Source organism: Nicotiana tabacum, chromosome 10 (assembly GCF_000715075.1).
Source record: "Nicotiana tabacum cultivar K326 chromosome 10, ASM71507v2, whole genome shotgun sequence".
Lineage (NCBI taxonomy): Eukaryota > Viridiplantae > Streptophyta > Magnoliopsida > Solanales > Solanaceae > Nicotiana > Nicotiana tabacum.
In genome coordinates this window covers 107,472,025-107,544,113 of record NC_134089.1, presented here as the reverse complement: position 1 = coordinate 107,544,113, position 72,089 = coordinate 107,472,025, and the positions used below count along the sequence as shown (strand labels likewise).

The 72,089-nt window shown below is 38.3% G+C and overlaps 1 protein-coding gene and 1 long non-coding RNA gene across 11 annotated transcripts; both read right to left on the bottom strand.

Moving 5' to 3' along the window:
- Positions 1-46,527: 46,527 nt before the first annotated feature.
- On the bottom strand, positions 46,528-57,911 carry LOC107824850 (uncharacterized). 10 transcript variants are annotated; one of them, XR_001656949.2, is made up of 5 exons: positions 54,457-57,649; positions 54,251-54,355; positions 52,641-53,030; positions 52,243-52,306; positions 46,528-46,809 (listed from the first exon to the last, which is right to left on the bottom strand). It is a non-coding gene; the product is annotated as an uncharacterized LOC107824850 (long non-coding RNA). The 10 variants fall into 10 exon arrangements; XR_012695681.1 differs by lacking the exon at positions 46,528-46,809 and adding an exon at positions 57,662-57,884 and having other exon boundaries at positions 52,053-52,306; positions 54,457-55,644; XR_012695682.1 differs by lacking the exons at positions 46,528-46,809; positions 52,243-52,306 and adding an exon at positions 57,662-57,911 and having other exon boundaries at positions 52,370-53,030; positions 54,457-55,644; positions 55,734-55,880.
- A 2,160-nt stretch (positions 57,912-60,071) lies between these two features.
- On the bottom strand, positions 60,072-70,336 carry LOC107783665 (beta-glucosidase 18-like). The gene is made up of 12 exons (XM_075223179.1): positions 70,132-70,336; positions 69,979-70,045; positions 69,822-69,880; positions 69,568-69,643; positions 69,345-69,419; positions 69,113-69,200; positions 63,820-64,076; positions 63,562-63,673; positions 61,790-62,078; positions 61,266-61,368; positions 61,057-61,162; positions 60,072-60,403 (listed from the first exon to the last, which is right to left on the bottom strand). The coding sequence occupies exons 1-12, from the start codon at positions 70,303-70,305 to the stop codon at positions 60,193-60,195; spliced, it is 1,617 nt and encodes a 538-aa protein (XP_075079280.1). The 5' UTR covers positions 70,306-70,336; the 3' UTR covers positions 60,072-60,192.
- Positions 70,337-72,089: the final 1,753 nt, after the last annotated feature.

Below are 72,089 nucleotides of genomic sequence, written 5' to 3'. Positions count from 1 at the left end.
TGTCAATTTTCTTTGGGTATTAAAGCTTGACCTTTTTCTATAACATTTTCTTTGGGTATTAAAAGTTGACCTTTTTATATACCAAATAGCAGTTTAATTATTAGTAATATATTAAAGTAACCAATTTGATCATTGGCCACTTAAAGTAATATTTTCTTTTGAAGAAAAAAAATATTATTCCACACTTAAAACTTTCTTAGTTCGTTGTTATTTAAGCGAAAGAAAAGCTAATCTTATCATACTACATGCATATCAAAAATCTAATTTCTAATTGATATGGAAGGGTAAATGAGAAATCTAAGTTTGGGGATTATAGTTAGTAGGTATTTTAGTTTTTTACTTTTTAAAATATTAAATATTTAAATTTAAAAATTAATTTTTGGCCCACAGGCCGGCCCAGCAGCCCAACCTCGGTCAAGCCTCGAGGGCCAGCAGGCTGACTTGGGCGGGCTTATAAGTCTCTGTAGGGGTTTACATGGACCGGGTTGGTTCAGTTTTTATTAAAACTAAACCAAACCAACTATATCAGTTTGGATTGGTTCGATTTTGTCGGGTTTTTCGGGTTTCGGGTTTTTTTTTGTTACACGAATATTATTTCAATCTTACTTTGTTAAAATTATTGATAAAACTTTGATAAGTGAATATATGTTTAGTAAATATGAAAAAAATTGACAAACATATGATCTATTAAAATATTCTTATGAGAGAACTTTTTTAGTAACCCATGATAGTTATTTTCTTAGTCGTCTCACAATAATTTTTCGTTAATTTACGCTTTCAAGGTTAATACATGAGAGGATCCCAAATATTTCTACATTTTCTAAAGAAAATTCACTATAAAGTCTTAAAAATATAAATAAAATTTATATATTTATATGTCAGTTTGGTTCGGGTTTTTTTTACTCAATACCAAACCAAGTCAAACCAAACCTAGTCGGGTTTTTTAATCGGTTTGGTTTGGTTTTTCGGTTTGGTGCGGTTTCCCGGTTTGGTTTGAACACCCCTAAGTCTCTCTATTAAATGGGCTAAAATAATCCCAATCCAACCCTACCCAAATAGCAGGCTGGGTTGGGCAGGTCTCACTGGCCAAGCCTATTTTGTAAAAATAGCACGGTATTAGTCAGTTTTTGGATTGGTCATTCAAAAATAGCTATCGTTTACGAAGTCAATGAAAAATAGCCACTATTTTGCTGCAGCAGAGACCGGTCCAGCATAATATACTGGAGTTCATTATGCTGGACCGGTATAGTTTGTTGAATCCAGTATAATATACTGGAGACTGGAGCACCGGTGCTCCAAACTCCAGTATATTATACTCGATAATTATACTTGTTGGAACTCCAGTATATTATGCTGAAGTTCTAGTGTACTTATGCTGGAACTCCATCATATTATGCTGGAGTTCCAGCATACTTATCCTGGAATTCCAGTATAATATGCTGGAGTTCAAGTATAGTTACGCTGGAACCCCAGTATAATATACTGATATATTTTTCGGATTTTAAACAGTGTTTTCGCTCAAACTTATCTTTGCATGAAAAATAGCTAAATTTTGATTACTTTTGAAACTGAACTATTTTTGAGCGACCAGTTATAAATCTGGTTATTTTTTAATTTCTCACGCCTATTTTGACGGCTCTACGTTATGTTATACTTTTCATCTAAATACTCCCCTACCGTTTTCAAAGTAAACAAAAATGCCATGTCCTAACGACTGTCCACTGTGACACTCCAGTCCCTCAAAATTATACATGTGTTATTTTCTTAGTGGATATTATGTAACTAAGTATTCTTAATTTTGAGACAATTTCTATTTGTGGGTCCACTTCCCTTTTAACTTTCTTTCCATCGTCCATCTTTTTTTGTTTCACCTGCACATCCCCTCCATCGACACACCCGATACTCTTCATTTTCTGTATGGTATGGTTCCTTGTGTTAATATATAATTCTAGGTACTAACGCTGTTAATATATAATTCTAGGTACTAACGCTTTCTTGATTTATTAATTTATTTTTCAATCCCATTATGATTGACACAACTGATAAATGGATGAAAGCTTCACCAATTGAAGTACGTGTTTTAGCTTCAATTTGTTTTGTTTGTTGTTGTCACGGTCCAAAATCCCTCCGAAGGAATCGTGATGACACCTAGTTTTTAAAATTAGGTAAGTCTAACACATACTGAATGATAACAAATTCTACTGTAGCTATTGAACATGAACCAGAAACTTCTAAATAAATTAATAGTCTCAACATTATACAATATCCCAAAACCGATAGTATAAATCATAAGCCTTTCTAGGAGTAATTATACATAACAAATACATCACTGTTCTGGATTAATAGGAAACAATGGAAATAAATGCAACACAAGGTGACTTAGGAGCCTGTGTACGTCCGGCAGGTGTACCTTGAAGTCTCTAGCCGCACAAGCATAAGTCTCAAAACCAGCTCGATCCGAAGTACCTCGTTCTGCACAAAATTGTGCATAAGCGTAGCATGAGTGGTACCTAGTTAGTATCGAGCCTAACCTCGGTAGAATAGTGACGAGGCTAGGTCAAGACACCTACCGAACATATAAACCTGTACATGATATGATATAAAGCTAACAAGGAAGAAATATCAACCTAATATCAATAGCAAGACGAATTCAAATCACAAACAATAGTAAAGATAAGGGGGACACGAATGGCAACGAGAAATACCCAAGTAATTAAGCAGCCACATAGTCGAGGTACGGATGTAGTGTAAATGTGCTCAAGTAGGGAAAATGATGTCAACTCAACCAATCAAATCAATTCTAATACACAATTTAAACAATCCCACTTCTCGTAATCTCATATCATAAATCACAACTTCCAAACCTTTAACATACATGGCACCTTGTGCCCACATTTTTCCATCTCACTTCGCGTGGCAAAATTCATGTGTGGTACATAATATTCGTGTCAAATCTAATTAGGATGTACAAGAGATTTTATTTATATATCATAAAGTAAAATTACAGTTTCTGGACCAAGTAGAAAATCAATGAGAAATATGAGTTTAATTTAAAAATTATTTGGTTGAAGAAAAATAATATTTTCAAATATAATTCAATATCGAATAAGCTACTGAATTTAATATAGAATTTATTAAATTAAAACATAATAACAATTCCTTTTTAAGTAAAGTAAAAGAATATCAAACAGGGTAAGGAGATTAGGTTGAGAAATCAATTAAAGTAAAATATGACAATTATTAGAAATGGTAAGTACCGAATAAAATGACGAGTTTCTTAAAAGTCACAAAAGGTAGCATGTTATTAGTTCTTTTACTTAAAATCGTTATATTACTAACAACTCAGTAGGATTTGAGGTAATGACTCAACATAGTAAATTCATCTTTAAAATCAATTCACCAGAATAATAGTATTAAGAAAAGAATTCATGAAATGATGGCAATGGGATAAGTCAATGACAATAACTCAATCCTCGGAAACCAGTAAAAAACTGAAAATACAAATTCTTAGAGTCTCGTACAAAAAACCGAATCTAATACAATACAACAGAGAATACAAAACACATAAATTGTTGTGGCGCGCAACCCGATCCTACCGTACAATATTATTCACCCTTATTCCACCATGTGAATATAAATAATAATAAATAAATATATGTTGTAGCGCACAACCTGATCCCACCATACAATATCAATATCATAATTCACCATTATTCCACCATGTTAATTCACACTTATTTCATATGTTGCGGTGTGCAACCCGATCCCACTGTTCAATATCAATATGATAACAATAAACATAATATGTTGCGGCGCACAACCCGATCCCACCATATAATATCAATATCATAATTCACCCTTATTTCACCATATCAATTCACCCTTATTTCACCTGTTGCGGCGCGCAACCCAATCCATACAATAATTTAAATCAACATCAACAATTCAATAACTCAAGATAAAAGAATTTCTACAACCAAGGGTACGAGTACATGGCAACCAAGGGACCATGTAAAAATCAAAGGAATATAACAAACTTTACAAAAATGACAAGACAGGTAAGGCACGCGATAACTAAGTATGCAATCACAACAATTAGGATATGTAGCAGATAAGCACAGAGTCATAGAAGAAATTCAACAATTAAGAGGTAACAAGACAATAAGGAAGGCAATAACCTCAACTAAGGCATATAAGGGCTAAACAGCGAGTAAGAAGTACAATAAGTGCTAACAATCAAATAGAGCATGTAAGAATAGACTAACAATGAGACATCACATGTTATGATAATTTAATTAAAGGCGTGGGAAGAGACTAGACACTCTAAACCGGTCAATTACCACATATTGTCACGACCCCAACTCCGGTCGTGATGGCGCCCAACACACTGCTAGGAAAGCCTGACCAACTAACAACCTCAATCCGTTTTCTTATAAAAATCATTATCAACTAACACAGTTAAATTGCTAAATTACCCTAATAAGAGTTTAAGACACCGAGTTAAATATGAGGAAATTCAGATGATAATGCCACTACATAGCCCTTACAGATCTGGTGTCACAAGCCTCGAGCCTCTAGTACAAGTTTAACAGCCAAATACATAATCAGTCTAGGAAATACGGATAAAACAAAAGGATAGAAGGGAGAGATCCGGGCTGCGGACGCCGTGCAGCTACCTCGATGCTCCCGGATATGAATTGATCGACTGAAAATCATCACTCAGCCTCTGGATCACCTGGATCTGCACGCAAGGTGCAGGAAGTAATGTGAGTACTCCGACCCAGTGAGTAATAAGCATAAATAATGACTGAGAATAAGAAATCTCGGAAAAACATAGAGTAATCTATAATGCGGCAGTTTAAACAAGTAATATGAAAGCGGTAAACCAGTGGAAACGAAATATGGTAATGCTACAACAAATAAGCAGTTAAGTGATAGACATATAAAGAAAATCAACATATAGAATGGTACCCTATAGTACCCGATGCGGCGTGCAGTCCGATCCATATATGGCTGCGGCGTGCAGCCCGATCCATATATCTCATAGACTGTGCTCACTGGGGGTGTGCAAACTCCGGGAGGGGCCCCTTACAGCCCAAGCGCAATATCAATCCATATCTTGGCATCATAATCTAGGCCCTCAGCCTTATATCAGTATAATACTGCTGCGGCACGCAGCCCGATCCCATAGTATCCTCACATCTGGCCCTTGGCCGTACTCAGTCCAGAAATGATATAAGCCCCTCGGACATTAGTAAAAACAGTAGTTCTCAACCCAAAAACATCATTTAATATATCATTTTAGTTTCAAAACCGAGTAAAAGTGGCTGAGTTGTAAAACATTGGAAAACGGTACGACTGAGTTCAAGTAGTAAGTCAAAACCGTGAGGAACTAGTGATAAAACTCCCCAGAGGGTTCAAATAATTGGCACGAAGCCCAAATATGGGAATCAGTTGAAATAATAATGATAACAAATAAGCTTCAATCAAATACGCGGTAAAAGCATCACTCGGGACGGACCAAGTCACAATCCCTAATAGTAAACGACCCCACGCTCATCATCAAACACGTGTATCACCTCAATATAGCACTACGATGTGCAAATCCGGGGTTTCAAACCCTTAGGACATCATTTATATTCATTACTCACCTCGAACCGGCAAAAACTCTAGCTCGCTACGTCTTTGGCTCTCAAATCGGCCTCCTCGCGCATCGAATCTGACCAAAACCAGAACGAATACGTCACAATATACTAAGGGAACAAAGCCCAAGCAAAAACAATCGAAAATTATCAAAAATCCCAAAATTAGCAAAACCCGAGCCCCGGGCCCACTTCTCGATACTCGGAAATTTTCACCTCCACGGGTTCCTAATCCTTCCACGAATCCATACATATCAAGAGTTCTCAAACCCGACCTCAAATGGCCCTTCAAATCTCAATTTAAAATCTCAAAATCCCAATCCTTAGTTCTTCTATTTTTATCTAAATTTCCATGAATTTCTAGGTTAATTTCACAATAGAATCACGTTTTATGCTCATAAATCTTACCTCCAATCACTTCTCGTCGAATCCCTCTTCAATCTCCCTCAAAGAGCTCTCAAAATACTCAGGTATGGAGGAAAAATGGCTCAAAATCACGGATGAAATGTTTAATAAGCTCACTACCCAGACATAACCGCATATGCGGTCCAATAGCCGCTTCTGCAGTACCGCTTCTGCGGTCATTTCTCCGCATCTGCAGAATTTCACTTACCAGACAAACACCACATCTGCGGTCCTCTTGTCGCTTCTGGGGCTCCGCAGGTGCGGTCGCCCTTCCGCATCTACGGTTCCAGGCTTTCGTCACATCCTCCCCAACTTAAACAAACGTTCGTCCTCGAACGAGTCAAGAAACATACTTGAAGCCTCAAACAGGTGAGGATATCTGCTCTGCATCTCCCGCTCGGTCTCCCAGGTAGCCTCATCCACGGGCGGACCTCTCCACTGTACTTTCACTGAAGCTATATCTTTTGACCTCAATTTCCGAACCTGACGACCCAAAATAGCTACTGGCTCCACATCAAAGGTCAAATCATCATCCAACTAAATCGTGCAGAAGTCCAAAATATGAAATGGATCTCCAATATACTTCCGGAGCATAGAAGCATGAAATACCGGATGCACACTTGACAAGATGGGTGGCAACGCAAGCTCATAAGCCACCTCCCCAAACCTCCGAAGCACCTTCACCTTCTCTAAGGCATCCTGAACCAAATCCGTTCCCAATAGTCTAGCCTCGCCTGGCTCAAACCAACCAACTGGAGATCTACACCGCCTCCCATACAAAGCCTCATACGGAACCATCTGAATACTCGACTGGTAGCTGTTGTTGTAGGCAAACTCTGCAAGCAGCAAAAATTCATCCCATGAACCTCCAAAATCAATAACACAAGCACACAACATGTCCTCCAATATCTAAATAGTACGTTGGAGACTGTCCGTCCGTCTGAGGATGAAATGTTGTGCTCAACTCCACCTGAGTACGCAAATCTCTTTCCACGGCTCTTCAAAACTGCGAAGTAAACTAAGTACCTCTATCTGAGATGATGGAAACCAGAACACCATGCAATCGAATAATCTCCCGAATATAAATCCCTGCCAACCACTTTGAAGAATAGGTGGTACACACAAGAATGAAGTGCGCGAACTTGGTCAGCCGATCCACAATCACCCAAATAGCATCAAACTTCTTCAATGTCCGAGGAAGTCCAACCACAAAGTCCATAGTGACCCTTTCCCACTTCCACTCGGGAATAACCATTTGCTGAAGCAAGCCACCCGATCTCTGATACTCATATTTCACCTGTTGACAATTGAGACACCGAGCTACAAATCCCACAATATCTTTCTTCATTCTTCTCCACCAATAGTGCTGCCTTAAATCCTGATACATCTTTGCGGCACCCGGATGAAAAAAATACTGCAAGCTATGGGCCTCCTCCAGAATCAACTCTCTAAGCCCATCCACATTGGGCACACAGATCTGGCCCTGCATCCTCAACACACCATCATCACCGATGGTCACATCTCTGGCATCATCATGCTGAACCCTGTCCTTAAGGACAAGCAAATGCGGATCATCATACTGACGCTCTCTGATGTGATCATATAAGGAAGACCGAGAAACCACACAAGCCAACACCCGACTAGGCTCCAAAATATCTAGTCTCACAAACCGATTGGCCAAGGCCTGAACATCAACTAAAAGAGGTCTCTCCCTAACTGGAATATATGCCAAACTACCCATACTCACTGCCTTTCGGCTCAAAATATCGGCCACCACATTGGCCTTTCCCAGATTGTACAATATAGTGATGTCATAATACTTGAGCAACTTTAACCATCTCCACTGCCTCAAATTAAGATCCTTTTGCTTGAACAAATGCTGAAGACTCCGATGATCAGTGAATACCTCACAAGATACGCCGTACAGGTAATGCCTCTAAATCTTCAATGCATGAACTATGGCAGCCAACTCCAAATCATGAACATGATAGTTCTTCTCATGGGGCTTCAAATAACGAGAAGCATAAGCAATAACTCTACCCTCCTGCATCAATGCACAACTAATCCGAACTCTCGAAGCATCACAATATACTGTATATGAACTTGAAGCTGATGGCAAAACCAATACTGGAGTTGTGATCAAAGCTGTCTTGAGCTTCCAAAAGCTCTCCTCACACTCGTCCGGCCATACAAATGGAGCACCCTTCTGAGTCAACTTGCCTCAAACATGGGAAATAATAATGGATGAAGATGAATGAAGTTTGATTCAAGAAGGATTCCATTTATAGGAAGGGTGGCAGTGTTACCGATAGCACAAGCAATGTCTTTGAAAGACGTATCGGCAGGCGCAATCAATGTGTTTTTAGGAATTAGACCGGCGGTGATATTATCACTTTGGAGAATATAAATTGGTGGTACATCAAACGATTATGGAAAGGTACATTGAATGGTTCTAGAAAGGTGAATCGAGGGGACACCTTAGTTATCACAAAGGCTTATGTCATGAGTATGACTTCATCATGGTAAGGTCGAGGAGATAGATATCGAAGTCATTTCTTATTTTTTCACTCCAAGAAATGCAGGGACTATCGGTATACAGTAAAATCAGAGGGTCCAATTTTTGGTCAATACGGTACTTCATAAGCACGTTGTCGAAGGCTTAAGGCTACGATCGAGACTCACACTTGAAGGGCTATCGACGCCCGACCTCAGGGCAATATAGATCGATGGTTATGACAAAAAAGTGGGAGGCTCCCAAGGCACGCGACTAGAGCTGACAAAGTCTAGTAGGCTAGTTCAGACCTGAACCAGGGCATTAAATGGTTGTACCAGACCAATATCTCTTTAATAAATGCATTTGTACTATGTTGGGATTTCCCCTCATATATAAAGGGGATCCTTGTCATTTTGTATAAGATCAGATGCTCAATATTAAATACACAAGAACATTCTCTCTGCTCTCTAACATATTCTCTTGATCTCATTAATTGCATTTATTTCTTATATCCATTGTGTTCTATTTATTGTTCTTCATTTATTGCTTATTATTGGCCATAAAGAGCCATCATTGATTTTATTATAACTGTTAGCCATCCATCGACTACCCTCAAGGGGACATCAAACTCAACCCCGAGGCCCCGAATAAGCAAGCTCAAGGCCCCAATTGTCAGCCATTCGGTTTGGTTATCACCTTGTTTTCTAGCTCTTATCCTGTTTCCAAGTCTTTCACTTAGCACCTATTGCCTAAACAACTAGCGTAAAAATAGATCACGTATTTTTAGAACCACAAATCAAATTTAATTGTAATTACCATTTTCAAGGTAAACAGTTTGGCGCCCACCGTGGGGCTAAAAATAATAGTTATTATTTTCTTGCTAGTTTTACTACATAACGCAAGTTGCCTTTCACACTTTTTCTTGTCCAAGATCTTAGTTTCAGGCTTCTCTTGCATGGAGTTGTCCTCTTATTCTTCCCTAGACGAGACATATGAACTTGATTCAGCGGGCTCTACAGCTCTACCTTTCCCGGTTGTCGCCTTTTTAGATATAACTCTTTGTAAGGCGAGTGATAGGGTACTCTTGCCTCGGCCTCAGGAGGGTTCAAAGGCACATGATGTATCGACAACTGAGCAACCTACTTCCTCGAGTTACCGATATAGAACCACCTCAAAGTATTTCTTTAGTTTTTACAAGACTCCACTCCATTTCTCTTCTTTCTTTTTTTATAATTGTTTTTCTTGTTGGAGATGGAGTATCTTCATATATATAACTTTGAGGTTTTTGTTGCTTTTCTATTTTTTTTCTTCTACACACAGTAGTACCTTACCCATTTCTACCTTACCCAACTTAATCTTTTAGCCTCATTCTTAATTATTAAAGGAAGGACGGGGTTAAAAAAAGGGAATTATTTCACAAGGGGTAAAGGTTTGTAATGTGCTAGCCATATAAAATGTTAAAGGCTCAGCGGGGGTAACTAGGGTAAATGATGTACCAGGAAGGTCAATTTGGTCAAAATTAGCTATCAGTCAGAAAGAGAGCCTAAGATCATTTCAGCACCCAATCATTAACCTGAGAGCTGCATTAAGAAACCAACCGGGCAAGTTCTAGACACCACAAGTTAAGCATATGCATTATTTATTCAAATCCTCACTCACTCACAACGCATGAACTGTTCGACTCATGATAATTTCAGCCCTCGAGTGAATGCAAGGCAACTCAAAGCTTCATCACATGATAATTGAGATTCTGCGTAAGCATAACGTCAAAGGGCGAGCCTCTAGTTCACGAGAGTGACTAACCATTTTTGTTTTTTATACAATATTTGAAGGGTACAATTTATTCGGCAAAAATTCATTACATTCTTAAAGATATAACAATTAACATCAAACAAGTCAAAACATACTGTGCTACCACCATGGTTCTACTATTACACCCTTGGAAAAGAACCCCGCAGAGAAAACCCAAGGGGAATTCATTGTTATATAACAATCTACACTATTAAAGTAAAGAGTTTATGTACAAGTTCTTACCAAATATTTGACTACCCCACCCCCAACCAAAAAGTATGCATTCTCCCCAATGCATAGAGAATATAAAAGGAAAGTTTAGGGGATTCGTAGGGTGCACTAAGCTAGGAGGCGCTAAAGCATCCGGGTAGCTGTGGGATCAGATGTTGGCACTTTGGAAGCAACATGTGGAACCTCAGACTATGTGGTGATATCTGAGGTTAAAATGGGAAGGTCCACTTGCTGTGGAGCTAGGTCTAGGACTTGTGGGCTGCTAGCCTCTCCCATTGATGGCTGTATGGTCGATGAATTGGCCTTGGCAACGATGTCCGCAATAGAGTGTGCAATTGTTGTCTGTATATCCTCTTCCTCTTCATCTTGTATATTTGTAGAGATAGCAACTTGTTTCCCTTTTTTGTCCCGTTGAGCCTCAGTTTCCTCAACCAGTGCCTCCTCATCGCTTTCCTCTTCTTCATTCTCTCCCTCATCAGTCTCCCCTTCAGACTCTCCAGATCCCTCCTTGGACGGAGTGTCAATGTGTACAACGGAATCCAAAACCTTTGAAGTCTCAGTACCCTAGGCCTTTGGAGCTGTCATAAAGTTTGTGAAATCTAGGTCCAAGATCAGAATGTGGGAAGTGCCAATGCCCTGCTCACATTTTTGCAGAAGAAAGGAGGTCAAGTCAAACTCCAAATTTTGTATCTTGTGCAGCTCTGATTTTAGCTCAGCGACATCCTTCTGGAGTTGAGGTATATCTCTAGCTTCGCCTCTCTAGACCCTCTTAAGTCGCATTTTAAAGTGCTTGGGTCTATCTTTATAGGATTGATGATATTGTTGAAGAACGCTTACTGAGGCTTGGAAAGGGGCTAGTTCTTCCCAGATGAGGCGTGGGAGTTCCTTTGTCATCATGTCTACCATGGCATTGGCATGTTGGACTAGTAGACCCAGCTTTGATAGAGTTGGTAAGGCAGTAGGTGGTTGTGCAGTGGTTTGCTAGGAGTGGATGTAGAGGTAGCTTGTGTGGAGAGAGTGTCAGGCAGTGAGGGAGCAACAGGTGTTGCTGATTCTAGAGGAAGAGTGAGTGAACTCTCTGTTGGATCATCGACCACTGTATCTGCAACATCATTTGTCCGAGTGATGTTGATATCCTGAAGAGCTTTTGCTATGAGATCATGTTTGGGGATAGGAGGAACCATTACAACTTTACACAAGGCACACATTAGGCATGGAAAAGGGAGAGAAGTTGCTGTCTGGTTCACCCGGATCCCAATCTCATGGTATATAGTCTCTCCCACATCAACCTTGATGTCTGTCATGATGCATGCATTGAGGATTGCATTCTCGATGCTTATAACTATTTCGTTTCTTGAGGGTATTAGATGGGAACATACAAAACTCATCCAGTACCGACCTTCTTGGGTAAGATCCACTTTTGTGGATCTTTTGTTTAGGTGCAATCCAAGGAGTAGTTCCCTTGGATATGATAGAAGCTACCCAAGCACGCTCGGGTTCCTTGTTTTTAATCTTTTTGTCATATTCTGCAGTGCCTGGCTCCTAATCCCCAAAGTATACATCATTGATTGATGCTGCATCACAGAGGACTTCAACTTCGCGAACTAAAACAGTGTCTAGGAACCTATGGTTTCTTTTTTGTTCTGCGTTCCTGGATGCAGCATAAGCAGCATAAAACTCCCACGTGAGTGTCTCATTGTACTCTCCTACAACCTGACTAAATGACTCACACCCCCTCTTTTTGATGTTTTCTAGTACATGAGGGTAATGTTCTTTTAAACCGTTCAAGCTGATCTGCTTTTCTTCCAGGATTTTTCTTTTTTCTAAGCTCTCCCTGTACAGGGTCCGAGAGCCGGAAACCCCAACCCAAAGATCTTCTATATTTTTTCGGCGTGCTTCCGCATGGAGATCAATAGGTGGCACAAGATCGGTCTATGCCTCCTCCTCTTTATACTGAGAAGAATGCTCAGATATTTTTCTAGTTGTGTAAGGCCAGGTGCATTTAGATTGTTGCGTCTGCTGGCTCAGAGTATCTTGTTTGTTTCCTCGATCGGGAGGTGATTGAAATGATAGAGACTTATTTGGTGCCATTCCTGTCAATAAAATAGTGGGTGCATGGTTGATAAGGCATGGGAAACATATTGAGAGAGTATGAAAGAAGCAAGAGCTTTTGCGATGAGTTATGTGATCACATAATAGCTATACGAACCGCAAGCCCATCGCACAATAAAATAACTCAGGAGCCAAAGTAAGTATGCAATTGCAAAAAAGGACCGCAAAATAGGCTATGCGAATGCAGAGTGGTCAGGTTTTTGCTCACCAGATGGTTCAATATTTCTGCCTCAGTTCGCGATAATTTTGCGGTTCACAAAATGAGTCTGCGATTGCAAACTCAATCGCAGAAATCCTTATCAACAAGCATTCTAGGGCACCAATATGTTACAATTTTACAGACCACAAACCCGTTATATGGACCAAAAAGATTGTCTCCCTCAATCAAAAGACCGTCCCTTTACTTACAGATTCTCTACACTCAATCTCAGACCTTGCAAACTCATGCCATGGAAAAATGTCCCACCCCCTGGTCTTTACTATTAGCATGAATATTAGGTCATTTATCCTAGTCTACCCCCAGCTTTAGTGTGCCCCAAAACAAAACATTTTCGAGTCAATTGGACACACATCGATACCCACAACAAAACATTGAGAAGAAGGGGAAAGAAAAAGGTATAAACACATGACCATATTCATTGTAATTAAGAAAGAGAAGGAGGAAAATTACATACAAGATGTCTAAGCAATTGAAGAAGTTGTTCTGAGATGTGAATCAAGTGAGTTCTTTTACAATTCCGATCCCCCTTCATTTTTTGTGATTTTGTGTGTTTAATCCAATGCCTTTTCTTGTTCTTCTCCCCTTTTTGTCTTTTTGTTTTTTTTGTTATTGTTATGCGGTGTTTTTGTGTGAGTGAGAGTGAGGGTGTGTGACCGATATGCGAAAGGGTTAGGGTTTAATACCTATGAGTTTTGTGGCTGACAAATGGATCGCATAACACATTATGCGATAGCGTATGTGTTATGCAATGAGTTAATGGTTTGGTTGCTCAATCTTCACTTCACGAAGCATTACGTGGTCGCATAACTGTTATGCGGTCCATAGAAATAGAGATCACACCGCATTTTTTAGGACCAAACTTGCATTTTTTTCTGAATGTGTCTGTGACCACTATGCGGTCCGCAAAGCTATTATGCAACCGCATAGTTTCCGCAGACCGCGGGTCCTTCTTTTCTTCATTCTCCTCAGTCTTTGCACCCTATTTCATTGTATTTTGAGCTACCTGCATTCTAACACACATGTCAAACTGCTCAACACTAACAACTAAACCTACATAAATTAAAATCTAATAAAAGATTAATACCACACATGGGTTGCCTCTCAAGAAGTTCTTGATTTAACATCACAACATGACGATGTTGACCCCGTTTTAGGCTACACGGTGGTGGGGCTGGTGTAGGACTATCCTTGAGAGCAAATTGTTCTACCAAGTGCCTTTCTCCTATGGTACCGAGGTAATGCTTGACCCGTTGGTCGTTTACTTTGAAAGTTTGAGTCCCATCCTCCGACTCCAATTCAATAGCACCATAGGGGGACAAATTCAAAACTTTGAATAGGCGAAACCATTTGGATTTGAGTTTGCCCAGAAATAACTTGAGTATTGACTTGAAGAGTAAGACTAAGTCTTCAGATTTGAATTCCCTCTTCAAAATCTTCTTGTAATGAGCAAATTTCATTCTCTCCTTGTACATGGTTGCACTCTCATAGGCATGGAGACGGAATTCTTCCATCTCATTGAGTTATGTCATTCTTAGGTTAGCAGATTCGGCCCAATCAAGATTTAAATTTTTCAATACCCACATGGGTTTGTGTTCAAGCTCCACTTGCAAGTGACACGCCTTACTAAAAACCAACTGGTATGGTGAGATGACAATGGGAGTCTTAAATGTTGTGCGATATGCCCACAATGTATCATCTAGCTTCCTTGACCGGTTAGTCATGTTTGCATTAACCGTTTTTGCTAGAATGTTTGTGATCTCCTTATTGGAAATTTCAACTTGGCCACTCAACTGAGGATTATAAGGTGTGGCCATCTTATGCTTGACAATATACTTTTCAAGCATCCCGGTGAAGGCCTTGTTACAAAAGTGAGAACCACTGTCGCTAAGGATGGCCCGAGGTTACCAAACCACGTCAATATGTTCTTCTTCAAGAAAGCGGTCACACTCCTTGCCTCATTGTTGGGCAAGGTGATTGCCTCGACCCATTTGGAGACATATTCCACAACTACCAAGATATATGTCATGCCATAAGAGCTCACGAAGGGACCCATGAAGTCTATCCCCCACACATCAAAGATCTCGATCTTCATTACAAAGTTCATAGGCATCTCATGTCTTTTAGAAATTGAACCTTGTCTTTGGCATTGAGCACATGCCTTGACCATTTGATTTGTGTCTTGGTAGATCGATGGACAATAGTAGCCACATTCAATAACTTTTGCCGCAGTAGGATTTCCTCCATGATGGCCCCCGACCGGGGAGTCATGGCATGCCTTGGGAATTGGTATTACCTCATCTTCTGGAACACACCGTCGAATGATGTAGTCGACACAAATATGGAAGATAAAGGGTTCCTCCCAATAGTATTGCCTACACTCCCCAAAGAACCTTTTCTTTTGATAAGCTTCCAATCTGTCGGGAAGAAGGTCACTAACCAAAAAGCTAGCGATGTCGGCACACCAAGGAGCGAATGTGATAGACAAAGCCAATTTGTGCTCATCTGGAAAGGCATCTTTAATTTCAAGGTATTCTTTTGGTCTCCCTTCCTCTTCAAGCCTAGATAGGTGATCCGCAACTTTATTTTATATCCCCTTCTGATCCTTGAATTCAAAGTCAAACTCTTGCAACAAAAGGATCCACCTAATCTATCTTGGTTTAGCACCCTTCTTCACTATAAGATAGCGGAGATCAGCTTGATTGGTGTAAACTATCACTTTGGACCACAAAAAATAGGCCCGAAATTTTTCAAAAGCATAGACAATGGCGAGCAGCTCTTGCTCAGTCACAGTGTAATTTATTTATGCTCCATTAAGTGTCTTTCTTGCATGATAGATAGGATGAAGGATCTTTTAAAGTCGTTCATCAAGTACGGCCCCAATAGCTACACCACTAGCATCACACATAAGTTCAAAGGGAAGGGACCAATCAGGTGTGACAATAATAGGTGTCATGGTGAGCTTTTCTTTCAATTCCTCAAAAGCTTTGAGACACTTCTCGTCAAACACAAACTTTTCATCTTTTTAAAGGAGCTTGCACATGGGATTTTCAATTTTGGATAAGTCCTTGATAAAACGCCTATAGAAACAGGCATACCCCAAAAAACTTCAGACACCTTTTACTGAAATAGATGGAGGAAGCTTGGAAATAATTTCGATTTTTGCCCGATCAACCTCTATGCCTTGTTTGGAAATTTTGTGGCTCAACACAATACCCTCGTCCACCATGAAATGGAACTTTTCCCAATTTAACACAAGGTTGTTTCTTCACATCTTTTAAGCACTTCTCTTTGGTTGCCAAGGTAGTGCTCAAAGGAGTCACCCATTACAGAGAAGTCATCCATAAACACCTATAGGAAATCTTCCACCATGTTTGAGAAGATTAACACCATGCACCATTGAAAGGTAGCTGGGGCATTGCATAGCCCAAATGGTATGCGGCTAAAGGCCAAGGTCCCATACGGACATGTGAATGTTTTTTTCTCTTGATCTTCTATGGCGATGTTGATTTCGTTATAGCCGGAATACATATCCAAGAAGCAATAGAATGACCTTCCTGCTAGCCGAAAAAGTATTTGATCAATAAATGGCATAGAGAAATGGTCCTTGCAAGTAGCACTATTTAGCTTTTAGTAGTCCATGCAAACACTCCACCCGGTAACTGTTCTCATTGGGATGAGCTCATTTTTGTCATTTTGAATCATGGTCCTGCCTCCTTTCTTTGGCACACATTGCGCCGGACTCACCCAAGAAATATCGGCAATGGGATAGACTACCCCGATGTCTAACCATTTAATGATTTCTTTCTTTACCACCTCTTGCATGGAAGGGTTTAACCTTCTTTGATGCTTCACCCTTGGTTTTCTCTCTTGCTCCAATTGTATCTTGTGCTCATAAATTCCGACGGGAATCCCTCAGATGTCCGCTATTGTCCACCCAATGGCTTGCATGTGCTCACTCAGGACATTTAACAAGTGTTCTACCTGCAGATCATTTAACAAAGAAGAAACGATTACCGGTATATTTTCATTAGAGATAAGAAATTTATACCTTAAGGGCGGTGGAAGTGGCTTGTGCTAAAGTTGTGGCGGCTAAATAATTGATGGCTTGGGGGGAGGAGTGACTCTATTCTCTAATTTAAGAGAAAGTTTCTTTGGTGCATAAGTGTAGGACCCAAGTCCTTCTAATTCATTCACTGATTCCATGTCTTCACCATCAAAATTCACCAAAATAGCCACCAAAGCCTCACCAAGGCATTCTTCTTCCATCTTCATCTCGATTGCGTCTTCTACCTCATCAACAAGATCAATTACTGAGATGCTTTCATATGCATGTGGAAAGTTCATACCCTTACTCACTTGAAAGGTAACCTTTCTGTCATTAACTCGAAACTTGATCTCATTTTGTTGCTAAGTGCTCTTCTGGTAGCAAGGAATGGTCTCTCCCGAGATTATAGGGATTTCTTTATCAACAGCACAATCAAGGATCACAAAGTCGGCGGGAAGGAGGAACTTCCCCACATTGATGAGAACATCATCAACAATATTCATCGGTCTCTTTATTAAATGATCGGCCATTTGCAGCCTCATACTTGTAGGCCTCGACATACCTAACCCTTCTTGCTTGTAAATAGCAAGAGGCATCAAGTTGATGCTATCCCATTGTCAGAAAGAGCTCTTGCAAAATTGCGCAACCTAATAGTTCATGGAATGGTAAAAGCTCCCGGGTCTTCTTTCTTTTGAACGGTGGTTGTTGCAATGATGGAACTAACCCGGTGAGTCAAATTCACCACTTCATTCTTGGTGGTTTTTTTCTTGGTGATCAAGTCTTTCAAATACTTAGCAAAACCCGACATATCTTTAAATGCTTCCACAAATGGAATATTCACCGATAATTTCATGAGAATGTCATAGAACTTCCTGAGTTTTCTATCATCGACCTTCCTAGCAAGTCTTTGAGGAATAGGAGGAGGAGGTCTAGGAATTGGTGCTAGAGTTTTTGGTGTCTCTTTCACCTTTTCCTTAACCTCATCCCGGTTCACTTCTTGAACTTTCACCTCCTCTGGGACTTTTCAAGCTTCAACAACAATTGGCACCTCAACTTGTGCCTCAACTTCTTGTTCAGAATCTTCCACTCTAACCACTAGTTCATTATCTCCTTGAAGTATTTTCCCACTCCGTGTTGTGATTGACATACAATAAAAAGTTGGACCGCTCTGATAACTAGGGATTTTGATGTGTTTCATGCTCCTTCTTGATTACACTTTGATTATAAATTCTTACAAAATAGTCCTAAAAGGCTCATAAGTTGTGCTTGATTGCAATTTTGATCAAAAAATTGATGAGACGTCAAAGATCGGCTCAATAGGAGTAAAATATGCACTAGCACCGAAGACAAGACAACTCAGGACAAATAGGTCTAGTGCGGCCGCACTACACTTTGTGTGGTCCGTACTAGGGAGATTCAGAGAGCTGGTTTTGAAGGCATCAAAGCAGTGCGGCCGCAGTACATATTATGCGGTCCGCACTGAAGACACCGCGATCGCACTACCATTTTATGCGATCTGCAGAAGCAAACTTCAGATAGATGTTAAGTGCCAGGGTTCAAGCCTGTGCGGTCCGCAGAAGCAAATTTCAGAGTGATGTCAAGTGCCAGGGTTCAAGCCTGTGCGGTCCGTAGTCCATTCTGCGCGGACCGCATTAGAAGCCTCCACAGTCGCGGTCCATTCTGCGCGGTCCGCGGAGCCTAGGTTCAGAGAGTTGATTTTTTAGAGTCAAGAGCCTAGTGCGGCCGCACACCATTTTGTGCGGTCCGCACTGACCCCGCAGGGGCATTTTTGTCCAGTTTTTCCAGCTTAGTATAAATAGACCCTTTTCTATTTTTAGGGTATCAGCTATTTTCTGAACTTAATTGCACTTGTGAGAAGACCATTTTGGGCATTTTAACTTAGATTTAACGATAGAATCTCTGTATTTACTTTAGTATTTAATTAATATGTCTTTATCTTCATCTATTTCTCTATTTTCTCTTCAAGCTTGAGTAGTTAAACCCATTTTCTAGTGTTGTGGCTCAACCCTAGTGTGGGTAATTAATGGGTATTGTGATGTAGGGCTAGATTAACTATGTGTATTTGTTATTTGGGTCAATTTTATGGTTTAATTTATGAATTGGTGGTTGCAAACACTAGTTTGTGCTAAGTTGACTTGGCTCTTCTTGAGAAAGAGAGCCTAAGTCTCCAAAATTGACCCAACAAGAAATTGGGATGGACTTAAGAGAATTGATAGCCCCAATTAAAGGGTTAAACCTCGAGAGAGTATTTACCCGACTTGAACCCTAGTTGTTTGAGCAAATTTGCCTAGCCATTTGGTCTTGAGAAAGTCAATTGGGCAAAATCACTATCTCTATCGAGAGGTGTGAGAGTGGGTAAAATTGTGCAGCGGTTATAGCATATTTCTCCAATCATGTCAATCATGCCTTAGAGAAATTACCCGTCAATTAGCCACCTAGGTGAAAGTCACTACCCTAGTGCCTTTTTATCCATTAGATACAACTTTTAGCAATTCTCGTTTAGCATAATCTAGTTGCATTTATAATTAGTAGTTGATCATAGTAGTTTGTTAAACAAAAACCAAAAATGATTGGAAGTGATATATGGAACAAATACACAATTCCACTCTAATTAGATACTCGACTCCATTCCTAGCTCCCTTTGGAAATCGATCCCGACCCACAAATCGGGAAAAAAAATATTGCGACCCTCTCTTCCTACATTTTAGTAGTGCGGAGTAGGCTGCGATAGCTTTTTGGCGTCACTGCCGGGGAGCTAACGACTTTGGCTATCTATTTAGTTAGTTTTGTGTATCGTTCTTCTTTCCTTCTTTGTTACTTACTTGTTTGTGTCACTACTCAGGTACAAACATGGCTTTTAAAAAATGCTAATGACCCTCTTAGAAACGTGATAGCAGGGGAGGAGGTAGATGATCTTGAGCAAGATGAGGTACCTCTTGCACCTCAAGGACAACGTAGAGGCCTCAATGCCAATGTAAATCCAAATGATAATATTCCAGACCCTCCTCCGCAACCTCCAAGAGTGGCCCCCAGAGTACTTCCAAACCAGGGTTACACAAGTGCTATTGTCCCACCCAGAATGCGGGCGGGCAACTTTCAGATAACTAATGAGATGTTGTCCTTACTTGAGCAGCGTGGATACTTCACGGGCGCTGCGAATCAAAATGCCTACAAACATCTCAAGGGGTTCATAGATACATGTTGGGGGAGCAAGCAGACAAATATATCCGAGGATGCACTGAGATTGAGACTTTTCCCGTTCTCACTTCGGGGGAAGGCATTAGACTGGCTCGAGAGACTCCCCAACCATTCCATCACAACTTGAGATAAGTTGGCGGACGCGTTTATTTCCAAATTCTTCTCTCATATTCATATGGCGGCACTTCGAGATGAAATATTAGCCTTCAAGAAAGAGCCAATGTAACCTTCGCATGAGATTTGAGAGCGGTATGGACCGATGGTGAAGGAGTGCCCAAATAATGATATGACCGAGGCCATGATCCAACAAACCTTCTACTGGGGCGTAAATACTACAAATCAATGCATTGTTAACCAATTGGCCGGGGGTAATTTTATGAAACTTTCTTATGATGAGGCATGTGAAGTACTTGATGAAATGGCAAACATTTATTCAGCATGGCAGAGTAGAGCAAATATGCCTCAAGGTGACCCTACGGTTATCCATTTGCACAAGGAATTGCACGACCACAGGCAAGCGATAGCTGATCTTACTACTACTATGATCCAATTGGCTAAGGCATATAAAAAGTTCAGAATCCTCTCCAAGTGAATGCCATGAAGGGTGTTAGTATGCTTGTCAACAAGAGAAGGCAAAGGAGGCAACAAAATCAAGGAAATTCTGAGCAATTTGTTGATGAATATGATGGGTGTCAAAATGATGGTTATGATTACCAAAGTGAAGAGGTACAATATGTCAACAACTATTAAGGCAATAGTGGCAACTCTTCAAACCAACAATGGCGACCCCAAGGAAATTGGGGCAATCAACAAAAAGGTGGTGGCAATTGGAACAACAACAACCAAAACAACAATTGGGGTAATCAAAACAACAACCAAGGCAATTGGAATGGAAATAACAACAATTGGGGCAACAATAACAATCAAGGCGGGCAGAACAACAATAGAAACCAAGGCAACCAGGGGCAAGGCTTTCAAAGGCCCCTAATGTACCAACAACCAAACAATCCACCCCTTTCCCTTCTCCATGTCCTAGTTCTTCTGGTAATGATATGGGTAGAATTGAAATGACGTTCGAGCAGATGATGAAGAGGAGTACGGATTCTAATGCACGGCTAGCTTCTCACAACACCTCTATCCGAAACTTGGAGGTACAATTAGGCCAAATCTCTCAGTCATTGAATACTTACCCAAAAGGTACTCTACCAAGTGATACAGTAGTGAACCCAAAGGGTGGGAATAATCATGTTATGGAAGTCACAACAAGAAGTGGGAGAGGCGGTGACGTGAATGCCTCTAAGCAAAAGCAAGTCGTAGATGATGAGGTTGAGTTGCAAGATGACGAAGTCCCTTTGGTAGTTGAAGATGTGGTTGATGAAAATGTGAACAATGAAGTGAGAATTTATATTCAAGAATTCGAGGTGGAAACCCAAAATGATGTGAACCCTTCTAGGGAACACATAATTGACATACCGGAGCCGGTTGTGCCAAAAGCCAAGGCTCATTTACCAAGGCCACCTCCACCTAATGCTCAAAGGCTCGCAAAGTAGAAGAATGATAATCAGTTTAAAAAGTTCATTGACATGATGAAGAGTTTGTCACGACCCAAACCGATGGGCCGCGACGGGCACCCGGTACCTTACTCAACCGAGTACCAACGTAACAGATCTGTTTTATTACATTATCATATACACATGACATACAGGCCTAATAGGGCAACATGATCTTTTATAAATTCAAAACATAGGCCGACAAGGTCGTACAATATTTCACGTACAAGACATATGTCAAAAAGCCTCTAAGAGTACATAAATGTCATATAGGTCAGGATAGAGTCCCGCCATACCACACAATACACGTCTAAATCATACTAACCAAATAAGCAACTCTGAAGCAAATGGAGTGCACCAACATCTTCGACTGAGCTGATAGCCAACTTGGAGGGCTCTCGACTTGTCTATCGGGACCTGCGGGTATGAAACGCAGCGTCCCCAAGCAAAAGGGACGTCAGTACGAATAATGTACCGAGTATGTAAGGCACATAAATAAGTACATAAGAGACATGGAAGAAATATAGAGTACATGACTCAACATTTAAGTCTGAATAACTTTGTAAATCATAAAATACTTTTAGCGTCATGCATTTGCTTATAAATGTCATGTTGTGCATAGGTACATGTTTCATAACATTATCAGCCTCTGAGGGCATCCCATCATATCATATCGGCCACTGTGGGCAAAATCATCATCGTATACCAGTTGATCAGGTGGTGGTGCGTATATAATGCCATAACCTTTCCCATATCCCATATACATATATATACATACATATATATGCGTATATAACGCCGTTTGAGTACATACATATATATGCGTATATAACGTCGTTTGAATCATATTTCAGCCACTGTGGGCAACATCATCATCATATACCAGCTGATCAGGTGGTGGTGCGTATATAACGCCGTAACCTTTTCCCATATCCCATATACATATCCAATATACATATATTTACATATAGACGCGTATATAATGCCATCTGGTCATGGGTCAATGCACATGAATGCAATGCATGAAAAGTATGTCAATAAAATCATTCGGAATGTCATAAGACCATTTTTCCTCTGAGTAATATCATAAAGTAAACTCTTTTCAACTTTTGTATTTTTCTGAGACCCATGAACAGATGATAAAATATTATGACACATGGAAATTAATGAACATAGATATTTCTAATACTTCTATGAATAGAGTCACTTATGGAATTTGTGCATTTGCACGTTTCGTTCGTATCGTATGGATCATGCCAAAAGAAAGAAGGGATACCCTTAACATACCTGGAGTAGGGAAAACTCCGTATAATATTTCTGGCGAAGATTGCACCATACTCTTTTAGAAGCTTGAAATTAGCTTCCACAGAAATTAGGTGAAGATCATGTGAAATTAGCTTTCAATCAGAAATTAGTTTTTGTTGAAAAGAAATTTGAAGATGGTACTATTTCCATGGAGGCTATCGTCTCTTTTGGCTCCAAGATGACAATCCTTTAGTCTTTGTAAAGTTTTTAAATTCTGATGGAAGATATTGTATTAATTATGATAATGCACCCCTTTCTTTGCCACCAATTGCCACCTAGTCATGGATAGCAAGAGTCATACCTTCACTTTGTGGCCTTCTACCACGTTTTGAGGGGGATAATTATAAATTAATTATTTATCCATTTATTAGTTAACCGGGTAATATTTTGTTACCTGGTAATTAATCAATTACCCGCTTAATTTAAAAATTACCACAAATTACTTAAAATTCTATTTATTTTTAAAATACTTCATATATACTTTATATATTATACTACCGTGGTCACATTGCACCTTGCATGGTACTAGTTCATAATTATTGGGTATTATCGCTCGACCCGTATTTTATTCCAAATTGTCCACTTTCAACGAAACTTGTTTTCTTTAATCCATGTACCATTTTTTCCTTCATAACACTTATTTATAGCTTGTATAAATAGCGTAATCCTTATAATATCCAAATAATCTTTTACTTGGACTGATGTCAATTACCTTACGACAAATCCAACATACAATACTACAAGGAGAAACATCGTCGTAACTTAATACTGCAAAGCGTAATATCGACGTAATATTGCGGGGCGTAACATCATTCCCCCCTTTGGAACATTCGTCCTCGAATGTTGACTGATGATCTTATCATTTTTGTAGCTTATAGCTTTTGTGAATACCTTAATACTCTTCTTGCCATTTAAGCAGTTGCTCTGTGAATAAATCCAAAGTGTAGGTTACTCCCCCCTTTAGTCTTTTTGCTCATATCATGACCTGTGGTCGAAATCTTCCTAATCTTGCAACTGATGTTACTTCCTGTCATGCAACTTGTATGACCCTGGCTTTGTAAGTGCACTTATGCGATTCATATTTCCTTTTTTTCTTTTATCTTTTAGTCAATCTATAGGCCTTACTTTGTATATACAAGGCTTAATAGGATGCCTCTCTGGGCCTCTATAGGTATACTGAAGTCCTTTGCTCGATACTTTGTAGAACTTGTGAATATGGACATATCTCATTTCATAGATCTTGTTACCCATTCATATGACTTTACTGCATTTACATGGGTTATACTATAACATAATTTTTTGCTTCAATCTACCTTTACTGAGGTATGCTTACCAAGCTCCCGGTTACTTTTGTTGCCTATACTTTAGGTATAAATCTCAGTCCTTCAATGCTCCTTCATTACCGTTCGTCTTAAGAATGGCGGCCTAATTTCATCTCATACTTTGTGACTTTTGTCAATCCATTGTTGATTCACCTCAATATTAATCTACAATATACAATTGATAACTTGAAACTTCTTATGTCATACTTTGCCACTAGGGCTTACGTTCCATCGAGGAATATTTGAAGTGATTTTCCTGATCCACTTAGGGGTGATACTAGATTTCAATGACCGTATTTTATAGCATCCCAATGTGATTCACTTATGTGGGTATCTTAATCTCGTACAATCTTTGAAATTCTCTTGAAATCATTACTCACTCGAAGGCCTAAACGTCATCCTTTATCCATCACAATTATACCCTCATTGTACTATCAGGGCAACATTCCATCTTTTCTAAATGCTACTAGTCTTAGACTCCTTTGAGTTTATTCAGGCTATACTGAGATTTCTATAACTTAGAGAAACCATTAGCTCTTCTTGTTTTCATGGGCTTAATCCCGAGGACTTATCCATTCTCATCACCTTCTCACTCACGTTTTCTTATCCTTACTCCTGTCTTCCTAAAACCTTGTCGCTCTACCATACTTTATCTTGCAACCTATACATATCCATTTATACTACTTGCAACCTTTCTTCAACTTGCTTGCACCATAGATATCCTTATGTTATTCTGGAATATCAAGCGAGATGTCACATCATCTCTAACTCTTCTATACTCTTTTAACTACACCTCTCGATACTTAGAAACCATAGGGTGGAAGATATGCCACTAATGATGCCGCTATCATTCCTGGATATTGAATCCCCGTGCTTATAACCGTCTATCCAAAGTACAGACTATTTACAACTTTCTACATTTTAGTATCTCGTATGTTGTTCACTTTTACCTTCCTTGCTTAAAATCTTGTATCATATCTTCTATCTCTTTCATAACCTCCCTTCCACCTAAGTGTAATTCACGCCCATAACTTGAAGCTCTATTATAATACTCGCATCTCTAGTACATACAAAATCCGGTGGGAGCTTCGTACTGACTTCTTATGAGGCTGGTACTTCTTCTAACTGGCTTCCTTGTAGAGATATTATAGATTATGGTTGTTTGTTATTTCTCTTGTACATCTGATTATAAGAGTGATTCTATCATGTTCTCAAGCACAACTTCTATAATTTTTCTAGGTCCAAGAATCAGACTCCTGATTTGCTTAGGTGATGTAGTTCTTTAGTTTCCTCTTCCTTCTAATCAGCCTTTATGTAGGCTTAAGCTATCTTCCAATCTGTGGCTCATGGTATCAGTTATTACCTTAGTCTTTCATGGGCATTATGGAATATACATGATACAATCTTCTAACAATTTAATCTTTTGTCTATGCCCTGGGCTGAATTCTTTCTTTTAACTTATACCGGAGTCTTATATGGCTGTATGATTGTCAACAAATATGCTGCCTGGATAATGTTCCAAAATCTTGAGTATATCTATAACGTACTAACTCTGGATCATTGATCAAATAATTCTTTCATTCCGTCTTAGCTTTCTTTCAACGTAAGCTATTACTTGTCCTGGTCTTTCTGCCCCTTGTTGCATCCATACTTAGCTTATCTTAGTGTCCACACATGCCAGAGTTTTCATATAACTCATATGATCTTGAATATTACTTTTATCTTTACTTCCCGTTCATTAGCCACGGTAGGTGCCACTTTCCGTTGGAGTGCTTCCAGTGTTGTTGTGAGACTGTTGTTACACGACCATTTCTTCTTTAGGTCATTGTGCTTAGGTTGAAGCCTTCTTCCTTATTTCCTCAACTTGTCTTTCGTTGTAGTATTTAGGGAAGACCCTCTGACTCTTGTAAAGATGCGAGCTTATTATACTGTATTCCCGATAGAATTTTTGATGTTCGTGCTCACCTGTAATTATCCTTAGTTGCTTACCTCTATACTCATCTACTCGTACGGCTGCTTCTGAACTGAAGTTTTGACTGTCTTCCTAGTGGAACTATCTTTCCGTAACACTCATAATACCCTTAAATACCCCAACTCCTATTTGAATATTTCTCAAGTATTACAATGTCATAACTATGGGACTAAATTTACTATATTAGTATTTACTATCTTTATCTTGCACGACTTGTTGTCTTGTTCTGTATCCTCTTGACTAGCCATAGCTAGGATCTTTTTTAATCAACTACTAACTACTCGTTGGCCCATCCTCATGTCAATATTCCGCGAAATCTTTCTTGGGTTATTTCCTTGGTCTTAACTTATGTCTCGCACTGGATCCTTAATTATCATTAACATCTCGGACAGGAACCCTTACTGCTTCTCCCTGACGTCACCTTTGCATAATGTTTTGGAATCGTAGCATATCTGTAGTATTTGGATAATTGCAATCTCATCACTTTCTCATTTTTATCGTATTCTTCCTTTTATCATTCCATATTCCCCCCTTTAGGGGAGTACTAACAATTGCAGCTATGACGACCTGCCTATAGATGTTTCACCTTTTCATCTTTGGCATCCTTTCACATTATCGATGACTCTTACTCGCCTTTCGGTAATCCTTCCATACCAAGGATAGCAAAATCCGTTACTCACAAGGGTGAAATTTAAAATAACTGGCATATACAGTCCCTTAAGCTGAGCTTTGCTCACATTGCTTGTTGTAGGGAAGCATCTTCCTGAATGATCATTCTTTGAATTTCTCATGAATCTTCTTTTGTCGTCCATTCTATTATTAGCGGAAAAAAAATCTAAAGTTCTTATGATAGCGACTATCACCAGTCACTCAGTTCCTAATTCATGTTTAGTTTATCTTGTTCACCAATCCATACTGGTTCTATTACTCTAAGGATTAACTCTCCCCTCTGGTAGTCACGTTGGAGTCACGAACTTATTTATCGAAATGAGGATATAACCTTATGGCCTATACTCTTTTGTTGTCTTAAGGCACATCACCTTTCGTCTCTTCCCTCATTTGACTATAGGTTCTGTAACACTCTACCATTTTCATCCACGTATCACACCTTATTCATAATGCTTTCTTATCCTTTTTCTCATTATTCTGCTAATATTTCTGAGACATTCTTTCGCTTTTAGCTTTTCTTTGCTCCATCCAGTGGCTCTTCAAGTTGCTTAACGTTCTCACTTTACTAGGGACACGAGCAACACTACGGTAATATTTATCCCTGCAAGGCTTATAGTGCATGTCTTTGTAGCACTCATATCTGGCTGCACTATTTTAGAGTGCACCATGTAGGCATCTCATAAAGAGATCTATCAACACATTTGCAATATCCTTCGAAAATGTCAACTGACGCAATCAATTCATCCATCATATCTTCTTATACTGCTTTTGTTAACCCCCATAGGGCATATCTGGAAGGGGTACGACCAATTGTATATACTTATGTTACTATTGAATATAACTCAAAAAGCTTATGTTCCTCTGCCTGAATTATAAACACCGTTAACCTTCATTAATTGGGTGCCTCGTACTTTTCTTCATCTTACTTCCTTTACTTGTTTACACTTGTATTTACCTTCTAAATCTTTCATTGTCATTCACCATTAAGGTGGATATGTATTCTTGCCTCAAGATCCTTACCAAGAGGCTTACACCTTTTAGTACGCACGTGATCTGCTGAAGACCTCATATTTACTTATCATAAACATGATGCAAAGTCGAGTTCCTCTGACTCAACTCTCCCATAGCTATATATCTTACCACCTGTCTTTCTGGATGTAGGCATCGTCGTATTATGAATAAGGTAGAGTTTAGGAAATTGAGTTCTTACAACTGAGCTCTACCACACGATCTAGAGTAAGAAGAAAGAGTGGCAGTCCTAAATGCCTTGTAGCTCCTGCTTATAAGTGTGGTGCATGACACACCCATAAACAAGACTCTACTAGACACGGCTTGTAGACTCCCTAGGACAGAACTGCTCTGATACCACTTTTTGCCACGACCCAAACCGATGGGTCGCGACGGGCACCCGGTACCTTACTCAACCGAGGACCAACGTAACACATCTTTTTTATTACATTATCATATACACATGATATACGGGCCCTAATAGGGCAACATGATCTTTTATAAACTCAAAACATAGGGAGACAAGGCCGTACAATCTTTCACGTACAAGACATATGTCAACAAGCCTCTAAGAGTACATAAATGTCATATAGGTCGGGATAGAGTCCCGCCATACCACACAATACACGTCTAAATCATACTAACCAAATAAGCAACTCCGAAGCAAATGGAGCGCACCAACATCTTCCGCTGAGCTGATAGCCTACTTGGAGGGCTCTCGACTTGTCTATCGGGACCTGCGGGCATGAAACGCAGCGTCCCCAAGCAAAAGGGATGTCAGTACGAATAATGTACCGAGTATGTAAGGCACATAAAAATGTACATAAGAGACATGGAAGAAATATAGAGTACATGACTCAACCTGTAAGTCTGAATAACTTTGTAAATCATAAAATACTTTTAGCATCATGCATCTGCGTATGAATGTCATGTCGTGCATAGGTACATGTTTCATAACATTATCAGCCTCTGAGGGCATCCCATCATATCATATCGGCCACTGGGGGCAAAATTATCATCATATAGCAGCTGATCAGGTGGTGGTGTGTATATAACGCCATAACATTTACCATATCCCATATACATATATATACATACATATATACGCATATATAACGCCATTTGAGTACATACATATATATGCGTATATAACGCCGTTTGAATCATATTTTGGCAATTGTGGGCAACATCATCATCATATACCAGCTGATCAGGTGGTGGTGCGTATATAACGCCATAACCTTTTCCCATATCCAATATACATATATTTACATATAGACGCGTATATAATGCCATCTGGTCATGGGTCAATGCACATGAATGCAATGCATGAAAAGTATGTCAATAAAATCATTCGGAATGTCATAAGACCATTTTTCCTCTGAGTAATATCATAAAGTAAACTCTTTTCAACCTTCGTATTTTTCTGAGACCCATGAACAGATGATAAAATATTATGACACATGGAAATTAAAGAACATAGATATTTCTAATACTTCTATGAATAGAGTCACTTATGGAATTTGTGCATTTGCACTTTTCGTTCGTATCGTATGGATCATGCCAAAATAAAGAAGGGATAGCCTTAACATACCTGGAGTAGGAAAAACTCCGTATAATATTTCTGGCGAAGATTGCACCATACTCTTTTAGAAGCTTGAAATTAGCTTCCACAGAAATTAGGTGAAGATCATGCGAAATTAGCTTTCAATCAGAAATTAGTTTTTGTTGAAAAGAAATTTGAAGATGGTACAATTTCCATGGAGGCTATCGTCTCTTTTGGCTCCAAGATGACAATCCTTTAGTGTTTGTAAAGTTTTTAAATTCTGATGGAAGATATTATATTAATTATGATAATGCACCCCTTTCTTTGCCACCAATTGCCACCTAGTCATGGATAGCAAGAGTCATACCTTCACTTTGTGGCCTTCTGCCACATTTTGAGGGGGATAATTATCAATTATTTTTAACCACTTATTAGTTAACCGGGTAATGTCTTGTTACCCGGTAATTAATCAATTATCCGCATAATTTAAAAATTACCACAAATTACTTAAAATTCTATTTATTTTTAAAATACTTCATATATACTTTATATATTATACTACCGTGGTCACATTGCACCTTGTATGGTACTAGTTCATAATTATTGGGTACTATTGCTCGACCCGTATTTTATTCCAAATTGTCCACTTTCAACGAAACTTGTTTTCTTTAATCCATGTACCATTTTATCCTTCATAATACATATTTATAGCTTGTATAAATAGTGTAATCCTTATAATATCCAAATAATCTTTTACTTGGACTGATGTCAATTACCTTACGACAAATCCAACATACAATACTTCAAGGTGCAACATTATCGTAACTTAATACTGCAAAGCGTAATATCGACGTAATATTGTGGGGCGTAACAGAGCTTATCTATTAATGTACCTTTGGTGGAGGCACTTGAACAAATGCCTGGTTATGCAAAATTCATGAAAGACTTAGTTACAAAGAAGTGTTCTATGGATTGTGAAACTATAAAGATGACTCACCAAGTTAGAGCTATAGTGCAATCAATGGTCTCGAAGCTTGAAGATCTCGGTGCGTTCACCATTCTTTGCACCATTGGGAGTGCGGATTTTGCCAAGGCTCTATGTGACTTGGGAGCTAGTATCAATTTAATGCCCGACTTGATTTTCAAAACTTTGGGTATCGGGCAACCTAGGCCAACCTCAATGAGACTTCAAATGGTGGATCAATCGATAAAGAGACCTTTGGGAATTTTTGATGATGTGCTTATCTGGGTGGACAAATTCATTTTGCCGGCCGACTTTGTCATTTTGGATTGTGTTGTGGACTATGAGGTTCCTATTATCTTGGGTAGACCTTTCCTTGCAACGGGGAAGGCATTGGTTGATGTTGAAGCGGGTGAGCTCACTTTCCGAGTGGGAGATGAAAAGTTCATTTTCCACATTTGCAAGTCTATGAAGCAACCCAATAGCACCGAGGTGTGCTCATTTGTAGACCTTGTCACAATTGTGTTGTGGATGATACGAGTGCTATGATCAACATTGAGGATCCTCTTGAGGCCGTGCTATTAAATCTTGATGTCAATGAGGATGTAAGTAGTGTGTAGTGTGTGAATGCCTTACATGGGATGGGCTCTTATTCTTATGAGCCTAGAAAATTGTCTTTGGATCTTGAAAACCGGAAAACTCCACCAACAAAACCATAAATAGAGGAGCCACCGGTGTTGGAGTTAAAAACACTTCATCCACACCTCAGGTATGAATTCTTGGGATCAAACTCTACTTTACCAGTTATTCTTTCTTCTTGCCTTACTAACATGCAGGTTGAGGCCACTTTGACGGTGCTTCAAAAGCAGAAAAGGGATATTGGATGGACTCTAGCTGACATTAGGGGAATAATCCCCACATTTTTTATGCACAAAATTATCTTGGAGGATGATGCAAAGCCTTACTTGGAGCATCAAAGAAGACTGAACTAGGCTATGCAAGAAGTGGTGAAGAAAGAAGTGATCAAATAGTTGGATGTCGGGGTTGTGTACCCCGTTTCTGATAGCTCATGGACTTCTCCGGTGCAATGTGTACCGAAGAAAGGTGGTATGACTGTGGTGACCAATGACAATAATGAACTTATTCCTACTCAGACAGTCACAGGTTCGAGGGTTTGTATGGACTACCGAAAGCTAAACAAGGTGGCCCGAAAGGACCATTTCCCATTGCCATTCCTTGACCAAATGCTTGATCGTCTTGCGAGGCGTGCTTTTTATTGCTTTTTGGATGGATACTCGGGGTATAATCAAATCTTAATTTCCCCTGAGGATCAAGAGAAGACCACTTTTACCTCTCTGTATGGCATATTCGCTTTCTCTCGGATGCCGTTCGGATTGTGTAATGCTCTGACGACCTTCCAATGATGCATGATGGTTATTTTCACCGATATGGTGGAAGATATCTTGGAGGTTTTCATGGATGATTTCAGTGTGGTTGGGGATTCCTTTGAAGAGTGTTTGGGTAATTTGGATAGAGTGTTGGCCCGGTGTGAAGACACAAACCTCATACTCAATTGGGAAAAATGCCATTTCATGGTTGAAGAGGGTATAGTGTTGGGTCACAAAATTTCAAAGTGAGGGATTGAAGTTGACAAAGCCAAGATAGAGGTGATTTCAAGGATTCCTCCCCCTACTTCTGTCAAAGGGGTGAGGAGTTTTTTTAGGCACGCGGGTTTTTACCGGAGGTTTATAAAAGATTTTTCAAAAGTGGTACACCCCTTGTGCAAGTTGCTAGAAAAGGATGCAAAGTTTGTGTTCGATGAGGGATATATGCAAGCATTCGCGCTTCTCAAGCTTAAGTTGACCACTACCTCTATCATTACCGCACCAAATTGGAGCTTGCCTTTCGAGCTCATATGTGACGCAAGTGACGTTGCGATTGGGGCTGTTTTAGGTCAAAGGATTAACAAGATGTGTCATCTGGTGTACTACGCAAGCAAGACCATGAATGAGGCTCAAAGGAACAATACAGTCACTGAGAAAGAGTTGTTGGCTATAGTATTTGCAATGGAAAAGTTTCGGCCGTATCTTATGGGGGCCAAGGTCATAGTGCACACCAATCATGCCGCTCTTAGGTACTTGATGACAAAGAAAAACTCCAAGGCAAGATTGATGCAATGAGTGTTACTACTTCAAGAGTTTGATCTAGAAATTATGGACCGGAAAGGTAGTGAGAACTAAGTGGCGGACCACTTGTCCCGTTTGGAGGAGGAGGGGAGGCCTTGTGATGGCCTTGAGATAAATGATTCATTTTCCGATGAGCAACTCCTTGCGGTGTCAATGAATTATATGTCATGGTTTGCCAATGTTGCCAATTACCTTGTGACTGGAGTAATCCCGTGTGAGCTCTCTTCTAACCAAACGAAGAAGCTCAAGCGGGATAGTTTGGATTTCTATTGGGATGAGCCATACTTGTTCAAGATTTGCACGGATTTTGTGATTCGTAGATGTGTCCCGGAGGAAAAACAATTTAGTATCATAGAGGCTTGCCATTCTTCACCCTATGGTGGCCATCATGGTGGGGTGAGGACCGCCTCGAAAGTTCTTAGTTGTGGATTCTATTAGCCCACCTTGTTCAAAGATACGGGTAATTTTATGAATAGGTATGATGATTGCCAAAGAGCGGGTGGAATTTCAAAAAGGGATGCGATGCCTCTCAATACCATTCTTGAAGTGGATATCTTTGATGTTTGGGGCATCGATTTCATGGGTCCATTTGTTAGCTCTTGTGGGAATACTTACATTCTCGTAGCGGTTGACAATGTCTCAAAATGGGTTGAAGCCGTGGCTTTGCCTAATAATGGAACCTGGAGTGTTGTTGCATATCTTAAAAAGAGCATTTTCACAAGGTTTGGCACTCTTCGTGTGATTATTAGTGATGGGGGGTCTCACTTTTGCAATAAAGCTTCGACACATTACTTTCCAAGTACAGTGTCAATCATAAGGTTTCAACCCCTTATCATCCTCAAGCTAGTGGTCAAGTGGAAGTCTCCAACAGAGAAATCAAAAGTATCTTGTCAAAGACGGTCAATGCAAACAGGACCGATTGGTCGAAGAAGTTGGATGACGCTATATGGGCTTATCGGACGGCTTACAAAACTCCGATTGGGATGTCTCCGTATTGGTTGGTGTTTGGGAAAGCATGCGATCTTCCGGTTGAGTTAGAGCACAAGGCCATGTGGGCTTTGAGGAAGTTGAATCTTGAATGGGATGTTGCAGCTAATCTTCGTGTTGAACAACTCAATGAACTTGATGAATTTAGATTCCATGCCTACTCTAGTTCGTCCTTGTATAAGGACAAGATGAAGTACCTTCATGACAAATATGTTCGTGGAAAGAAGTTCAACGTAGGTGATTTGGTTCTCTTGTTCAACTCCCGGTTAGGCTTGCTTCTGGGAAAGCTCAAATCCAAATGGAGTGGACCGTTTGAAGTTGTGTTTGTGACCCCTTTTGGTGATCTTGATTTGAAAACAAAAATGGTGAAGTCTTTAGAGTTGATGGGCACCGGGTAAAGCATTATCTTGGAAAGTTTGATGATAGCCATGTGGTGGCGCTCCTTCATCTCAAGTGATGTGGTGGTAACATACGTCGTGCCGCGACATTAAATCAGGCGCTTCTTGGGAGGCAACCCATTTGATTTTCTTTGTATTATAGGATTGATTTTTGGGTTGACTGGTTGTGAGATGTTGCAGGTATTGTGTTGATGCAGTGCAAGACATAGTGAAGAAAATGTTCAGTCTCTGAAGTTGCCAGTGCGGCCGCACTACACTTTGTGCGGTCCGCACTAGTGAGCGGTCCGCACTGGTGAAGGCCAAAATGATACCTCTCTGAAGTTTGCCACTGCGGCCGCACTACACTTTGTGCGGTCCGTGGTGGACCACTGTGGCCGCGGTCTATTTTGTACGGACCACAGTGGGATACTGGGCCAAGTTTGATCATAACAGCCTAGTGCGGTCCGCACTGGTAGGTGAGACTGGGCCCCAGGGGCTTTTCTATAAATAGACCCTGGGGACCCCCTTTTATCCCCCTTTTATCCTTTTCGCAATTTTAACTCTCAAAAGCATAAAGCACTGTTCATCTTCCTATATTCTTGTGATTAACTACTTATATCGATCAGTCCTCACTTTATCTAACAACTGGTAACATAATTTTTGATTTTCTTGTTTCAATTCTGTCAATTTCATTTTATTTTCAATTTTTCTTAGCTTATAATTCTTGTTCCTCCCGTAATTAGTTCGCTAGCTGGGTTAGATTGGTTGTAATACTGATTCATGAGGACTTAATGAGTTTTATGGACTGGGTAAATATGTAGGGACATAAATTAGCAAAATTTGAACTTAAAAGAAAAATCTAAGAACCTTAGCCCAATGCCACTTTTGGGCACTTGTGCGGACCGCGGTCATTTTTATGCAGTCAGCGGTGCCCTAGTGCGGTCCGCAATACCACTTTGTGCGGACCGCACTAATGATCTTGTGTCAAGATGACCCTTGCCCAATGCGGCCGCACTACATTTTGTGTGGTCCGCACTGGCCCAGTGCAACCACAGTACCATTTTGTGCGGGCCGCACTGGTCAGATTTAGAGGAAGGGTAGTCTGAACCCCATCCCTGTGCGGACCGCAGTCGTTATTGTGCGGTCTGGGGTGGTCCCTGTGCGGCCGCACTCCATTTTGTCCGGTCCGTACTGGGCTGTTTCTGCAACTTGGCTGCAACTTTTCAATTCTATCTGCAATTCATTCTGCATAAATGTTGCTCACTGCATCTATTGATACTAACAATGTAAGATGTTTGTGTTTGCGGATAATGGTTAAACAAAGAGGAAAAGGCTCCAAACAACCCGGCAGAGGTGAATCTTCCCAGAGTGGTAAACAGAAAATGGTTAAACTCACTCCCTAGGATCGTCAAAACATAAATAACATGAGGAAGGCCATAAAAGCGACTGACATAGCCATTGACATGTCGAGGAGTGAGTACGAGCCCTCTCGGGAGATCTCTTTGGACTCAGTCCTATAATACATCCCATATCCGAAGAGGGCCAGACATAGAGACACCCCTCTGTCATCACCCACTGCCCAAACACCAGGGCATGTTTCTACTGAATCATCTGAGGGCTCAGCAGCCGACAGTGGTGAATACTCCACCTCCCCCACAGCTTCATTATCTGGGGAGGGTGCAGACGGAGGTAAGGAAGAAGTGCAAGGGGATAAGGAGGTATTTGAGCGTGGTGAGCCTCAGGTTGGAGGCATTGCCCGAACTAGAAAGCCCGATGTTTGGGAGGATAGGTTTGTGAGCTAGGTGGCGTACCACAAGTTTAGGGAGTGGTGGCCGGTGAGAAAATTGATACCGGAGCAGAGTTTCATTGACAGAGATCTTTTACCCCACAACCCTGACGTGCAGAGACAGTTCAGAACTAGAATAGGTTGGGAACACTTCTTAGATTCTTGTGTTGATGCCAACGAACACTTGGTCAAATAGTTCTATTGTAATTTAGCCCACATCTTAAAGGGCACCAAAGTGACCAAGGTTCGGAACCTCAAGGTGTTGTTTGACGGGAAGTCGCTCAACGAATATCTGGGTTTCAACGAGGAGGATGAGTCTCTTTATATGGAAAAGATGGAGATGGGCGAGAAGGTACATCCATGGTTAGCTCAGTACCTTGCAATCCCGGGTACCGTTCCTGATTGGTTGACAGCTGGGGTCAAAATACTACAGAGGACCCTAAACTTTGAGGTGAGGGGTTGGGAGATATTTCTCTGGAGCCGGTTAGATCCTACTACCCATGACCAGACTCTTCCTCTCCACCGGGCTATTTTGGTTTCTTCCATTATGGCAGGGTATGCCATCAACATGGGGAATGTGATGTCCCGAATCATTTCTATAGTGGGTGTCGAGTATGATCGGAACTACCCTTTCCCCAACACCCTCACTATGTACTTTCGGGACTTGGGGGTGGACAAGAGGCCATACGACATCAAAGTCAAGGCGACAACCCCGTTCTCCTGGTATAGCGTAAAGGGGAATGACAACCCTAAGGATAAGAACTACAAAGCCCCTGCTTCTGCCCCAACTGGCCAGTCTGAAGAGCCAGTTGCGGTAGAGGCCCCCGCTGAGCCTGCCTCCACTTCTGCTGAGATTCCTCCTGGCCCTTCCATATCAGCAGGACCGGATATCCCATCTTCCCGGGCCCATCCTATCACTGTCCACCGACTGAGTCAGACGCTTCAGAGTATCAATAACTGGATGTATACTGTTTCATCCAAGTTTTCCACCTTGACCACCACTATTGCAGCTCAGTCGGCACCTCAGCCAGCATAGGTCCCACAATCCATTGAGGATGCTTTGAAAGAGATTCTTGAGAACCAAAAGAAAATCCTCACTACCCAGGATACATTGGCTAAGGCAGTTGATTCGCATAGCAAGGCTCTCAAGGAGCTTGCTAAGGAGCATAAGAAGCTGCGAAAGACACGGGCCTCCAAGGAGTCCGTGAAGGAGCTGCAGGCGGATGTTGACAAGTTGAAGGCAAATCAGCTGCCTTTAGACCTATTGTTTGAGGACCCAGTTGCAGCAGCTGAGCCACAGCCGGAGCAGTCACAGCGACCTACGAAGAGGAAGAGGATGATTCCTAGAGCAGATGATGCTATCATCCAGTTGGCGGACCCAGCAGAGACTTCCTCCTGTCAGCCACAGGGTGTACCAGATCCAGAGCCTGTTCAGGTCCAGGCACAGGTCCCAGCAGCTGAGCAGCAGGACACCGAGAACCAGTCTGAGGTTCCCGAGCACACAGAGGACCCAGGGACCATCCATGATCCTATGCAGACTGACATGGCTTAGGGAGTCTTCATGTCCTTTTTCTATTATTTTTTATGCTTATTTGGACTAGTTGGCATTGGGGACAATGCCAACTTTTATTTGAGAGGGTGCACCCTACATTTTTGATAACTGTACATATTGATTCATTTTATGCTTTCTTGATTTTTACATTTGATCTGTATATAATTCGATATTTAGTTACTTTTATCGCATTTTTCATCTTTCTTTGGGTCTGTATATAAAGTTACATCATTGTATATATTCATCCCCATTATATATTCAAATCCCCTATTGTATATATTCATTCTATTTTCGCAAAATTTTTCCATTTTCAACTTCTTATTTATGTTCGTAGCTTTTGTTTTGTTTTGGATATTTTCAATAAGCCTTTGGTTTTCTTAATGTCACGGTTCTTTCCAAAGGTGGAGTGTTGTGTGAACCGGGTGGCTCTTCCCAATGATGAATGGCGTGATAACCTTTTTAAGGGTTTGAGTTCGTTTTTGTTTTTGTTTTTAGTAGTTTATAGTTAAGGATACCCCAAGCAAAGCTTCACTTGGGCCTAGCACATTTGCCTTTGATCCTATGGTCAAAGACAAAATGTTTTGTTTAGGATGGTGAAATTCGTGACCTTGAGACTCTTGTGTTGACCGATAAACATCAAGTGGTTTTTCAGGACCATTGTGCTCAAATCGTATCTAAGGTCGTTGTGGGCCCTCGACTCTATGTCTTTAGCGATCCTTTATCTTGTGTGGTGAGAAATCGAATTGCAAGTCCAAGTCCCGAGCCACTGGTCTAGAACTTGCCCTGAATGTTTGTTGAGGCAAAATCTTAAGTGAAATTTGACTCGAGAAGTGATTATATGCTCTCCTTGATCCAAATGATAGTTTGAACAATTCCATAGCCTATCAATGATATGATCCCTAGTTAACCCTTTTGAGCCTTAGGCCTTTTTCTTTCAAGAACTATGATACAAGCCTAAAACTTTTCTACAAGATACCCTCTCTTGGCACCCGATCTTTACTTGAGCACATGGAAAAGGTATAAGTTTGGAGGGAGAGACGAGGATGGCAACAAAGTGGTAAAAGGCACAAAAATGAAGAAAAGGAAAGGCAATGAAAAAAAAGAATGCTCAATGTGAAAAAGAATAAAAAGGGATTCAAGAAAAGCAAAGAATGAAAGGTGTGGAAAGTTGGAAAAGGAGAAAAGGTTTGAATTGCATGAGAAAGAGTGACAATGTGTCTAAACCCTTAAAAATGTGAGATGACTTAAAGAGTCAAGAGAATGTGTGCCAAATGAATCAAAAGAAGCGCTTAAGGGAAGATGGAACCCATTTAGATCAAAACATTTCCTACCCTGAACCAAAAGCCTTCACAATGACTCCACAAAAGCCCTATATGATCTTGAGTTGAATGAAGCTTACATTATTAGATACTTACATAAGGGGCAAGCAGATGGTACTTAGAGCCGGACTTGTGACCTTTACTTGAGAGAGATGAGTGAACTTCCATTAACCTCGATTTGTGTGCCAATATTCTAAAAGGTGAGGTTTGCTTAGGGAGAGTTGAGGATGTGTGAGTTTGGGTTCCACAATGACCAAAGTAATTGAGAGAGTTCTTTGATGTAATGAGTCAACCCTTGATGCTCTTGTGTCACACTTGATCCATGGTTTTTCAAAGGTTAAATGTTGTTAATGATTCAATTGTATTGAGGGCAATTGTTAGTCCCAATTGATGCTAGTTGAGGTTACTTTAGAATAGCTAAAAATTCTTAGATTTTTTCTTAAGGGGTGGGTCTTATTTTATTTGCTTGAGGACAAGCAAAAGCTTAAATTTGGGGGAGTTGATAACTAGGGATTTTGACGTGTTTCATGCTCCTTCTTGCTTACTTTTTGATTATAAATTCTTACAAAATAGTCCCAAAAGGCTCATAAGTTGTGCTTGATTGCAGGTTTGATCAACAAAGTGATGAGACGTCAAAGATCGACTCAAAATGAGTGAAACCTGCACTAGTACCAAAGACAAGACAACTCAGGACAAACAGGCCTAGTGCGGCCGCACTACACTTTGTGCGGTCCGCACTAGGAAGATTCAAAGAGCTGGTTTTGAAGGCATCAAAGTAGTGTGGCCGCAGTACATATTGTGCAGTCCACACTGAAGACATCACGGCCGCACTACCATTTTATGCGGTCCACGGAAGCAAGCTTTAGAGAGATGTCAAGTGCTAGGGTTCAAGCCCGTGCGGTCCGTAGTCCATTCTGCGCGGACCGCATTGGAAGCCTCCGCGGCCGCGGTCTATTCTGCGCGGTCTGCGGAGCCTGGGTTCAGAGAGTTGATTTTTCAGAGTCAAGAGCCTAGTGCGGCCGCACACCATTTTGTGCGGTCCGCACTAACCCCGTAGGGGCATTTTTGTCCACTTTTTCCAGCTTAGTATAAATAGACCCTTTTTCCATTTTTAGGGTATCAGCTCTTTTCTGAACTCAACTGCACTCGTGAGAAGACCATCCATTTTGGGCATTTTATCTTAGTTTTAACGATAGAATCTCTGTATTTACTTTAGTTTTTAATTAATATGTCTTTATCTTCATCTATTTCTCTGTTTTTCTCTTCAAGCATGAGTAACTAAATCAATTAGCTAGGGTTGTGGCTCAACCCTATTGTGGGTAATTGATGGGTATTGTGATTAAGGGCTAGATTGACTATGGGTGTTTGTTATTTGGGTCAATTTTATGGTTTAATTTATGAATTGGTGGTTGCAAACACTGGTTTGTGCTAAGTTGACTTGGCTCTTCTTGAGAAAGAGAGCCTAAGTCTCCAAAATTGACCCAACAAGGAATTGGGATGGATTCAAGAGAATTGATAGTCCCAATTAAAGGGTTAAACCTCGAGAGAGTAATTACCCGACTTGAACACTAGTTGCTTGAGCAAATTTGCCTACCCATTTGGTCTTGAGAAAGTCAATTGGGCAAAATCACTCTCTCTACCGAGAGGTGTGATAGTGGGTATAATCGTGCAGCGGTTATAGCATATTTCTTCAATCATGTCAATCGTGCCTTAGAAACAATTACCCGTCAATTAGCCACCTAGGTAAAAGTCACTACCCTAGTGCCTTTTTATCCATTAGATACAACTTTTAGCAATTCTCGTTTAGCATAATCTAGTTGCATTTATAATTAGTAGTTGATAATAGTAGTTTGTTAAAGAAAAAACAAAAATGATTGGAAGTGATATTTGGAACAAATACACAATTTCACTCTAAATAGATACTCGACTCTATTCCTAGCTCCCTGTGGAAATCGATCCCGACCCACAAATTGGGTAAAAGCTATTGCGACCCTCTCTTCCTACTTTTTAGTAGTGCGGAGTAGGTTGCGATCACGCTCCCACTACCTTTTGGGTTCACTATTGTGTCACTTCGGCGTATGCCCTTCTACTTTGGATTTTTTTCTCTTGATAGATCTATCATTTGCAATTCTAACTTTTGTATGGATGCGGTGTGAGAGGTCACAAGCTCGGTCATGTTCTTCATAGAAGTCCTCTTTCTTGATTTTTCACTGATCGTTAAAGCATATTTTCTTTCTTGGACTCACTTGAGGAACTTTACTTCCAATGTGGAGAGTTGGGATATTGCCCCTTTGGTGGAACATAGGGGTTTGAAATCCGATTTGAAAAGTTGTTGTTGTTACTCCAATTCCCTTGATTTGAGCTACCTTGGTCATTTCGCCATTGTTGGTTGCCTTGCCCTTGCGGGTTAGGCCTCAATTGTTTTGTTGTTCTGAACCTTGGTAGTGTTGACTTTGATAACCTCTTTGATAGTTGTTGAAATGACTTGCTTCATCGCGATCCTCATTTGACAAGGGTTGCACATCTTCCACAACATTCACCTTTTTTTGTTTGGCTTGCAGTGAACATCTTGGTTAACACATTGATGTTGGTAGCAAGCCTCGCAATTACTTGATCACTCTCTTGGTTCTCCTTAATCATGTTGTTCAAGCAGGGAGTACCATATGCAATTCCAGCAGTAGTATCTTCCGAGTGCCAAACTTGGTTATGTTCTGCCATTTTTTCAAGAATTTGTGTGACCCTTGCAAATGTTTTATCCATAAAAGATCCATCAGCTGCATTTTTGGCTATGGATTTGTTTAAAGTATCCAAGCCCATGTAAGATTTCTCCAACAAAATGTTGTCCGGAAAACCATGTTTCGGCGACCTCACTAGATATAGCTCGAATCAATCCCATGCCTCATTAAGATGCTCTCCCGGTAGCTGCTTGAAGAAGAAATTTTATCGTGGAGCTTGAACTTCTTACTTTGCGGGAACCATTTAGCTAAGAAAGCTCGGACGAGTTCAAGCCAAGAATGAATGGAATTAGGTGGTAGATTTTGGATCCATTTTGTTACCTCTCCGGCTAGTAAGTACTTGAACACCCTCAACCTTAGAGCATTATTTGAGACATTATTCTGCTTGTGCATCACACACACACACCCAAGAAGTTTATGAGATATTGTGTCCGATCATCATCGGTGGAATTTCTGAAAAACCCTTCTATTTTGAGCATTAGGATTAGACCGTGTTCCACCTTGAAAGTAGCAGCATCAACTCTTGGAGGGACAATAGCATTTGTATCCTCAATATACTCATCTATAACCGCAAAAGGAATCTTTTCATTGTACTCGGTCATGTTTATCTAATAACACCAAGCAAAGCAAACAAAGTGTGATGGAGTAGAAAAAGACGTAAAGTAAAGCACATACTAAATAGTAATTTCAAAACTGTATTCCCCGGTGACGGCGCCAAAATTTGATACTCTCAAATTACACTTAAATAAATAGTGTAAGGCGGTCGGTGTCAAATATAATAACCCAACAAGGTTGGGGTCGAATCCCATATGGAATAGGTGCGAAAAGGTACTTGAATAGTGTGAAACGTGACATAAGTCGTAATTATGCTCCTTTAGCTTAAAAAAAGAATGATGTAATTGTGAATTAACAAGATAACTATTTTGTTGTGAGAATGTAATTAATTTTATTAAGGAAACCAAGGTTGTTTCTCCATCAATGAAATGTAATGCTATCGGTGTTAATATGATAAATTTCTAATGGAAGGTCTTTTGATATGCAAATGGTTTCTAAATGACTACCCAATATTTCCCAATAGTTGGGTATTATTTCTCTTTATGATTTTCCCAAATATAAAAGAGTTGTAATTGAGAATAACTAATTTATGTCAAGTAGAACTCACTTATTCCTAAGCGATTATACTAAACAAGGTTTAAAGCCTTGAGTTCTTGATATTCACTTCTACCAAACCCTAACCCACTTTTTCAAGTAAAGAAAGAGTAAAATGGAATGAGCCAATGTTTGCAACCACCAACAATATATAAAGCATAAGAAATGAATAAATATCAACCAACCATTATATATATATTCAATGTTAAATACCCATTAACATTATACCCATTTAGGGTCCACAACTTAGTATTTAATACTAGCTACTCATACTAGAATCCAAAAATAAAGCAATAAATAAAGTCGTAAAGCTTACAAAGGTACAAGATTCTCTATTCAAAAGCTTCAAAAATAATGGTGTATTCAATTCCTTCAATGTAGTCTCTTTTTCAGACTCAATGTGCCATAAAAACCCTAGTAAATCTATTTATTATGGACCAAAATTCGAGGTGAAAGTTGGAAAAAAATACCCCTGCAGAACCCATCTGTGACTGCAGAATGGTCGTAGAGTGAGGTATGCGGTCCACGTATTTGCAAGGGTCATCGCATAATCACACGCTTCGTTTCCTAATTCTCCATCGCATTTCCATTTTGCGGTCCACATAGTGATTATGCGACCGCAGACTTCATCACAAAGTGTTCAAGCAAAATCTCTTGTTGCAACTGTGTGGCCATTATGCGGTCCGCAGAAGCGTTATGCGACCGCATAACGGACCGCATATTCTTCTCTTCGATAGCGGAAAAACCTACTTCAATCTGCGGTAGGTTTGTGGTCCGCATATCACTTTCGCGGTTGCAGACTTGCCACATTTATGCCCTTCTATGGGTTTTTGACTTCTTTTCCATGTTTTTGGTTCTTCAAGTTTCTTACACTACAAAACACCAAAACTTCATAAGAAATAACTAAAAATGCTTCAAAAGTCGAGCTAAAGTCTATGTGATTAGTATCGAAAGTGCCGAAATTCTACGGCACATTAGTGTGGCCGCACAAGGCTCTTCTGCAGACAGCACAAATGCGATTTGCAGTCGCATAGCTGATCTTCTGCGGCCGCACAATAATTGTGTGGTTCGCACTTCCTTTGAGCATGAAATGAGAACTCTCTGAACTTCTGCTCTTGCTTAGCTTCTACGGAGGCACATTTCATGTGCGAATCACACTTTACACTTGTCTCTCATAAGCTTGCCTTCACAATCTGCGGCCGCAAATGATATTATGCCCACACTTTGAGCTTTTGTGCCTATTTTTGTTTTTGAGTTCAGATCTCTCCTTCTTGAGTTGGATTTCATATTAGGGGCTCATTTTTCAATACTCCTACAATTAATCATATTTCATCAGTTTTTGGGAACACAATTAAACACTTTTGGACAATAACGAAAGCTAAAAGGCGCTAATAAGTAGTCAAAATCTCCACTTATCACTACTTAAGCTGCAACAACTTATGCCTACACCCACAAGGTACAACCATATGACGTAACACATCACACATATGCCCATAACAACATCTCTAGTCACAATAGTTGTCGTAATCAAATCTAGTACTGGCAATTAGCCTCGTATCCGTTAGAACCTTATTTCGACCCTCCACAACACTGACAATGATACAAGAAACACGAAGACCTCATAACTATTAACCCGAATCAGCAAGTCACATCTAACGCCACCAGGCATACACCACACAAGCTAAAACGCAATAAGCAGAGCACAAAAATGATTGAATATGTAAGGAGAAACACAAAAGAGAATTATCAAACAAGCCCGACAGGCATAACTCCCTATCAGTACCATTCTAGGAATCAACTCCAAAATGAAGAATCAAAACATATGAACAAATGACAAAGATCTCATCCTGATATAACTTCCACCACGGCACACCGCCCGGTTCAAACACATCAAATCACATGAATCCGCGAGGGTCTCACCCTCAACTCTAAATCATAAGTAGAATACACATCATACCAACTGAAACCTTCCACTAATTCCATTATGCCAACAAAAATCACGATATATACTGAGCTCTCACACCGGTAGAGAATCTAAATCACAAGTCATAACCCATCACCCATAATTTACATCAAACCACCACAATGAGAAACAGAAAGTCACTCCTAGTCTTATAACTCTCAATAATGAATAAAAATAACTGATAGACATGGGCTACCACTATAGAATCTCCCAACAGGGGTAAACACACAAACAAAATACTAAATCAGAACTCTCCCATAGGTGGAGCAACAAATAGGTGAACTCACCCCGATAAGTAGAACTGAAACAAAATACAAATGATTCCCATATATTACAAATCGAAGCCATACTTGTATGACATTATCTGGCGTAGTGGCCTTAGACCTACTGTATGAAATACATCAATGGGTCGGGCCTCCCCCTCTTGGGTGCCCTCTACTCGCCTGAGTACCCCCGCTATGACACAAATGTCCGGAGTCTGGGAAAATATCTCACCATGTGGCTAGTATCTCCACACTCGAAGAAACTTCTCTACTGACATGGCTGTGGGAACTGTGCGGTACAGGTGCTTTGAGACCCATGAGTACCTGAAACACTATGTGAGGTCTGAAGTGCAAATTGAACTGGCTGACCCACAAAACCTCTACCATGTCGTACCCTGCCTCCAAAATAAGGACTGGTAGATCTCTTCGGTCTGTCAGCCTCTTAGCCTCCCTGTCCTCTCTCTCCTAACCTCGGTTGTCCTCTCTCTCCTGGCCACGCCTGTCCTCCCTTTCCTGGTCCCACCTGCCCTCTAATCGGCAAGCGATCTCTACTACCTACTAAAATGAAACATCCGACTCCAACTCCCGAGCCATTTTGAACAAAATATGATGTGAGTCCCTCAATGAACCGACAGACTCACTCTCTAACTGTAGCGACCAAAGTAGGTGCATGTTTGGACAAGTCACTGAATCTAATGGCATACTCTTACACTAACATAGTGCCCTGGCGTAGCTGCTCAAACTCCACATACCATGCATCCCGAAGGGACTGAGGGACAACCTTTCTCAGGAACATCTCTTAAAACTGGACCCATGAAAGTGCGCTACATCAGCCGGGCTACCCAACTCATACGCTCGCCACCACTGATATGCCTCTCCCTTAGGCTGGAACGTAGTAAAAGCAACCCCACTCGTCTCCACAATACCCTAGTGCAGATAATGCGGTGGAACTCCTCTAGAAAACCCTGTGCACCCTCTGAAGCCAAACCAATGAATGTGGGAGGATCATACTTCTTGAACATTGTAAGTCTATGTTGTTCTTCCTCAGATATTGTTGCCCTAAGTGCGGGCTGAAGTAGAACAGTAGGCCGTGTTGCCATGACACCTGGAAGCTGACCGCCGTGAACTCCCTTCTCTAGAGTACAAGTGGTGGGAGTCTGAATCCATCCCCCGGTCTGTGAAGTAGCTGGTGTAACCGAAATCAACCCCGCCTGAGCCAATGTACCAAACATGCTCAGGAACTGTGCTAAAGTCTCCTGGAGTGTGGGGGTAACAGCAGGCGCCTACGGTACTTGTACCCCAACCAGAGCTACTGGCGGCTCCTAACTGCTGCTCTAGTAGGTTCCCCAGGTGTGGCACGTGCTCCTCTTTGGCCTCTACCTCTGCCCCTAGCGACACCTGCTCCGGGGGCAGCATGATCATTGGTGACTGCAGCTCGTGTCCTCACCATCTATGAGAGAATAGAATGATAAAAGCTCAAACCTCGAGATCAGTAAACTCGCACGATAGGAACGAAAGAAGTGAAACTGTCCTAATAGTTCCGTAACCTCTCGAAGATAAGTACAGACGTCTCCGTACGGATCCGCAAGACTCTACTAAACTCGCTTATGATTCGTAGCACCTATGAACCTAGAGCTTTGATACCAATGTGTCATGACCAAAATTTTACTCTGTATGATGTCTTGATGGCACCTAGTAGGGACTAGGTAAGCCTGCTATTTACTGAAATAATAACAATATTAAATAACGACTGACAAATGCGAAGTAGAATCTCTATACAAGACTTAAAAATTCCAAAACTGGTAGTAGAAGTCATAAGTTCTACTGAGTTTGCTAGAAAAAACTCTAAATACAACTGTTTCGAAATAAGGATGAACAATGCAAATACAACATCAGAAGGTGACTCCGAAGCCTACGAATGCAGCAGTAGGTTTACCTTGAGTCTCAACAGCAGATCCATATAGCTAGCTAGCGATCGACTAACTCTGAAGTACCTGGATCTGCACAAAAATGTGCATAAGTGTAGTATGAGTACACCATAGTGGTACCCAGTAAGTGTCAAGACTAACCTCGATGGAGTAGTGATGAGGAACAGTCAAGACACCTACTGGACTAGATAACCTAGACAAGTATAAGTGGAGAACTAACAGGGTATGATATCTCTACAAACTACATATAATAACAATAAAAATATAGTGCTTGCAATAAGAAATAGAAGAGATAATTAGCAGCAAAACACAACAAGTAATAACATAGTAGAGTAAGCCAAACACGGTTTAAATCTGATGGAAAAAAATAAAGGAAGGACAAGCAGCATCTCAACAAAAATAACCGCTTTCATACTAGGTTTATCCAATAATCACCACAAGGTACGAAACCCCAAAATATATTCACAAGTCACGGGTCCCAATTCGTGAACCCTAAACACTTGGTATTTTCTGCCCTCATTACAACTTGTAACTGCACGAGCGACTCGTGTGTCAATAGAGCCATCTCACAAAGAAGGCAAGTAGATGAGGGTGTGTATAAATAATCAATAACAACAACAACAACAACAACAATGCCCCCAAGCCATCACAAGTCATCATAAATCAATCCTCGACATAGCCCACCTTGTCTCGCCACGTGCGCAATAATAAAGTAAATATCCGTCTTGTCTCGCCGCACACGCATAATAATATTCCCACCTTGTCTCGCCACATGCGCAAACCCACATATATAGCCCGCCTTGTCATGCCGCATTTGCATATATCAATAGTAACAATAGCACGGCAGAAACCTTGTGCAACACAATAAGAAATGCGCGGCAGTAACTTCGTGCATTACAATAACAACCGCACGGCGAAAACCTCGTGCAACACAATAACAGCCACACGGTAGAAACCTCATTCATCAGAATGACAATCATATGGCATAAACCTCGTGCAACACAATACCGAGTACAACAGAAACAATGACAATAACACAAGAGTACGGCGAGTAAATCAACTTAAAAATTCTAAAACACAAAGAAGCGAAAAAATGAACTCACAAAGAAAAACACAATAGGAAATAATGGTACAACCTAGCAATAGCTCAACAAGGAAAAGATATTGTGTAGCAATGATTTCACATAAGTACAATTCAACAACAAGGGGGGTAACACCAGTCAATAATTCCAAATAAGGATAAGTCAACTAAGATAAAGGATAACTAAGCTTCTTTTAGGTTGAGCAATTACGAAAGAGATACGACAATTCAATTAAGGTGTAAGCAATGGAAAGATAATCATAACCTCAATTAAGGATGAACAATTATATAAGAGATAATTATAATTTCAACTAAGGATAAGCAATTTGGGAGGGATAGCATGGCAATTGAAGAAGCAACAACTTCAGTTACGGCAAATAAGAGTCAAATAGGTAATAAAAGTAGCACATGAAGCAATTAATTCCAATTAAAACATGTGGAGACGAAACTAGTAAATGGGGAACTTATTCATAACCCAGCAACTTCATATCGAATGAACAAACTAAGAAGCCCTAAAAGGTCATCTTTCAACAAATAAGCCCGAGCATGTACTCATCACCTCGCGTACACGGACTTCACATGACACGATTAGCATAGAAGACTCAAATCCTAAGGGGTAATTTCCCCACACGAAGTTAGGTAAGATACTTACCTCAAAGAAGATATATCGTTACTCTAAAATGAACTTTTCGAGTGAACTAAACTCCGAACAGCTCAAATCTAGCCAAAATAACTTCAAAGCATAAATAAAACTCATAAGAATCTATTCTGTATGATAAAGCTTAAATCTTTATCAAAAACTAAAAATCAACCCAAAAGTCGACCCTCGGGCCCGCACTTCAGAACCTGACAAATTTTACAAAACCCGAACACTCATTTCGATACGAGTTCAACCATACTACAATTATTAAATTTCGATACCAATTCATCCCTCAAATCATCATTTTACATTTTGAAAGTTTTCTACAAAAATCCTCATTTTTCCTCAACTCAAAACACTGATTTAGCGATAAAACTAAAGATAGAATCATGAAATATAATGAATTCTAAGTGAAGAACGTTACCCCAATGATTGTCCTAAATAACGCACGAAAAATATCCCAAAACCGAGGTCTACAACTCAAAATATGGTGGAAATGGAAAAATCCTCGATTTTTAATTTTATATGATTCTGTCCAGAACATCCACATTTGCGGACAAAGAAGTGCATCTGTGCTCTCGCGTTTGCGAGAAGACGTTCGCATCTGCGAACTCAACTCTGGATCTGCATCTGCGGAATTATAGTCGCACCAACGACCTCGCAAAAGTGCCAAAAGGAGCGCAAAAGCGAACTGCTTCGCAGGTGCGATCACTGAACCGCAAAAGCAGCCTTCGCACATACGTGCCATCCTCCGCAGAAGAGAGCGAGCTCCAAGGCCACTATAACCGCAAAAGCGACCAGGCACACGCAGAAGCGGAGCTGCACCTGTGTTCCAAGATGTCGTAGGTGCGAAGCACCAGAACCAGACTTGTTCCCAACCATGAAAACCATCCAAAACTCATCTGAAACACACCCTGGGCCCTGGGACCCCGTCCAAGCATACCAACAAGTTTCATACTAATACTGTCTCGCTCGATATCTCAAATCACATCAAACAACGTCAGAACTACGAATTGCACCATGATTCGACTTATGAACTTCCAAATCTTTCAACTTCCAAAACTAGAGCAGAAACATACCAAATCAACCCGAAATGACACCAAATTTTGCATGCAAGTCCCAAATGAAATAACGGAGCTATTCCAACTCTCAAAATCGCATTCCGATCCATATATCACCAAAGTCAACTCTCGATCAAACCTCTCAACCTTCCAAAACTTCATTTTTCAATTTTCGCCGAAATACTTCAAATTACCCTACGGACCTCCAAATCCAAATCCGGATGTACGCTTAAATCCAAAATCACTATACAAGACTGTTGGAACCATCAAAATCTTAGTCCAGAGTCATTTTGATAAAAGTCAATTCCGATCAACTCTTACCGCTTAAGCTTCTAAAACAGAAATTCTTCTTTCAAATTGACTCTGAATCATCCGAAAAACCGAACCCGACAACACACGTGCATCATAACACATAATACAAAGTTGTTCAAGACTTTATGCCCCCAAACAGGGCGTTAATTTTCAAAATGACCAGTCGGGTCGTTACAAGAAATTTCTTCAATAAATTTATATGTTTGAGGTTTTTTAATTTAGGTTTAACATCATTTGCTGATTTTCATCATTATAGCCCATAAAAGTTTTAACATTCATGAAATTTGCTAGTGTTGTCAATTTTCTTTGAGTATTAAAACTTGATCTTTTTCTATACTGAAGAGAAATTTAATTATTAATAATATATTAATGTAACAAAATTGATCATTGGCCACTTAAAGTAATATTCTTTTGAAAAAAATATTATTGGATACTTAAAACTTTCCTAGTTCGTTGTCGATTAAGCAAAAAAAAAAATTTATCTTGTCATACTACATACATATCAAAAATCTAAATTCTAGTTGATATGGAAGGGTAAATGAGCAATCTAAGTTTGGGGGTTGTAGTTAATAGGATTTTTAATTTTTACTTTTTTAAAATATTAAATATTTAAATTTGAAAATTAATTTTTGGCCCACGGGCCAACCCAGGCCCAGCTTCGATCAAGCCTCAAGTGCCAACAGGCCGACTTGGGCGGGGCTTATAAGCCTCAGTTTTAAATGGGCTAAAAAAATCTCAATCCAATCCTACTCAAGTAGCGATCTGGGTTAGGCTGGCCTCAGGGGCAAGCCCATTTTGGCGGTTCTACGCTCTGTTATACTTTTCATCTAAGTACACCCCTACCGTTATCAAAGTAAACAAAAATGCCCTGCCCTGACGACTGTCTACTTGACACCCAGACCCTCAAAATTATACTTGTGTTATTTTCTTATTGGATATTATGTAACTAAGTATTCTTAATTTTGAGACAATTTCTATTTATGCGTCCCACTTCCCTATTAACTTTTCTTTTCTTCCTCCTTTTTTTGTGTTTCACCTGCACATCTCCTCCATCGACACACCCGATACTCTTCATTTTTTTACAATATGGTTTCTTGTATTATCTATAATTCTAGGTACAACGCTTTCTTGATTGATTAGTTCATTTTTCAATCCCCTGATGAACGACACAACTGAGAAATGGATGAAAGTTTCACTAATTTAAGTACGTTTTTTAGCTTCAATTTATTTTGTTTGTTGTTCAATTATAAAATGGCAGAGAGCTTCGTCAGTAAAGTGTTAATATTTTGTGCATTCTATATTCAATTTGTTACAATATTTAAAACTATGTTGTGTGTTATTCAAATACAGAAAGGGCAAAGAGCTTCGCAAACGAAGTATTAACATTTTGTATCTTCTATCTTTAATTTGTTATAATTTTGAAAATATCTTATATGTGTCGTTCAATTACAGGAATGGTTAAAAGCTTCTCTAAAGAAGTATTAAGGTTTTGCTTGTTTTAGCTTCAATTTTATTTTGTTTGTTGTTCAATTACAGAAATGGTAGAAAGGAAGGATAATGAAGTTCAGGTGGATGACATTAAAATTGATGCCAAAGATCAACAATTGCTCTAAGCAATGGAGCGGGAGTTCCTCGTAGTTATTATTGCTGAAATTGTATCGATATTGAACTACAGCATTTTAGCCCTACAACCACCCTTGAGAAGTGTGGCCTAAAATGCAAGTGTAGCATTTGGTTAAAGGCAACACTTTATGGCTTTAGGCAACGCTTTTTTGGGGTGGCTTAAAGTACCGTAACCTTTGACTATTGGCCACACTTTGTAGGTGTTGCCTTAGAAGCCACGCTTTAAAAATGTGGCCTATACAGTACAAAAGTCACACTTATATTTTCTCATATAGCCACGCTTTTATGACATAAGACTACACATTTGAAGCATGATCTTTGTCACGTTATAGACTACCGCTTTTAAAGTGTGGCTTCTAGAGCAACATTTATCATTAACAACACCAGATTAATAATTCATATGGCCACACTTTCTAAGCGTGGCAATTTTGTCTACACTACGAAGTAATTTTTTAAATATTTATATTAGCCACAATTTTGTGGTTAAAAAATTATATATGTTTACATTAAATTCTGTCCACATTTATTTCCAGTATATATGATCTCATATATTATGATCTCAAGCATTAAATTTAGATAATAAGTAACAGAATAAAAATAATTCAAATGCATATACTTGAAATAAACTTCAACAAATTACAAACATACTTTGCGTACTATCTATAGTAATAAAGTATTGTTGGTTCAAGAAGCTCACTAGCAAAGACCTCTAAAAATCAAATTTATTCATATTTATAGTATCAATATAAAATAAAAATAAACATCACAATTGTTTAAAAGGTGTTTACCATTCACTTTTATGAATCAAATTAATTTGTGGCCACCATTTCCAATTACATCACCCGTATTTTCCTACACGTTCAAAATAAAATTAAAAATTGGAAAGTAATCAATATATAGTATGCACTGGTTATATTTTACTAAGAGCTAATGAGATTTTATTTTACTACTATAGCATAGCAATATCAAACACAAAAAAGATATACAAGTGAAAAAGAAGCAAAAATGTGAATTAACATACATTTTACCTATCTCCTTATATAATCACAACAATCACTTAATTTAATAAGAAGAGAAAATGGCCAAATATACCCTCTACTTTTAAATATTGTTTATATTTTATCTTCATTATACTATCCGGTTAAATTTACCCCTGCCATTATACTACTTGGTAAAATATAAATACCTTTTCAAGACTTGGGGCATGTGTTGAGCCAGAAGAATGTGGTAGATTATGGTCTCTCATAGCTCGTGCACTACTTGCATCAACCGGTGAAGGAATATTAGATCCAACACACCCTTGTATATCATGAAAATCCAGTCCAGGGTTGTTTTTCACCAATTGACTAAAAAATCATAATATTTCTTCTCTCATCATTTCCTTCATTTCTTCCTTCAGAGAAGTTATTTCGTTGGCATGCTGTTGTTTAAGCTTGGTGATTTCTTCATTTTTTCTCAGAGAGCTTGTCGTCACCGATCTATCATAGCATCTAACCAGACCAGGCTGCTCCTTTCCAACAGCCCCAAATGCATCATCTGTTGTTTCTCCGGAACTTTGACGATTCCAAAATTCAGACTGTCAAAAAAAATATTATTTCTCATCACTTACAAGTCAAGATAAATCGAATACTAAAATAAGTTTCAACAAGTCAAGTTAGATTAAAGAAGAGTTTAACAAACTTCAAATTTAGCCAAGAATGTCAATAGATTTTCCTGCGACAAGGATCGTAGTCATTTTAATATGAAGTTCCAAACAAACTGAACTGATTTTTTTCCCTTGAAATTGGTGCCAAGATTTATCCAAGAAGTTTCAAACTGAACTGAATCGGTGAAATTCTTAATTGTATTGTAATTACTCACTTCGCCATGATATATTCTAGCAGGAAGAGTAGGACTCATTGGCAACATATTGCTGGTGTAAACTAAGTATAAAAATGAGATAATTGGTAAGCTAGTTTTCTTCTTTAAATGCAAGTGTGAGTAGCATTTATAAAGGAGGTTATTATGTCTATGAACCAGAAATGCAAAGGGGCAGAAACTTCATGGTACTGTGCAATTTTCCTTTTTAAGTACTTGTAGGAAAATGTAAGGAATTAACATAAAGACAACAAATATTTTCAAGAAAATGTTGCTAATATCTTCTCAAGGCTGTCAATCTTTCAATAACATCAATGCTACTCCTTTTAGGTGCTATTGCAGATGAAGTTCACCAAAGGCACATTGACATGCACTTGGAATCATTGGCTTTGACAACTAAGCAATGTGGACTGGACATATGACTTGTCTTATTCATTAACATCATGAATAATGTGACACTTCGACAAGAGTCTATATCTAGTGTTCTGGTAATCACGTGAACATATATATCCGCCATTAAATATATACCATTTATAGTAACTTCTACGGTCATATTACATCTTTTTAAGAAATGCTGCAATAGTGTTCTGGTAATCACATGAATGTCCAAATCCAAATGTCTATTCTTAAGAGATACTTGGACACGATTCAAACTTCAAAAAAGAAAAGGTGAAAGATACAAAAGAATACAATTAGGGAAATAAGTTTCCAACTATATCACATGAAATCTTCTTGACATACTCAGGTCAAATTGATATAAAAGAGTAAGGGTTCTTCCTTTCATAATGCCCTAAAAACTTGCTAAAAACATAAGGTTCTTACATTCTAAGCAGAGATTACGTGTAGAAATCTTGGCTAAACTTCTTGTTAAACTTCTCTTACACACATTCAGTTAAAGAGAGAAAATACAAGCAAGACTTAACTTGCAGCATGACTTACTATTGCAACTTGAGTATCCGAATGAACTTCCTTCTCTTTCTTTGTACGAGTTGTAATAAATATTTCAGACTTTGATGATTCCTCATTGTTCTCTTTGGTTTCGCCCTACAAATTACATCAAAAAAGATATAAAAAAACATCACTGTGTTCCGACAAAGTACAAAAAGAAATGAAAGTCAGATTACAAAGTGCCGACTAAATATTACCAATGCCACACGCACTCTTGCAAAATTAATAGGTCACATTCGATGCCTCCACTTGTTTTTCCTGTTTTCAGAATTTAATTGGCACATAGCCTAACAACAAAAGAAGCATATTAATTAATAAATCAAAAAGAAAAAAATATATACTGCAACAAAAGGTAGAAAATGTAGAAATGCACAGTTTAATCTTACTTGGACATCTTCGTCATCCCAATGCTCAATCAATTGATAGAATTGAACTTCAGGTATCTCATTGGGACGATATACACTTTTTTTCCTTAAGTATCATTCCATTAAGTATTAGGATTCTACTTTGACATTGAAATTAGAATTTTGAAGTACTTCTATTATCATTGCTTCCTCCCAGATAGGTTGGGTACAAATGTAGCAAATTTTTTACTTTCCCAAACACATTTACTTATTTTAAGTAAAGACTAAAGAACGAAAGGATATATAACTGGAAGAACAAAGTAAAAGAAAAGCAAAAGCCATTAGAGATGGACTTTATGTATGTATATATATATATATATATATATATATATATATATATATATATATATATATGTATATGTATATATGTATATATATATATATGTATGTATTTATGTATGTATATATGTATGTATAGGTATTGTTATTAAAATATTTTATTAAGTACATTACCCAATTTTCTAATTGCAAGTATGACTTCATAATTTTTATAGATAATTCAGTTTGTAGTAAGTAGCCCAAAAGAAGTTCCATTATCACAAAGTTGTGCAACAAAGTAAGGTTCAATATTGGAAGAATTAACACTTAATAACCACTCACAGTTGTTTCGATTTATTAGATGCTTTAACAGACTTGAAACGAAAAGGAAGAGTAGAGGACCTCAGTTTTAACTTCCCATGTTTAATTCAAATTAGCCAAACAAAGCTACATGAAGTTTTTATCCATATTAAACTTCCTGGAACATAGTCAGTTACATGAAGTTATCTACTTATAGGTTATTTTAGTTTCTACTAACTGAACATCGGTGGTCCTCCGTTTGTATTATATAAAAGTTACACAAACTTTTAACAATATAACCTAAGTTTGTAAAAATTCAAGTTTGGATCCTACAATAAGATAGAGCAAAGAAAGATGTACCTCAGCATGATCAATAATAGTATTGTACTTCTTTATAAAAGGCGAACGTGATTCTTCATTAAACTGAAAAATAGGCAGCCAATATCATAAAAAGTGGAAAGAACTACAGGAAGAAATAGAAAAAGCTTGCATCTATGTACAAGAGAAAAAACCTGAGATATTTTTTCCCCCAATATAAATTGAGAAAAAAATTTAAAGGTAAATATTGATCTTGAATAGCCAATTTGTCGTCTTATCTAAGCTTAAACCCATAAGGTTTTTGCACAAGCACACTCTTTAAGTTTAAGAGTCATATATGCCTTCAATATACAGAATCTCAATAATTAGTCTGCACAAAAATATTCTCAAACCATGTATAAAAATACAAATAAAACTCATGTATTATTGGACACAACAGGGAAAAATAGGTATTAAAAGAGAAAAAATCATAATATACAGAACTTTAAGGAGTAACACAATAGCATGAGTTACATTGTGATGCTCCAACTCAACCCCCTCCGCCAAATTGCTACACAGTCAAAAGAATCATCAGTTGAAAGTTCTAATCAAACTTAAGTTTGTTTGTAATAGGAAACTCTTCGAATTATGATTAATCATAGTGATAATACATTCAGTTGTCACTAATTTAATGTTGTGAAGCATCTCTTATAAAGTAATACATCTTCAATTGAGAAACAACAATGAGCACTTATCTACTACCATATTTCTCTAAACTTTTGTCAACAAAAAAAAACTCTCAAACTGCTTGAAAAGGAATGCACACAGTTAGTCCTTTAAATCCCAGTTGGGGGGTTTAGGTAGCATTTTATTTCAATATTCTAAAAACTTAAAAAAGTTTCCGAAGAGTAAAGAAGTTAAGAAACAAAAATATTCAAACACCTTTAAAAACAAAGGCTAATTGCTGAAGTGCAACCCCTGAGGGGCCATCACAGTCAACCCCAGAAAAGAGTATCGCTAACACTTCCCTTGATTCGAAGGACTTTTGGTCAAGCAACATAGTCCATAACCAGTCGTAGTTTCTTCCGGACAAATGCAGAGAATTAAAGACCAACAATGGCCGATTGGAACTTTGACTGCAGTGCCTATTCATCATCTGGTTAGTCTTTTTTCTCAAAATTCATTGTTCCTGAATTTTATACCAACGCTGAAATATGGTTATACTGTTTTTTCAATGCAGGATCGATCTCGACTTTCATGCATTATGTGCGCTATATGTTGTAACTGGTAATCCTTTTCATCTTGCATTTAGCTTCCACACCCCATTTGTACCCCAACCCCCATACTTCTTAGTTGCACTATTATGCTAAACTACATCCAGTCCAAATGGATTTGAAATCCTAGCAGATGAGGAGGGTGTTGATATGAACTCATCAACTCTAAAAGATCCTATACTTTGCAATAAATAATTCCAGCTACTACCAGTGAGGCAGGGACAAGAACAAGCGAGGCAGTATGTTTTCTTCTAAGGCATTGAGTGTTCGACGTAATGCTTCAGAGAACAATTCAATTGGGATTCCAAGCCTAAACTAAAACCCCACAAACAATTAACAAAAAAATACAAATGAAACAGACAAAATAAAGGTCCAAAAGAGTACTTAAATGTCTACAAATCTAAAGAAAAAAATATGTCATCAATAAAAAGTCTATCTTAAAGAACCCACAAATAGTTAATCACAAGAAAACCAACAAAATACACTTACCCAGAACCCAAATTAATCTATTTAACCCAAGAAAAATAACACAATGTAAGCAGACAAATAAAGGTCCAAAACAGTACATATCAATAAATCTACAGTTACCCAGAAGACAAATTAGTGTAAACGAAAACCCAATTAACGAAGCATACCCAAAAATTAAACAAAATAAAATTACTTCTTTTTAGCCCAAGAATCTGAAATTATAAAACGTTCAAAACTTTGAGTCTAAAACAAAGATTGTATCAAGATACCCAGATATTGTACACAATAAAAGATTATTTTTCATCCCCATTAGTAAGAAACTAAAAAAAATGAATCTTAAAGTATAAGAACAAAACAAAAATTGAAAAAAACATAAAAGTTTTGAGCAAAGAAATACTTACCAATAGAGAAAGGGATGGAGATTTGCAATATATGGGTGAGCATAATCTGAAGACACATGCAGCAGAGAGTTGAAAGTAATGAATTAGGTTAAGGAGGCAATTAAGGTGAAGCTGCAGTGAGAGAAAAGAATTGGGGAAAGGACGATGATTTTATTGTCTTATTGTATTGGGGGGAAATATTTTTATTAATTCTAATATTTGGGGGGAAATTTTGAGTGAAATTTTATATAACAAATTTTTAGACTTTTTCCCTAACTGAACGGTTGCCTTATAAGAATTGGGGGAAATATTTTATTAAGTGCAATTTTAGTGGTAATTTTTGGGGAAATTATAAGAAATTTTTAGGGTACGCTTGTAAAGTGTTGCATTTAATATGACAATATAATAACTCTTGAAAAACGTAGCAATAGACCTACGAAGTGTGGCCAAAAGTTTTATATTTAGGCAACAATTAAAAAATGTTGTCTTTATATTTAAAAGGAACGCTTTATAAGTGTTAACTTAAAATCCGTGGCCGAAGAGTATACTCAAATGCCACGCCTAAAAAGTATTCCTAGAGATACTTTTGACAACACTTTTTAAGCGTTGCCTAAATTAGTGTGGCTGTAGGCATAAAATGTTGGGAGAGGCCGGAACTTGATCGCGAAGCCATTGGACGGGCCTACAAAGCCTGAGATCGGCGATGACATGGAATTTCAAATGGGAAAGATAGTACTTCTCGCAGCAATAGAGAGGGCAAAACCTCCGAGCCATAGCCCAATCACACTGTCCAAGCCCTTCTTGTACAACTGGATTTAAATGATATACTATATTTGTGATTGATGAATCGATGCTTGAAGAACCTGTTAGAAGAAACATTAGAGGAGATGCACATATGAAGAAGAAATAAAAATGAAAAGGAGAAGGGAAAGAAAGTTAAAAGGGAAATGGGACTCACAAATAAAAATTGTCTCAAAATTAAGAATATTTAGTTATATAATATCCAATAAGAAAATACCACATACATGTATAATTTTGAGGGTCCGGGGTGCCACAGTGGACATCCATTAGGATTGAGAGTATTTTTGTTCACTTTGTAATGGTAGGAGTGTAATTAGACAAAAAGTATAATGGAAGACAAATATAAACTATTTTCCAAAGTGCATTAATAAATCCATGCTTTTTTTCTTTCTTAATTGAACTTCACACATTTTAACTTGGCATCCATCCTTTCTCTTTATTTTGACGTTTGTTCGGCCTGGGGTGTTCAAAATCGAACCGAAATCGAAAACCGAATCAAAATCGAAGGTTAATGGCTTATTGGTATCGGGTTAACGGTTTAACGGACGAGGAACATATTGAAATTTTTTCTTTAACGGCTTATCGATTTAAGGGCGGATTATTCAATTTTTTTAATGGATAATCCGTTAACCCATTAACAATATATATATATATCCAATCCAAACGCCACCTGTGATATCATATCTCTATGTTCCGCATCTAATCCAAACGCCACCAGTATCATAATCGGCCAAGCGTTACCATTGACCTTAAGTTTCGCTTAACTTAGCATCACCAAACACGTGTCATCGCTAATCTGGTGCCTTTTTATTCACAAGCAGATAATACATAATAGTAGCAGGAAGAAAAGGTAGCATCACCTCCAAATTAAAAGTGAAATCGGTTATTAACATGGTAATTTTACCTTCCGGTAGAAAATAAATGTTGTCGTTAAAGCGGACCATAAAACGATAGTAATAATCAGCAACCTTGGTTCAAATTTGTCAACATGTAATGAGTTCAAATTCATCATGTGAAAGAGGAAAAAGACTCATTTAGTTGACCAACAGGCTAACTTGGAACTACTAGAAGAGAGCGTATGTCTTCACACAATTCAACTGCTTGTGGAACATGTAAACCTTGCCATTCAGTATATTTGTTGTGATAGTATGCCCTCTATAATGCACGCAATATAGATTGAATTAGGCAGATAAATCGCCCGATAACCACCGGATAAGAGCCAAACCGATACCAATCCGCCTAATATCTTATCGGGTGGCTAGCAAATTAATACATTTAAAAGCCGATAACCGATAAGCCAAACCGTTACGAGTAAATAACCGCCCGATAAGCGGCCCTAGTTCCGCCCATATGATGATAAAGCATTTTTTTCTTGTGTGGCAATTTCAACAAGAATATGTTTAGTAAAGATTTATATGTATCTCTCTCTCTCTATATATATATATATATATATATATATATATATATATATATATATATATATATATATATATATATATATATATATATAAAATCCAATTGAAAGCCTTTATAATATTTTATAACTTTAGTGATACTATTCATAAATTTGAATAAAAATTACAATTCATTAATTTTGAAAGATATTTGAATCCGAACACAAGTATTTTCTAAATCATATATATTCTTCCAAAATAAAATAAATACATGAACAATTTTACAAAAATAAAATCTATTAATACTTCCAATACAACCCAAAATCTAACAGAAATGGCCAACGGAAAAAAAAAATCCTAAACTCCATATATTGATTTCTTTGCTTGTATATTGTTGAGGCTACTATTGGTGAGAAAATCATTATACCAGTGAGCCGATAGTTTTGGACTTCGATCCAACGTAAGAGGATTAACTTGATAAAGCCCGAATTTAATGGTGTAACCAAATACCCATTCAAAATTATCCATTAAACTCCATATGAAATAACCACGCACATCCGCACCATTCCTGCTCATATCATTTATAAAAGAAAAAGAAAAGAACAATCAAGCTTAATATGTAGGTATAAAGAAGATATAACAAATTTGAACTTAGTTTTCGACCCAAAGTTTCATTTAAAAGCAGAATTAACCCAAATAGCCGATAACCCAATCGCTTAAACTAACAATAGCCGATGAAGGTATAATATATACATAACTTATGTATTATATGTGTACAATTGTGTGTGATCAATGCATGATTTATATATATATATAGAGAGTCAAATCTTACAAACTCCTTAAGCTCTTTGTTAAATTCCAAAAACATGGCGCTAAGACGGTCCATGTTCTTGCTCCATATAAAGTACCCCTACTTTCTTTGGTTCCAAATACTTGTCATTTTGAAAAATTAAATTTTGTTTCAAAATATTAGACATTTGAAAACACAAGAAGCATTAATACTTTTTCCCCTCAAATTCACCTTTACTATTCCCGTCACCGAAACTTAATTAAGTGAGGCGTGTAAAAAAGAGATAAAGAATAGTTGTAATAACTACTCTTATTATTATTAGAAATAAAATATCTTTCTTAAGAGATCGTATGCTAGAGCTAGCTTTAAAAGAGAGTAGATAATATGGACAAGAGATGGTAGAAATTCATAGAATATAAATTAAAGTATACCTGATTGATCGAGCCAAAGATGCAAGGTATGCTTTGTGATATTTAATTCGCTTTATGTCTTTGACCAACTCTTCCCCTTCTTCTTGCTTGTCAATTGAAGCGTACCCTGCATGAAGTAGCCACAATTTACCTTCAATTATGTAGAATCTACCCTCGAGCATGAGAAATCAGTGAGAAATACTACGAGTTTAAGTAAGGAGAATATTTACCATTTTCAGTCACAAATATTGGCATGTTATTGTATCTCTTCTTAATATAATCCACAATCTCTTCCATGCCTTGTGGAACCACATACAATCCAGGCATTCCCATCTAAAAAGTCAGTTGGTGTAAGTTTAGAGTTATTGTCACCATATCATAATAAGAATTTAAATAAGGAAAAAGGTTCATAAATTCCCCTTTACTATACGAAATATTTTCATAATTATCCTTGGTTATACTTTAGCTAGTTTTGGGTTATTCATACGTTTGCTAGCAATTCATTGCATACTTACCCTTCATTCTAACAGAGCTCCAATCTTAAATATAACAAGGGGTATATTTGAACATCGACGTTATAAGTATCAACTTAATCCGCACTGGAATTTCGTTAAAATCAAGAGCAAATACGATACGACTTGCTAAAGGTAAAGATATAAAGAGACCCAAGTATAATTAACGGGATGGTAAAATTAAGATACTTCGAGGTAAATTTGAACATTTTCCCTTTAAATAAAGGCGTGTGCAAAAATACCGGATCTCCTACGAAAGCACCATCTTCGTTCTGTCCAGCAGTGAGCAAAAACCCAAGGATGGCACGATTTTCACCATGGCTACAAGTTGGATTATTATTGTCATTATTGCATGTGCAATTTGAAAGAAGACAATCCTTCACAAACAAAGTGGAATAATGGTTAAGCCCTATGAAATCAATGCTATTCTTTATAAGCTTGCTTTCTTCAGGGCTGAACTCTGGTAATTTCTTCCCGTGATACTCTCGCATTTCTGTGGGATAATCTCCATATACTAGAGGATCAAGAAGCCTGTTCATTTAAAAATATCGAGATCAATAATTGTAATTGATAAATGCAACTTGACACGTCCGAATGCAACTAATTAACATATGCAATTTGGCTTTCACCTAATCTGATTTACACAACTTTTGTTTTGAAACAGATATGTCACATGATTTGTCTATCAGTTGCATATATTATCAAAGCTAATAAGTATATATATATATTACTACTAGAAATTCAGGAAAAATCGTCCAAAAAAAGTGATCAAAGTTGGTCGGTAATGACCAATAACCGTCAAAAACGCGACCATTAACGTGTGGTCGGTATTTCGAAGGTTGGAAGGGCATACCGACCAAAGTTGGTCGGAAAATAACGACCAACTTTGGTCGATCAATTAAATTCAAAAAAAAAGTTACCGAAATAACCGACCAAAGTTGGTCGGTATTTTAATTATGTAATTAAAAAAATCACCATTCTACCACTAGACCATTGGTGCATTTTGTTTTAAGACTGTCTTTTATTTCATTTATACTCTTTAATTATATTTTCGCACGAAAATAACCAACGAAAGTGGTCGGTTTTATTAAAAAATAAAAAATTACCGACCGAATTCGGTCGGTTTTTTAAAATGACCGGCCGAATTTAACCAAACGATTTTGGTCGGTTTTTTAATATTGGTTTTAATTTATTTTAAATGAAAAATCGACAAAAGTTGGTCGGTTTCTTGAAAAATAAATTTTACGGGACTCAAAAATAGTTTCCCGCATTTTTGCGCCAAAGAAAACTGACCAATGTTGGCGGTTTCGTAAAAAAAATTATAAATAAAATATTTTAAAAAATCGACCAACTTTAGTCGATTTTTTTGTTGTTTTTTGACCGACCAAAATTGATCGGTCGACCGTTATCGATTTTTGCCGAATTTGTAATAGTTTATATATTATTTGAACCTTATATGAGATTTGGTGTTTTAAAGTTACAACTTTCTATTGGTAAAAGACTTACAACATTATATTCTAGAAGTTCATCTAGATCCTCGTGGGATAGATTCAAAATATAGGAACTTACTGGTTCGACAAGAAAAATATAATGAACTATATAAAAAGAAGATTTTAGAATAAAAAATGAATATTTGTGACATTGTGGATGCGGTCATATTATTCTTACAAGTTATGGATACTACATTCTTCACTCATTAATTATGAATACAAACACTAGTCGAGTCTTTTTCTTAATTGATAAGATGGCAACCTGTTGAAATATTGAGGGATTTGCATTCAGATCTGGTACGACATCCAATGTAATTGAGCTTATCTTCGGAGAAAAAACACATACAAAATCAATTAATAAATGATATATGTACATATTTTTTTCTTCTACACACATTTATATCACTAAACTATTGTTAATAATGTGTATTTGCATTTTAATTTATCCTTAATCATGACAAATTTATATTCTTTGTTGTAAACTTCAGGTTCAGATAATTTATGTTTGGTTAATGTTTACGCACCAAGCCACATGGAAAGTCAAGGCCCTAGCTGCAGCTTTAATGTCAGCCTCATCATCTTTAATTGGCTTATACATGTAAGCACTCGCCACCAATCCTATCATTCCACCCTGTTCTACCTGCTCATATAGGACTAATTAATTACTAGTACCCACTTATTTTTCAAATCTTTCATTAGAATGTTTCAAAATTAAAATAGTAAGGTAACATGCATGCGACTGACAGCTTTTTATTCTCAAATAAAATGAAACGTGAATAGACTTGCCTGGAAATGGTGACGATAGAGTTTGACAGCCTTTGCATGTGCCAATATTGAGTTGTGGATGACTAGTAGAGGCTCAGTGTCTGAATTACCGGAGGAACAATTTCCAAAAGGGGGTGAACAATGTGAAGGTGGGAATATGCCATTCATATAGGCAAGTTCCGCGAATAAATTAGGCTCATTTATTGTGACCCAATACTTCACTCTATCCCCAAAACTTTTAAAACATGTTTCTGCAAAGTGCACAAACTCTTCCCTACAAAGATGACCAACTAACTTATTAAGAACGATAACGATATTCGATAATTATGTAACACACACTTTTTATTAGTTCGTTTTAATAAGAATGACAAATTTTAACTTTAAACTTTTTATTTTTTCATTTTATCTTAACGAGAAGCTTTTATAACCACACAAAGCTTATGAAATGCTTAATACCACAAGTTTCAAATATCTTGTAGCCATACAAATATTATGACATGTTTGATAAGAGTCTGCAGATCTCTCTGTATCTATAACGTGAATATATATATACACACACATATGAGGCTTATGAGTCCTAACTAAACTACAAAACTACAGTACTTGGACACCAAGTAATGAACTATCCTAAATACAACAGGCAACATATAGTTTCAAGTATAGTAGGATTCTACTCTTTACACACACCCTCAAGTTGAGCAGGGTTGACAAGCACGGTCAACTTGTCCCTTAAACTTTGGAAGCACAACTTAGACAACCTTTTGGTGAGGACATATGCAATTTGATCATTTGAGCCAACATAGCGAAAGAGTGATTTGTTCTTCACTTTATCTCTAACAAAATGAAAATCGATCTCCATGTGCTTGGTTCGAGAATGAAAAATTGAATTAATAGTTAAATACGTTGCACTAAGATTATCACACCATAACACAGGAGTAGACGAAGAGAAACAACCAATTTCCCGAAGTAGAAACTCCAACAATGTGAGTTCGGAGGCTGCATTGGCAAGTGCGCGATACTCTGCCTCAGTGCTCGAATGAGATACTGCACGTTGCTTCTTTGATGCCCAAGAGATCAGATGAGTTCCAAGAAAAATGGCAGAACCATTGGTGGACTTACAATCGTCAATAGAACCACCCCAATCCGCATCACAATAGTCGTGTAAGAGAGTAGATGGTTGACGAGCAAAATGCAGGCCATGCGATGAAGAACCCTTAAGATAACGTAAAATTCGTTTAACAGCAGCCCAATGAGAATCCAATGGGTTGTGCATGAACTGAGACACTTTATTCACGTCAAAAGCGATATCTGGGCGCGTGAAAGTGAGATATTGCAGTGCACCAACTGTACTTCTGTATAAGGTATCATCATGAAACAGGTTTCCTTCAGTAGCAGACAACCGATATAGTGCAGTAGCTGGCGTGGAAATGGCAGTACAAGAGTCTATTTGGGTTCGGCGTAATAGATCATTGACATACTTGCACTGAGACAGATGCAAACAAAAAGAATCCCATGTCACCTCGATTCCCAGAAAATAAGATAGTCTCCCTAGATCACGTACAACAAATTATGATTACAAGCGGCCTATAAGAGAGCTGATAAGAGTGGGACTAGTGCCTAGCACAAGGAGATCATCAACATATACTAAGAAAAACAACTTCTCTTTCCCAGAGGAGAAGTAGAAGAGAGAACAATCAGTCTTAGATCCAGAGAATCCATATGAAAGTAAAGTATCTGTCAAACATTTGTTCCACATACGAGGGGCTTGTTTAAGCCCAGATAGAGATCATTTGAGCAGGTAGACATGGTTAGGATAATTTGAATCCATAAACCTAGGGGGTTGAGACATATAAATTACCTCGTCTAAGTGACCATGCAGAAATGTATTGGAGATGTCAAGTTGAGTAATGTGCCAATTATTGGTGACACCCAAGGATAAGAGAAGACGGATGGTGGTAGGTTTTACTGGGCTAAAGGTGTCAATATAATCAACACCAGGACGTTGATGATATCCCTTCGCAACAAGCCTGGCCTTATAACGATCCACATAACCATTAGGTTTTGTTTTGGTCTTGAAAATCCACTTACACCCAATGGCATTTTTTGAGATTTTGATGGAAGAACGAGTTGCCAAGTACCATTCTGAAGAAGTGCATTATACTCGTCATGCATTGCACAACGCCAGTGAGCAAATTTTGTAGCTTCAGAGTACCATGTAACCTCATTGGTCTTGGCAGTAAAGGATGTAGGTTGCTTAGGTTGTAAAGAGCCCGTTAGAGACCTAGTGACCATGGTATGAGTTTTAGACTGACCTTGGCTAGAAAAAGACACACCGCGAAGATCTTTAGACAAAGGTCCAGATTTCTGTAAGGCAAATATCGATGACGATTCATTTATCTCATCAGGTGAAACAATGGATATTGATGTGTGTAACTGTAAAGCCTGCTCCGTTGAGGAAGAAGAAGGTCCACATGAGGCAAAATATGGAGCTTCCAAAGGATGCTGGTCCTAGATTGAGGATGGCACCTGGACAGTGATAGGATCAGTTGTATGTGTTGATGTAGTGGGCACCGTAGCATCATCCTTAGCCTCAAATGGGAACACATATTCATAAAAAACAACATGATGTGAGACATAAAACTTTCCAAAAGATGGATCAAAACACTTGTAACCTTTATGAATCTTATTATAGCATAAGAAAATGCAAGATTTTGAACGAGGTGAAATCTTACTTTTTGTATATGGACAAAGCCAAGGAAAGCATAAGCATCCAAAAAATGCGCAAAAATGAATAATCAGGATTCATGTTAAACAAAACTTTAGGGAGATTTGTGATTCAGATGGGGAGTTGGAAGTCTATTGATAGTGTAAACAGCAGTTTCAAAAGCATTAGTCCAAAATTTTTCTGGAACATTAGCAATGCACGTCTCGTCTCAACAATATGATGATGTTTACGTTCAGCAAAATCATTCTGCTTTGGGTGTAGGGACATGAAGAGCATTGTGTAATACTATTCTCGCATAAATAAGTAGTTAAGGCTTGATATTTGCCCCCCCCCCCCAAACTACTTGAAAAGGATTTGATAGGGCAACCAAAGTATTTTTCAACATCATCCGAAATTGGATAAAGACGGATAATACTTCAAATTTAAATTGGAGAAAAAAAATTCAGGTATATTTGCTAAAATGATCAAAGAACATAACGTAATAGCGATATCCATCATTAGAAGTAACAGGGGACAAACCTCAAACATCAGAACAAATAAAATCTAAAGGGCCATTGACCTTAAAAATAGACTCAACAAAAGGAATTTTGTGACTCTTGCTAACAGCACGAGCTGAACATAAACTAGGAGACTTATAAGTAGAAGAACAACAAATATTAGATGGCAAAGCCCGAAGAACAGTAGGATAAGAGGCATGAGCTAAGCGAGCATGCCAGACACCAAGTGAAGCAGCATAGGAAGCGGGTGAGAGACGCGACTGCAGAGCTATGAGTGCATATAAACCATCATCTTTCGGACCTTTTTGAAGAATGCCCCTCATTTTCAAATCCTTAATTAAAAAATAATTAGGAAAGAATTCAATAAAAACCTGATTAGAGGTAGGAAAAGAACTAACGAACAATAAATTTTGTTTGGCATCTGGAACATGAAGAATGTTATCAAGAGAAAATTTACGATTAGAAATAGATATAGAACCTTTTCCAATATGAGAGATGGGCAGTGTTGAACCATTACCTAAGGTTACTTCCTCTGGACCTTGATACTTGGAATGGATGGCTAAATTGTCAAGATCAGTTGTTAAATGATGCGTGGTGCCACTATCCATCAACCAGTTCTGTCTAGAATATGTTGGAGTGCTTGCTAAATTGGAAGAAGGACGACCAATAACTCTAGGACCATTAGTAGACTTAGATGAAGGGCAAACTCGTGTGATATGACCCTTGCCTTCGCAATAGTGACAAATAATTCCAGAAGTGTCATATTTTGCTTGTGTACCAGTGGAGTTTAGATGGTTACGATTCTGGAATTGCTGGGAATATCCTTGACCACCAGCACGTCCACGACCTCGACCTCCACCTCTACGGCCTCTACCTCGACCTTGTGTGGATGATAATGAGCTTTGAGTGTAATGAGCAGTGGGAGCTATAACGGTAAGGGCTTTAGCCCTTTTTAGTTGTCTTTCTTCGTTCAATAACATGCCATAAATGGCATCAAACGAAATATCTTCATGACGAGATTAAAGGTCTCTTGTGAACGGGCGATATGCAGGGCTAGACCGACAAGTACAAACTCAACGAGTTCATCATTATGGACTGGGGTGTTGCAGAGCAGCAAGCTTATCTGAAATCGCCTTGGCTCCTTGAACATAGCTCTCAATGGTGGCATTATCTCGACGCAAAGTATGCAGTTGCGTCTTTAGTTCACGAACTTGTGGCTTAGAACCTGACACGTATGCTGTCACAAGTTTATCCCAGGATTCATGAGCAGTTTCTGCTCCAACCAACTGTGGTAAAACACTTTCCGAAACTGAAGCAACAATCCAACTTAACACGAGTTGATCTCGATGAACCCAAGATTTATAGGCTGGATTAGATTGTTTATCATCTAAAAACTCGGCTGGTGCTGATTCGCTACCATCAATATGATGGTTAAGACCACAACCACAAACCATGGGAAGAAACTGAGTCTTCATAATAGGAAATTCGACGACGTGAGCTTTACGGGCAGTTGATGAGCAAGATTTGGTGTGGAAGGGTATGAAATCATAGTATTGCTTGAAGAGGCTATGTCTTTAGTCATGGTGTATTATTGTAGTGCTACAATAACAGGAAAAAAACGATGGTTGTTAAGCCACTATGGCTCTTGATACCATGATAACAGTCTTTAGATCTCTCTGTATCTATTATGTGAATATATATATATATATATATATATATATATATATATATATATATATATATATATATACACATATGAGGCTTATGAGTCCTAACTAAACTACAACACTTGGGCACCAAGTACTGAACTATCTTAAATATAACAGGCTACGTATAGTTTCATGTATAGTAGGATTCTACTCTTTACAATATTTACAGTTACAAATCAAAAGTTCTAATTCGTGCCGAGTCAAAATATGTCACATCGAGTAGACCTCTTGTATGTATATGATTTTCCCTCAAAGTATATTTTATAATTAATTTGTTTTCACTTGCTTATTGGATGATACAAAACCATCCTGATTATCTGAATTTAATAATAAAAAAAAGAACTAACTGTAGCTAGATTTATCGAGAGATGAAACTTACTGCATCAGAGGGCTGAGCCAGGCCCCGTATCTGTCTTCAAGTTCTTGAGGATAGTCATTATGATGGATCGTCACAAATGGTGTTACTCCTGCATTTTATGTATCTATCAATATTACCATCATTATTTGTCTTTTTTTTTGGTCAACTCTAAGTAATATAACGTGTATTATATGTACAAATAAAAAGAGTTGGCAAAGAATAATGGAAGAAAGAAGAGTTCTTTGACAGCTACCTTTGAGTAAGAGATTATCAATGATATTATTGTAAAACTTGATTCCAGCTGGATTCACGACCCCTAACTTTCCTCCTGTCCAGCTCCACCATTAGGAGTCAAAAATGTATATGCTTAATTAATTTAAGTATCTCTTTGTTTATCCCATGTGATTGTATTTAAGTTTAAAAGAAGTGAAAATAAGAGAAGAGAATGAAAAAGGAACATATATATATATATATACTTGGAAGAAGTCTACTCCAGGAAATGGAGAATCGATAAGCATTTACTCCAAGAGAGGCCATTATGTCAATATCTTCCTGCCATCATTCGTTGAAACAAAACAAATAAAATGAAAAGCATTCTCTGTTTTACTTTATGTGTGCTACTTTTTTCGTTCAAAAAATATTGTCATCTTTCTGTATTTGTATTTGAAACTTGTCATTTTATGCTTAATAATCACATGCCACATAAAACGAAACCGAGGGATCGGATTACCAAGTAACGATGGTAGTGGTCGTCGGCTACATCTCCATTTCCTCCATTTGTGATACTGCCTGAATCAATTCAAGTACATACAAGATAGATAAAAGGGACATATTGATATAGAGCTAGCTTTAATTTATACAACGTAAAAGACTGTGAGAGATTATACCATTGGTATGAGAAAAAACATCCCAGTTGCTAAGACTTCTGCCGTCTTCAATATATGCTCCTTCGATCTATATTCATATACTAAGGATGTTATGTATGAGAGCAGAGACAATTAATTAAAGAGCTGTAAATTAAAAGTCAGAGATGTGTGTACTTGATAGGCAGAAGTTGATGTTCCAAAAAGAAAACTATCTGGAAATTCTGATCTCTTAACCTCTTCTTCTAAGTCATTTCCTTTTTCGCCGATAATACTGTTGGCATAAACATGTTGCAATAGTAAGAGGAGACAAATGAAGTAGGAGTTCTTAGTTTTGGTGCCCATCTTCATTTTATCTGAATTTCAGATAAAACTGATAGTCTACCTGACGGAGCCTAATTAATTAAGTTGTATTTATAGGCTTACTAATTAATATATAACAGGATTAAAAAAGTTCAATGTAGCTCTCACACCTAACTAATCATTAGGAAGTCAGGAAAATCACAATTCCAGTTGGCAGTTGTTGAGGATAGGGAAAACAATTCATATATATATATATATATATATAGATGATAATCAATTTTTAAGCATAAAGCTATGAGTTTATTAATTCATTCGTGATAAGGAGGGCATTGTTCACAGTAAAACTGATAGAAGATACTCCTTTTCATTTTTCGTTTCGTGAAATTATCTATATTTGGATTTAAATTACATAAATTTACGTTATTATGAAACTCAGTCGAGGAAATTTCATTTTTAATAAATGCGTAGTACTTAAAAAGACAACTAAAACAAGAGAACGCAACCTTGATGACTTCGTGTTGCCTTTTTATCTTTTTCTGTAAAACTGTGTTTGTGGCTGATGATTAAATAGACTTTACCTGCTCATGACTCTTTCCATTTTATTGTTTGTGAACCCCTTTGAGTACTGAATACGAAATAAAAGAAAGATTTTTTTTTAAAAAAAAAAAACTTGTAGTAAACAAATCATGACATTTCAGTCACTACAATACCATGGCATTAGGAACAAAATAAGAAATTTAAAGTTGAATTGTTTATAAATATAAAATATCATTTTTAGATCAAATTGAAAATGCAATATTGTTGCTTAAAATGAAATATAAGGAGTACCAGTTTTAACGCAAAACACACCAAGGAAAGAAACCTCCTTTGCTGCACGCCCTCCAAAAGTCAAACCACGTTAATCTCAGCATATTGTTCCTTTAATCCTTCAAAATCTCGTATTGTGTTAGAAAATAAAAAAGTGGGGAACAGAGGGGTATTCGGCCGTACTTGAGCTAGCTCATGGCTGGTAGCTCCCATTTAAAAATCGTAGAAGTAGTCATCAAGCATCAAAAGCAAATTTAATGGCCACGACGTTTTTTAACTAATACTAGTACATTTATGTCCCGACCTGAGTACTGAATACTCATGACTCTTTCCATTTTATTGTTTGTGAACCCCTTTGAGTACTGAATACGAAATAAAAGAAAGATTTAAAAAAAAAAAAAAAAAACTTGTAGTAAACAAATCATGACATTTCAGTCATTACAATACCATGGCATTAGGAACAAAATAAGAAATTTAAAGTTGAATTGTTTATAAATATAAAATATCATTTTTAGATCAAATTGAAAATGCAATATTGTTGCTTAAAATGAAATATAAGGAGTACCAGTTTTAACGCAAAACACACCAAGGAAAGAAACCTCCTTTGCTGCACGCCCTCCAAAAGTCAAACCACGTTAATCTCAGCATATTGTTCCTTTAATCCTTCAAAATCTCGTATTGTGTTAGAAAATAAAAAAGTGGGGAACAGAGGGGTATTCGGCCGTACTTGAGCTAGCCCATGGCTGGTAGCTCCCATTTAAAAATCGTAGAAGTAGTCATCAAGCATCAAAAGCAAATCTAATGGCCACGACGTTTTTTAACTAATACTAGTACATTTATGTCCCGACATGAAATTTCTACTTTCGGAACTGTAATGGTGCCTAACATTTCACTTGATAGGCAAGTCAAAATTAGAGAACCGTTAAGTCAATTATTATTCAAATTCAATAAATAAAGTTAATTAAGCCAAAGTGAAATAAAAGCGGTTGCGGAATAATATAAATGCCCAATAGCTATTACAATAT

Excerpts from the sequence above, each read along its gene's own strand:
- LOC107783665 (XM_075223179.1), bottom strand. The coding sequence starts at position 70,305 with ATGAAGATGGGCACCAAAACTAAGAACTCCTACTTCATTTGTCTCCTC. Across the intron at positions 69,201-69,344 it reads TGATAATCTCTTACTCAAAG|GAGTAACACCATTTGTGACG; the intron begins GTAGCTGTCAAA and ends CATAAAATGCAG. Across the intron at positions 62,079-63,561 it reads TTGACTTTCCATGTGGCTTG|GCTTCTTGATCCTCTAGTAT; the intron begins GTGCGTAAACAT and ends TTAAATGAACAG.